The sequence below is a fragment of the Mesoplodon densirostris genome, chromosome 11 (genome assembly GCF_025265405.1).
Source record: "Mesoplodon densirostris isolate mMesDen1 chromosome 11, mMesDen1 primary haplotype, whole genome shotgun sequence".
NCBI lineage: Eukaryota > Metazoa > Chordata > Mammalia > Artiodactyla > Ziphiidae > Mesoplodon > Mesoplodon densirostris.
In genome coordinates this window covers 66,747,811-66,818,237 of record NC_082671.1, presented here as the reverse complement: position 1 = coordinate 66,818,237, position 70,427 = coordinate 66,747,811, and the positions used below count along the sequence as shown (strand labels likewise).

The 70,427-nt window shown below is 49.9% G+C and overlaps 2 protein-coding genes across 3 annotated transcripts; one reads left to right on the top strand and one right to left on the bottom strand.

The window, feature by feature from the left end:
• Positions 1-34,945: 34,945 nt before the first annotated feature.
• On the top strand, positions 34,946-51,089 carry SERHL2 (serine hydrolase like 2). Of its 2 annotated transcripts, none has more exons than XM_060111708.1 (12): positions 34,946-35,045; positions 35,850-35,999; positions 36,113-36,226; positions 36,609-36,650; positions 37,075-37,094; positions 37,539-37,613; positions 39,076-39,185; positions 39,578-39,657; positions 45,437-45,471; positions 47,875-47,957; positions 49,754-49,850; positions 50,770-51,089. In XM_060111708.1, the coding sequence occupies exons 1-12, from the start codon at positions 35,036-35,038 to the stop codon at positions 50,887-50,889; spliced, it is 936 nt and encodes a 311-aa protein (XP_059967691.1). In that variant the 5' UTR covers positions 34,946-35,035; the 3' UTR covers positions 50,890-51,089. The 2 variants fall into 2 exon arrangements, with proteins under 2 accessions (XP_059967691.1, XP_059967692.1); XM_060111709.1 differs by having other exon boundaries at positions 34,946-35,039; positions 50,770-51,085.
• On the bottom strand, positions 50,057-58,753 carry RRP7A (ribosomal RNA processing 7 homolog A). Its single transcript, XM_060111710.1, has 7 exons — positions 58,681-58,753; positions 56,903-57,045; positions 54,602-54,727; positions 53,747-53,864; positions 53,329-53,426; positions 52,819-53,017; positions 50,057-51,699 (listed from the first exon to the last, which is right to left on the bottom strand). The coding sequence occupies exons 1-7, from the start codon at positions 58,751-58,753 to the stop codon at positions 51,614-51,616; spliced, it is 843 nt and encodes a 280-aa protein (XP_059967693.1). The 3' UTR covers positions 50,057-51,613.
• Between the last annotated feature and the right edge of the window lie 11,674 nt (positions 58,754-70,427).

The window sequence follows — 70,427 nt, the reverse complement described above, 5'->3', positions numbered from 1 at the left end:
TTTTGGCTGCGTTGGGTCTTGGTTGCTGTGTGCGGGCTTTCTCTAGTTGTGTTGAGCGGGGGCTACTCTTTGTTGTGGTGTGTGGGCTTCTCATTGCAGTGGCTTCTCTTGTTGCAGAGCATGGGCTCTAGGGCGCTTGGGCTTCAGTAGTTGTGGCTCGCAGGCTCTAGAGCACAGGCTCAGTAGTTGTGCACAGGCTTAGTTGCTCTACGGCATGTGGGATCTTCCCAGACCAGGGCTCAAACCCGTGTCCCTGGCATTGGCAGGTGGATTCTTAACTACTGTGCCACCAGGGAAGCCTGAGTGTTCTTTTTTTTTTTTTTTTTAATTCTTTATTTATTTTTATTTTTGGCTGTGTTGGGTCTTCGTTTCTGTGGGAGGGCTTTCTCTAGTTGTGGCAAGTGGGGGCCACTCTTCATCACGGTGTGCGGGCCTCTCACTATCACAGCCTCTCTTTTTGTGGAGCACAGGCTCCAGACGCACAGGCTCAGTAGTTGTGGCTCACGGACCTAGTTGCTCTGCGGCATGTGGGATCTTCCCAGACCAGGGCTCGAACCCGTGTCCCCTGCATTGGCAGGCAGATTCTCAACCACTGCGCCACCAGGGAAGCCCCTGAGTGTTCTTTTTAAGAGAAATTCCAAAAGTATTCCTTTTTTTAAAAAATATTTATTTATTTATTTATATGGCTGCGTTGGGTCTTAGTTGCAGCACACGGGCTCAGTAGCTGTGGCATGCAGGCTCAGTAGTTGCGGTGCGGCACGTGGGATCTTAGTTACCCAACCAGGGATCGAACCTGCATCCTCTGCATTGGAAGGCATATTCTTAACCACTGGACCACCAGGGAAGTCCCCCAAAGTATTTCTTGATCAATGATATGATCAATGTAAACATTCTAAAAATAACTGATAAGGGTATAAAGTACATTGTCTACATCATTGGGGAAAAGTATGTTGTACTTCCTATTTTACACATATTTCTACCTAATTTTTAAAAGGCTTTCAGGAACCAAATCTTCTGACTCAGATTTTGACTGAAGTCTGAACTCCCAGAGTCACAACACTGGCACAGTACAGTCCTCTGTGACACTAACAGGATTAATTGTAAAGTTTCCAGAACTGAGGCCCACCCTGCTGAGGAGGCCCTTCACCCCTCATGCTATAATGCAATATTCAGTTATCTTCCAAGTTGAAATACAAATCCTTTCTACAGGATATTTTGCCCCAGTATCATATTATTAGTGATGACAGCCCTATCGTATATTCAAGCTTACCATGAGCCACAGAACAGTGTGAGCCTTTATGTGAATTACCTTGTTCAACAATGACTTATCCCCGCTCTGCGATGAGGAACTGAGGCTCAAAGAGGTGAAGTAACAGTCCAGAGTCACACAGCAGGGACTGGCTGGACCAGTATTCAAACCCAGGCCATCAGCTTCCTGAGCCTGAGCACATACCTTTTGCTGCACCTCCTCACAAAATTGGTCTTGAGAAAGTTACCGCACTATTTTTTGTTTTTATTTTTATAAAATTATTTATTTTTGGCTGCATTTGGTCTTTGTTGCTGTGTGCGGGCTTTCTCTAGTTGCGGCGAGCAGGGGCCATTCTTCGTTGCGGTGCGCGGGCCTCTCACTGCAGTGGCTTCTCTTGTTGCGGAGCACAGGCTCTAGGGTGCGCAGGCTTCAGTAGTTGTGGCACACAGGCTCAGTAGTTGTGGCTTGCTTCCTCTAGAGCACAGGCTCAGTAGTTGTGGCGCACAGGCTTAGCTGCTCTGCAGCATGTGGGATCTTCCCGGACCAGGGCTTGAACCCGTGTCCCCTGCATTGGCAGGCGGATTCTTAACCACTGCACCACCAGGGAAGTCCCATGCACCATTTTAAAGTGGGGAACCGGAGGCAGAAAGGGCCAGCAGCAACTCTCACAGGCATCCAGGTGGCAGGCAGTCAGCAGCATTCAGCAGACACATTTGGGGCTGTCCTGAGCCAGGGGCCCCTAACTTTTTGTGGGTCAGGGGTCCTCCAAGACTCCAGTGAGGGCTCTGGCACACTCTCCACAAACATGCACAAGATACACACACACAAAACGTCACATAGTCCGTGGGATCATATAAAGTGCATGGGATCCCAGTTAGGAATACGCCTTGCTCCCCTCCCCAGTCCTAAAGGAATTTCTGTTTATCTGAAGTTTTAGAATTTTTGATTTACTAATTCCAATAACTGAAATGTCGGGAAAAATAAATCACTTTTTTTCTTCAAGGCCAAATGTCGGGACTTTCCTGCTGACATAGACTTCCCTGGTGACACAGCTAAGCCCCTGTGGCGCCACAACTGCTGAGCCTGCACTCCAGAGCCCTCGAGCCACTACTGAAGCCCACGTGCCTAGATCCTGCGTTCCACAACGAAGAAAAGCCACCGCAATGAGAAGCCCGCTCACCGCAACGAAGAGTAGCCCCCGCTCACCGCAACTAGAGAAAGCCCGCATGCAGCAGCAAAAACCCAACGCAGCCAAAAATAAATAAATAAATTTATTTAAAAAAAAAAAGACCAAATGTCCCACACATCTTTGCCTCCTTCTATATCCCCCTTCTATCTCCCCTCCCAATAAATCTGTCTAAAGCCCACTGGTTAGTTGCGGCATGCATATGGGATCTAGTTCCCTGACCTGGGATCGAACCCAGGCCCCCTGCATTGGGAGCACAGAGTCTTATCCACTGTGGCACAAAGGAAGTCCCCACTTGTGACTTTAGAATCCATTGTAAGGATGCTGGCTTTAACGGAGGGAAAGGAGGAGCCATTGCAAGGCATCACTCTGGCTGCTGTGTTGAGAATAGATTTTAGGAAACAAAAGGTTATATAGGGTGAGGCACTCTGGCAGTTTTTCAGATGAGAGATGAGGGTGCTTCCAACTGCCTGGCAGCAATAGAGGTGGTGAGGCGTGGACGGATTCTGCATTTATTGAACGCAGAGCCAATGGCATCTCATGATAGATGGGTTCTGGGGTGAAAGAAGAAGAGAAAGAAAGGATGATTGTAAGGGTTTGGGCCTGAGTGACAGGGGCTGGAGTTGCACTCAACAGAGAGAGGAGGACTGAAAGGCAAGATGAGACATGCGGATTGGGATGGCCCAAGACAGATGTGGACGCAGGGATGCTGAGAAGGCAGCAGGGTGCACGAGAGGAGAGGTTCCAGCCAGAGAGAGAAAGGTGGGAGCTGTCAGCCATCACCAAAAGCTATGAGAAATTACTGCCAAAGGAGAGAAAAGGTAAAATTAAAAAATTAATTTCTGGTTCATTTAGAAATGTTCATTTCACTCAAAGAAACAGAAGATCATAAGTGTATTAATTAGGGTTTTTACAGAAAATCAAGTTATCACATGTAAATTCAGTACAAGCTACAGCAGAGTAGATGATACTTTCAGCTCTTTGTTGGGCCTCTTTCCCTTGATGCTATTCCTGTCAGTTTTTTCTTTTTTGGCGGTATGCGGGCCTCTCACTGCTGTGGCCTCTCCCATTGCGGAGCACAGGTTCCGGACGCGCAGGCTCAGCGGCCATGGCTCACGGGCCCAGCCACTCTGCGGCATGTGGGATCTTCCCGGACCGGGGCACGAACCCGTGTCCCCTACATTGGCAGGCGGACTCTCAACCACTGTGCCACCAGGGAAGCCCTCCTGTCAGTTTTTTTAAAGTGTGAAACATTACATGACATCTTAGATTGTGTTAGCTATTGGGGTTATGTGTCTATTTTATTCAGCTCAGAATTATGCTGGCCTTTCCAAATGGCCAAAAAGTTTGTAAACTTTTTGACATCAAATCAGGGAAGGTGAATATAATCTATTTTAAGATAAAAATTAGGTTCTGAATATGTGACTAGTATCTTATTTCAGAACTGCCATTGCTGCATCATTTAATAGTTTTCACCCATGATCTGATCTGATGCTGAAAACACCCATGAGGTGAACAGGAAAGCACCATCCCCGATGGCTGAGGATCACTGAATGCCTGACAATCTTCCAGGCTCTGAATGCGAAGCCTGAGGATTCAAGGAGCTGCCCAGGCTCCAGTCAGACCCTCTGGCTCCAGGCCCAGTTCTCACTCTACTTCTCATGGTTCTTCTTGATTAAAAAGGAGAAACCCATCAACTTGAGGAGAGTCAGAAAACATGGAGCAAAGGGAAGTAAAAAGAGAAAAGAGAAACCATTCCCAGATAAGTAAGCATGAAGGCAGCAACAAAACAAGGGCAAGACAGTAGCTCTTAAACTCCCGCTATTCACTTAAGACCCCAAATTCAACCATCAGTATTGCAGTTGGCACATACTAAAAAGATTCTACATTTTAAAGGGTAAAATTCATCCCCTGCCCTACTGCGCAGTAATTCAGAGCCCTTTACCAGATGAGACCAGCTGCTGTCGAATTTCTTCAAGTGCGAGGAATCACGTGGGACCTGGCCACGTCTTCAGCTTCCAGGAAGCCTTCATATCGGTGTCCTTGACCCCATTTCCCTCTCCTTAAAAATTAGCCTCCATTTTTACCTCTGAGGAATACTAGTTTATGAATATATAAATAGCCAAGAAGCCTCTATGACCTATTTTAAAACTCCAGAGAGAGTAGCCTCCACCTTTGAACTATTCTCCTACTTACCTCAAAGCTGGATGCTATCTTAGAATGGATCCCCAACTAGAAGGGGAAGAAAGGCTATAATTTCTTATGTGGTTACTGGTCAGACATGGAGGTGCTTCACAGGAGCTGAATTTGGAATGTGTCCTCACAAGAGTCAGAAGACCTGGGTTATCATCCTGGGTCTGCCCTTCATTAGCAGGGTGACCTTGGAAAAGCCCTTCATCCCCATCAGATGGTGATGTGGTTTTGCTGGCCTGTCTCAAAAGGATGCTGTGATCCAATGAGAAAATTCACTCACTCAGTAAATATTTGGTAAATCATGCATGAAGAAATGTGGTGTAGGGCCTCCCTGGTGGCGCAGTGGTTAAGAGTCCGCCTGCCGATGCAGGGGATACGGGTTCGTGCCCCGGTCTGGGAGGATCCCATATGCCGCGGAGCGGCTGGGCCCGTGAGCCATGGCCGCTGGGCCTGCGCATCCGGAGCCTGTGCTCCGCAACGGGAGAGGCCACAACAGTGAGAGGCCCGCATACCGCAAAAAGAAAAAAAAAAAAAAAAAAAAAAAAAGAAATGTGGTGTAAATTGTAAAATGCTAACCAATGAAAGATATTGTTACTTTTCAACAGAAGGCAATGAACATTGTATTCTATTGGTATACAAGATCGCAAGTGCCCATGGCAACCCTCTGAGTTGTCAGTGGAGGAGGGAACAGTTATGAACAAAATCCGACTCGTGACCTTAGGTGCATACTCGCCAGTCTTTTTGTTTCTGTTTTGTTTTTTCTATTAGTATTTAATGCATGCCTACTTTTTTATATAAATTTATTTTTATTTTTATTTATTTTTGGCTGCGTTGGGTCTTTGTTGCTGCCCATGGGCTTTCTCTAGTTGCAGCGAGAGGGGGCTTCTCTTCATTGCACGGGCTTCTCATTGCGGCAGCTTCTCTTGTTGCAGAGCACAGACTCTAGGCACACGGGCTTCAGTAGTTGTGGCACATGGGCTCAGTAGTTTTGGCTCATGGGCTCAATAGTTATGGCTCATAGGCTCTAGAGCACAGGCTCAGTAGTTGTGGCGCACGGGCTTAGGTGCTCCGTGGCATGTGGGATCTTCCTGGACCAGGGCTTGAACCTGTGTCCCCTGCATTGGCAGGTGGATTCGTAACCACTGCGCCACCAGGGAAGCCCCTACTCGCCAGTTTTTAAAAGAAAGAAGGAACAGGTATTTCGTGAGTGCCTGCTCTATATTATCCAAGGTCCTTTCTGTCTGTTTTGATCCTTGCTATATCCCCAGCACTTTAAAAGGTACCTGACACTTTTCTTTTCCATCACATCTAAGATGCCTTTGGTTGTAAAATGAACCATTATGTTATGTACCACAAAGAAAGAAAAAACTCTGATGATTCAACTATGATATCCAATGATAGTAAAATTCATCCCAGTTTAGGAGATGTGAAAATGTGAAAAAAAAAAAGAAAGGACATTTTGCAATCAATGAAATACAGACATTCAATAAATATTTTCTGAATGAATACACACTTTCACATTAAATACATTTTATCTTATGATCCCATCTAGCTAAAACTAAGCTGCCTAAGGGCAGAGAATGCGTCCTATGCTTCCATTGTGTGTGTCAGCACAAGGCCACATGTAAAAGGCATTCAAAATGTTTACCTTCAGCGATGCCAACAGTAGATATTCTGAAGATCTAAAGTAAGGAGAAGAAAAAGTTATTCCAGAAAGTGGCTAGCCAGGCTTCTCTGGTGGCGCAGTGGTTGAGAGTCCGCCTGCCGATGCAGGGGACACGGGTTCGTGCCCCAGTCCGGGAAGATCCCACACGCCGCGGAGCGGCTGGGCCCATGAGCCATGGCCGCTGAGCCTGCGCGTCCGGAGCCTGTGCTCGGCAATGGGAGAGGCCACAGCAGTGAGAGGCCCGCATACTGAAAAAAAAAGAAAAAAGATAAAACAAGTAAAGGAGGAGCAGGAGATGAGGAGTTAGTGTTTAACAGGAACAGAGTTTCCTTTGAGAAAGACAAAAAAGTCCCAGGCATAAGATGGTGGTGATGGTTGCACAACAATGTGAATGGACTTAATGTCACCAAACTGTACACTTAAAAATGGTTTAAATGGTAAATTTTATGTAATGTGTATTTTTTCACTATCAAAAAAAAACAAAAAACAAAGGCACTGATGGGTAAGTAATATGTCTTATCAACTTTGTGCCTCTAGAATCAGCCGTTAAAGAGATTTACAGGGACTTCCCTGGCGGTCCAGTGGGTAAGACTCCACGCTCCCGACGCAGGGGGCCCTGGTTCCATCCCTGCTCGGGGAACTAGATCCCGCATGCCTGCTGCAACTAAGAGAAGTCCGCATGCCGCAGCGAAAATCCCACGCGCCGCAACTAAGACCCGGCGCAGTCTAAATAAATCAATAGTTTTTAAAAAGAGAGAGATTTACAAAAATGTAAAACAATGCCACCCGACTCACTGCATGGTTTTTTTTAATAGTTATCTTTCATTAAAGTATGCTATTTATGTTAACATTTAATAGTGGGCTTATTGTTATTTTCAAATGCATGAATACCTGTTTTTTTCAATTTCTCAGCTTTAATATCGTTAGATGTAATCCACATACACCAGATGTAATCCACATACACCACAGCTCTTTGGAGTCCTCAGTGTCTACGAGTAAGAAGGGGTCCTGAGACCAAACTCCTTGGGAACCGCTAGTTTAGTGCAAGAGACAAACAAGTGCATAGATAAATAAAAAATCAGGAAACGTCCAGCACATGTTGATAGGAAGAGAAGGCCTCTCTAAGAAGTGGAGCCCTGAGGACGGGAAGGGACCAGCCCGGGAAGCACGGAGGCCAAGCAGGGGTCACAGGAGGGAGGGTGGCGTTTCCTCAGGCAAAAAGAAACACCTCAAAATCCAACTTCTGTGAAGCTGCGTGGTGGTTAAGCAAGAGAGGGCTAGCACAAGAGGAGGGCCAGATCGTGCAGGGAGGGGCGAGGACCTGACCGATGCTGAGCGAAGGATGCGCTGGAGCCGGTGGTGGTGAACCGGGAGGTGCTGGGACCCCGGGGCAGGAGCTCAGGTTAGAGCAGGTGCCTGGCCTTGCGGGGAGGGGCGGGCAGAGCAGCCGCGTGCTCCTCGGATCTTTAAAGACTCCCCGGGGAGCCACATTCTGCCCGGGTTCCCTGTGCACACCTGGCGCGAGGAGGATTACCCGGAATCGTCAGAGTCGGCTACCCTGCCCCCACCCCCGGATGGCGAGCTCCTTAAGGGTAAGAACTATATTCTCATCTCTGTGCATCCATCACCCGGAGCCGTCCCAGCACGTGGCAGAAACTGTCGGAACAGCGATACTTGCAAGTTCATGTGCCAGCGCGGTTCTAAGCACTCCACATACGTTAACTTATTTCATCCTCCCAACAAACAGATGAAGGAAATATGACTAACATGCCCACTTTATAGACTAGGCAGCTGAGGGACAGCAGGATGAAGGGCTGGTGTGAGGTCACACCCCTGGTACTGGCAGAGGCAGGATTCAGCCCGGGCTGTCCGGCTTGGGTCTGCCTCTCCATAGCAGGTAATCAACAACTATTTGCTATCGGAATGAATGTGTTAATAAACACAGTGGAACATTTTTTAATAGGTCCATGGTACCAGCAAAATGACAATGTCAGCCTTCCTGATTGCTGTGCGGCAATGCTATACTCTCCAGCTGCTGACATCTTCACCCAGCACTCAGTCTGAATCAGTGCAACCCATCTGGCATGATTCCAGGAAACAAACGTCTACTGACCACCCATCTGTGCCAGGCACGGTGCTAGGCGCAGAGGATGCAGCAGTGAAAGAGGCGACAAATTTCCTATGGTCGGGAAGCTTCCATTCTAGCAGGGAGACAGATGGTAAACCCTGAAACAAATAAGAAGGGACCTTGCATGTGGTAAGTGGTCAGAGGGGAGATGGGTGAGGGGCTATTTATTTTTATTTTTTAATTTATTTATTTTATTTATTTCTTTTTGGCTGTGTTGGGTCTTCGTTGCTGTGCGTGGGTTTTCTCTAGTTGTGGCGAGCAGGGGCTACTCCTTGTCACCGTGCGCGGGCTTCTCATTGCGGTGGCTTCTCTTGTTGCGGAGCACAGGCTCTAGGTGCATGGGCCTCAGTAGGTGTGGCTCGCAGGCTCAGTAGTTGTGGCTCGCGGGCTCTAGAGCGCAGGCTCAGTAGTTGTGGCTCGCGGGCTCTGGAGCGCAGGCTCTGTAGTTGTGGCTCACGGGCTTAGTTGTTCCGTGGCATGTGGTATCTTCTGGCACCAGGGCTCGAACCGGTGTCTCCTGAACTGGCAGGCGGATTCTTAACCACCGCGCCACCGGGGAAGCCTTGGGGGGCTGTTTACATGGGATGGTGCAGGAGCAATAAGGGCAAGCGCCCTCAGGGCCCTGGAGGTCTCGGTGGGGAGCTGGACGTAATTCTGAGTGGCTGGGAAGCCGGTGAAGGATTCTGAGGCGAGGCGTAGCCTGGTCTCACTTACATTTTAAAGGGATCATTCCATTTGCTCTGGGGACTGTTTCCCTAGTGCAGGGGCGGGAGGGGGTTGAGATTAGAATGGGCTTTGGGGTGGGGGGAGGAAGAAACGGACCAACTCTGGATTAATTCTGAAGATAAAGCCAGTGGGATTTGCTGATGAACTAGAACACTTTTACCCATTTTAAAAATTCCTGCTACTACCTTATCTATCGTGCCAGGTCCTACTGGTTCTACTTCATATGCATCACTCAAGTCAAGGCCCATTTTTCTGCCCAAATGTAAGTGGTCAGGGCAGCCCCTGTTGGCTGCACTGGCCTCCTGCCCTAATCCAGCAGCACTGAGCAAACTGTACAGGCAAACCTGAGCCCGAGATTCCACTGCAAGGGTTCACGTGCATTCACTGTGTGTGTGCTGTGGCCTTATCTAAAAGCCTAGATGGATGGCAACAACGTGAATGCCCATCCACAGATAAATTATGGCACACCCATACTGTGAAAAATGACAAAATTGTTAAAAAGAACGTGGTAGATATATACGTGCTGACAGGAAAGATGTCTGCGACATAGATATTTTCAGTAAAAGTAAATTGCATAAAAATATGTACACTTTCCATTTTTATTTAAAAAGACATGATCTATGTATTTGCATGAGCGTAGAACAGAGAGTTGGGGAGGACACATACCCCATTGTGAACGGTTACTCCCCCCAGGTGTGGGAGGAGAGAGGTCGAGAGGGAGGGCCATATGTATCTCTGTGCTGTTTTACTTTTTTACAATTATTAAGTGTTGTTTTTATAAGAAAAAATGAGATCTTTTCCCCAAAGGTCTTGTCCGGCTCTTGCAGGAACTAGTGGACCATCTCTGCCCCATCCCACACCCTCCATCTCTTGCTCTCATCTCTCCCAATACCTTGCCCCCCTAGTCCTGCCAGGCAGTGCCTGCCAGGCTGTTTCTGGCTCTCAGCTTTTGGCTTTGCTCCCTGGACTCCATTAAAGCCTCTTTTCCATCTGGCAGTGCCCACAACCCACCATCTGGGGATGGCCCACACTCCCGGATCCTACCTGGCCTGTCTATAACCCGACCACTAAATGCTCCTGGGCCCCCTTCTCTAAGCTGGACCCCATGCCCCTGCCCTGGAATGTCTAAAACACTGATATGCTTTGAATCACTTCTCTGCTGGGAAACTTCCAAGGTTTCCACTGCCTCTGAAATAAAATCCAAACGCTCTGGCATGGCAATAAAGGCCCTTCACAAAACTTGGCCCAATTTCTCTGCCCGCTTCGGGCCCTTCTCCTGCGTCCTATTACTCAAGCTCAAGCCACAGCAAACTAGTCAGGGTTCTGAATGAGCCAGGCCCTGTAGGCCTTGTTGTCCTTATGCCTTAGCTCAAGGAGCCTGGAATCAGCTCCCCACTGGTCCTTATCCTCTACCCCCTTCAACTGACCCCAGGCAAACAAATACTGAACTGTCAAAGCCTGTGTAAAACTGCCCTCCTCCTGGAAGCATTCTCATTCCTACCTCAGTCCTGCAGAAATAGTTAACCCCTGCCTGCTCTGTATTCTGTAGCATTTTGTACGTATGAGGTCTGTCATAGCCCACTCCAGGAGTCAACGAAACATGGCCCGTGGGCCAAATCTAGCCTGCCACTGATTTTTATATGGCCCGCAAACTAGGTGTATCTTTTACATTGTTAAGCAGTGAGCAAAAATCAAAAGGAGAATACTTCATGACACATGAAAATTATATGAAATTTAAATTTCAGTCCATAGGTAAATTTGATTGGAACACAGCAGCACTCATATACTTAGTTAGCTAGGGTCCATGGGTGCTTTTCACGCTACAGTGACAGAGTTGAATAGACTGTATGACCACAAAGCCTAAAATATTTACTATCTGGCTTTTTATAGAAAAAGTTTGCCAATCCCTGGGCTACTCTTTTTTTGTTGTTTTAATTTTTGGCTGCCTCGGGTCTTAGTTGCGGCATGCAGGATCTTTTGTTGCAGCGCGCAGGCTCTTGTTGCAGCTCACGGGCTTCTCTCTAGTTGAGGTGTGTGGGCTCAGTAGTTGTGGCCTGTGGGCTTAGTTGCCCCACGGCATGTGGGATCTTAGTTCCCCGACCAGGGATTGAACCCACGTCCCCTGCATTGGAAGGCGAATTCTTTACCACTGGACCACTAGGGAAGTCCCTGGACTACTCTATTTTTGTATTTATATAGATGTCAATTTTCAACAAGACAGTAAACCCACAAAAACAAGAATTTATTGTACTTCTCTGTTTATTTGTAGCCCTTAATACTGTATCCAGCATGTAGCAGAATTTCAATATTTAGTGAACAAATGCATTGCTGTGTTCTTGAAAGGGAGAATGTACTGGGTTCCTAATTCACAGAGGGAATGTCACCATAAAAGAAAGATCAATGCCAGGTGCCACCAGGATTGGAGGTTAGCATTTTTTTTCATGAAGTGGAGAGAGAATAAAACATGTCACGGTCTCAATTCCACTTACAATTCTTACTGATTAAGGACAAAAACTGAGATGTAAATAAACACTTAAAAGTTGCTTTTCATGAAAAATTCCCAGGCTGTATTGATTCCACTGATCTTATTATCCTAACGCAGCCTCTTTCAGTAGGGGCTGTATTTACCTACGACTTTGTTTAAAATACACAGGGCTGGGACTTCCCTGGTGGTGCAGTGGTTAAGAATCCTCTTGCCAATGCAGGGGACACAGGCTCGAGCCCTAGATGGGGAAGAGCCCACATGCCACGGAGCAACTGAGCCCGCGCACCACAACTACTGAAGCCTGCACGCCTAGAGCCCGCACTCCGCAACAAGAGAAGCCACCGCAGTGAGAAGCCCGAGCACCGCAACGAAGAGTAGCCCCCGCTCTCCGCAACTAGAGAAAGCCCATGCGCAGCAACGAAGACCCACCGCAGCCAAAGATAAATAATTATTTTTTTTAAAAAAGAAAAGATACACAGGGCCTCTCCATTTCCTCTCTTATCACATCTAAAGAGCTGATTAGTTTCCAAAGTCCACCATAATTTGGTCCCACCCTACCCATCCAACCCCAAATCGGAATTCTCTCCCCACAGGCAAGGCTGGCTCTCCAGTCTCCCCAGGCACCTGTCTCCTGCCAAGGCCACCTATCAAACTCTAAGCATCCTTGAAGACTTACCTCAAGCCCATTCCTCCTTCCTTGAAGATTCTGACTCCACTAGGTTTCCAGGACATGTATTAAAAACAAAGCCATTACCTCTGCTAGACATTTTGGCACTTGATAGAGCTTGGAAAGCTAGTAGCCATAATGGAACTGTATATTCTCTGTGAAAGAAAACTTCATCTCACCCCGTTTGTGTATCCCACATGAGTTGAGACCCTCAGCAAATGCTTAAAGGTTTATTGAGTTGGTGGGGGTCAAAAGATGAGTAGCCAAGATTGGACAAGAACCCAAAAACTGTAATGAATGGAGAGCTAAAGTTAATTCTATGATGGAAAATACACATAGGATGCTAATGGCAAGTCAGTGGGATCAGCAAGGGGTTTAGGGAATAGGTACCTGTGAAATCATCAGTGAATGCTGGAGAAGTTTTTCAGCTACAGAAATAGGACAGATATTGCAGACTAAAGGTACAAAAGCACCACATAGTCACCCTTGGTCCTTCCCACGACTTCTCTAGGCCTGGGTGTGGGAGGTGAGAAAAAGTTGGATTAAACTAGTTAACAGTTATTAAGGGCTTTACATGGACTCATTAGCTTAAATTTCACAACAACCCTATGAGATTATTATCCCATTTTACAGATGCAGACAAAGAGACACAGAGTTATCTGGCACTGATAACTTACATGTCACAACCATGTAGGTTATCAGTGTCAGAACCAGGATTTAAACCCAAGCATCAGGCCCTGGCATCTTAGGTAATAAACAGTTCGTCACACACATTTTTACAAGGTTAGTCCTAGGAAAGGGATAATAGTTCAGAATTCTTAAAAAAACAAAAAACAACCCAACCTCAGATTGATTATTGTACCATTTCTTTATATGCTGCATTAATCATTTTTGAAAAACCAATTTCCATTTAATATTTGTTTTCTTGAAAATAGCTTGGGTTTATGAAACCTTCACCACACCGTACTCAAATGTCCATCAACAGGGACCATAATCCATAAAAGGACAGAGGCAGCTCTGCACAGTGGCTACGGAAAGTGACAAAGATTGTCCTCCACCAAACTTTAGTCAGGTTCCTCTGCGTCCTCTTCTCCACTAGACCTCAACCTTGGCCTGTAAGAACTGCAGCTTTTAGCACAATCAATTTCAGCCACTTCCCCACACTAAGAGACTTGAACAAACACTAGCATGTTTCCAGCAGCTCAAGGCTGTCCCCAGGATGAGGACCCCAAGCCCCTTAAAATGTCTGCCTGAGAAAGCTCAGGCTGCCGAAAGAATGTACCTGAAGAATATTCAAGAATATTTAAAAATAAGTTATTTCTCTCATGGACATTTTTATTTTGACTATTAGTTCAGAGGTCCAGCTAGTAACAGTGATAATAACATACTATATCAAAACTGTGCTAAATGGTATATATTTTATAAAATTATTTATATAAAAATAAATTTAAATTAAATATAAGTATTTTCTTTAATCCTACAATAAGCTTTAAGTATGTAGCTCAATTTTTTAAAAATACTTATGCATTTTAAATCAGTAATGCCAAAATATAAACATTCAAATGAAATGTATGCAGCTTACAATAACTTGACATATTCTTAAACTTAAAATACATCACACCAAGAAGCTTAAAAAGCAGTTAAAATTGCAACCTTTGAACATTATATGTCAGTTTTTACACCATAAAACAGAAGAGTTTTGACTGCGTACATAAATTGCATTTCCAATAGGCTAAAGAGGCATTAAGAAGTTTTCTATCTATAGTCTCTTTTCTCACTGAATAAATTTTTCATGCTATTTTTATCTACCATTTATTTTCTGTAGGACGCCGAGCCAGGCACCCTACTGGCATTATCTCATTGATTAAATGATTCAGTGCACAAAGTTCTAAGATCCATGCTGGGCATAGCAAGTGCTCAATAAATGTTGGCCATTATGATCTCACTTAATCTTCACATGCTGCATCATTCCTAACAAGGGAAGGAGTATTATGCTCCACCACAAATCTGGACACTGTGTTCAGTCCAGAGTGACCCATCTAGTACGTGGCAGAGCCCAGCCGAGGTCAGGTTTGTCCCTTCTTGCACTACCTCTTCTCACTTCATACTTGATTTCAGAACATTCTTGGAAAGGATTTGGTGGCTTGTCAAAAAATATAGTCCATTTCGGACACATGGCATAATGTAGATTACATGTGGACTGGAGACTACTGACTCATTCCCTGTGGGAATTGGAGGAGATCCGTGGAAGAGGGAACACAGGGTGCAGAGACTGCCAGAAGACCAAATGAGACCTGGTCCTACCCTGAACACAGCTTCTGAGAGGGCTCTGCCTCTGTGCCAGGCAGGGGACTGATGCTGAGGTGCTGACTGCCCTGGGGAGCTAACTGACTAGCAGCAAAACAGCCCAAAGACAAAGAGAAAATAGCTGCCATCGGGGACGGATGACGAAAGCAAACAGGGTGCTAAGCTGGGGACTAGAGTTACAACTTTAGATGTTCAGGTAGCAGTTTCTTATACTTTTCCTACTAAATGTTTTATAATCAAATGCTATGGACAAGAGAAGCTATATACTCTCCTTCTTTCCTATCCACCTGGCACTTTCCATAATGGTAAACTGAATGGATACGTCTTCTTTTCTTTTTTCTTTACTTCATAGGACAAAATTCTACTCTTGGGTGACAAGTGCCAGAGTATCAAGAAAGTTTTGTATGTGCCTTGACAACGAAACATCCAGAACGGGGCAGGGAGCGGGGGAGGCAGTGGTGGCGGCGCGGTATTTGCTAGGTTAAATACCTTGGCTTTTTTTTTTTTTTTTTCATGTTTGCTTTCAGGATCCTCCAACTGCGAGTTTCTGGGGCAAAGGGTAGATGCCCAGACATTCTTCTTTGGAGCTGTCTCCACAGACAGCAATTGATAAGAGGCAAAGGAAAACACAAAGAGCTCAAGGCAGATTTAGACACTGAGTAGGTGTGTGTTGCCCTATGAATTAGTAATGAACTAAAAACCTACCAGGATGAACCAAACAGATGAGGGCTTTTTTTTTTTTTTTTTTTGGTGTTATAAACTTCAGTTACTATCCAACTATGTATCTAAAGCATAAGGCTCCAAAAAAAAAAAAAAAAAAAAAAAAAGCATAAAGCTCCCTTGGGTAAAGCCTCATTGTCCTAGTAAAATCCCAAGTTAGTAAAGCCAAGTTTTATTTCAACTGAAGATATTAGTTGACCTGAAAACAGTTTTGAGAAACAGCTATATAAACAATATCCAATCTATTTTCAAGTTGAAGGCAGTGGGTAGCATAGCGGGTGCTGGGAGTGGTTGGGTGGCTATTTTCACATATACTTGGTCTAAAACTTAGGACTATGAATTCTTCCAATATGAGCTGGTCTCCCACTGTCTCCAAGGATATGAAGACATATATGCAATGTATAAAGATGGCATTTGGGATGCTTAATTTACATATTCTTTGTGAGCATTATTATAATTATATATCATTGTACAGTTTCATGTTTGAAGATGGATGAAAAAAGCTAGAGAGAGAAGAGACAGAAAATACATGATATGAACATAGGTTAAAGACTTTCATTATTTAACCTGGAGGAAAGAAGGCTGAAACGCATACAATTAATAATTGTCTTCAATTATTTGGAAATTTATCATGTAGAAGTTAATGATAAATTGCCCTCCATTTCCAAAAGCAACAAGAGATGGTGTGCTAAAAGTGTAACAGAAAGTGTTTAAGTTAGAACTTCGGAAAAATAAATGTTATGAGACCAAGGAAGAAGGTGAAATCTATTTCTTTCTAGCCTTGTATCGATGGACCAATAAGTATGTTCTTCTAAATGATGCAGATACAGTGGGTCTTATCACTAAATCGGTTACATTCGGAAGCCCTTTCTGTCTTACATTACTTTGATAAACCGTACTCTATCAACAGCTAGCCCAACGTGGACACAGTTCTAGAATACTCCGAGATCCCAGGATGTCCCTGGTGCCATCAATTCAACCTAAAACAAACTAACAATCCTTACAATTCCTGCCTCGTGAATCAAAAGTATTCTCCAATACTGGTTCCGAGTTGACCCCGAAGATCCTCCCGGCAGTTTAAGAAGCAACTTCAAAGAATCAAATCACAAACGAATGAACAATTTGTAAAAACAAAAACCTTATTCTGTTTTCTGTACATATCTGAAGCCCATTCCCAAGTGCCAAATCTAACTTTTCAGTGACTGTCCAATTAAAAGCGCCCTAAGACTTTGTATGGCGGCAGTAGGAGATGTGCTTCAGAATCTTTGACCCCGAAGTGGTCCTTGAACCAAAAACGTCTAGAGAACCCCACCGGAGTGTATGTGTATTCCTCTCCATTTTCTCACACAGGGGTCGGAAGGAAGACCCTTCCTCCCCTTTCTCTTTAAATTAAGGCCAGATCAGTAGCAGCCTAAGCGCGAAGGGACTGCAGGCCTTGGTAGGAAGCCGCTGGACGCTCTCGCGGCGCCTGCCTGGGTCCCCGCGTCCCCCCGGGGAGGCCGCGGGCAAGGGCTGCAGTAAGGCGGGGGTCCGCCAGGGGGGGCTCCAGTCCCGCCCGGGAAGCGCCGCACGGCTTCCTGGGGGTTGACCCGCGCCCGAGGTCCTCGCCGCCCGAGGTCGGCGCGCCGCTGCGTGTTTGGGGTCCCGCAGCGCCCCCTCATGCGTCTCCCCCTTTCTGCTCGAGTTCACCCTAAACCCCGCAGCGCCCACCCGCGTCCTCGCACTGGGCGGCTGCCGGTGCGGCCCGAGCCGCTCTCGAGGGGCCGAATTCCGGGTCTGCAGGAGGCGGGTCTTCTTCGAACTCTATGTCCCGGGAAGGATGAAATGCCTCCCTCCCCTTCCATTCGGCCTGTCATCCCACTGCCCTCAATTCAGGAAGCTCTCTTTCTCCAAAGAAGTGTCGCATGGGACGCGGCCAGGATGGAGACTCGCCCCGCCCCCGAAGGGGTTCTAGAAGGAAGGAGAACGGGGTGGGGGGGCGGTGAGGACCACACACACAAACACTCGCTCTCTCCCTCCTCCACCCCTTCACTCCACCTCCCCACCTCCCCACCTCCCCACCTCCCAGCCACGCAGGCAGCCCCCGGCCCCTGAATGGCTCCTCTGGCCCCCACTCCCCGCCCCGGCTCCCCGCCCCCACGGTACCCGCCCGCACCCCACCTGCCCCGCGCCCCTTGCGCACCTGGAAGCAAATTCCCGCCTGGAAACCATCCAAAGGGCGGGAGGCCGCTGGTGCTGGATGCTGAGAGAACCTCTCAGTCGTTGGAAAAGCATTTCCCCACCCGCCTGTCCCGGCCTGCAGGATTGGTTAAAATACTTCTGTTTCCTCAGTGGCAGGCAATACGAGAGGTTTGGATGAAATTTTTTTCTGGAGCCCATCTGAGGGCCTCTGAGCATCTATACCGCCTTCAGCCTGGAGACTTTTCCAGATTCTAAATGGGGACTGAGCTGCTGTCTCACCAGAGGAGGATATTCCTTGAGACCAGGAACAGGAGCCCAAGGGAAAGCACCATGGTAAAAATGCAGCTGGTGGGAATTAATGCAGGTGTGTTTCACCTACTGCAGGGATCAGAGATGGGACCTGGTCCAGGGCACTGTGATGGCGAGATGGGTAAGGGAAGGAGCCCCGCACCTTGTGGGCCCTCAGTCCTTGTTGAAGGTGAGGTTTTTTTTTTTTTTTTTGCGGTACGCGGGCCTCTCACTGTTGGCGGCCTCACCCGTTGCGGAGCACAGGCTCCGGACGCACAAGCTCAGCGGCCATGGCTCACGGGCCCAGCCACTCCGCGGCATGTGGGATCTTCCCGGACCGGGGCACGAACCCGTGTACCATGCATCGGCAGGCGGACTCTCAACCACTGTGCCACCAGGGAAGCCCCCTCAGTCCTTGTTGAAAGAGAGAAGCCGGCTGGGCTGGGTGAAGCACCTCACATCTCCGCCCTAGGACGGTGGGGGGACCTGATGGGCTGTGTGAGGGAGGTTCAGAAAAAGGATGAAATGCCAAGGCCAAACTGTCCCTTGCAAAGTTTTCCCCCGGCCTACCCTGCTATGCTGGAGGCTGAAATGATTACCACCCTGACCGCCCTCAAACTATGTTCCATTTAGTAAACATTAATCTAGGAAGACCCAGCACTAGAGCCAGCAAGGAAGCAGAGGTGCTTATTGGGAGAAACTACTGCATCGTCATAGCAACCATCAGCTACACCACCAGTCCCTGTCAACTATAAGCCTCTTATCTTAGGTTGGGTGCCCTGGGAAACAAAGCTGGAGTCTCTTATTTGTGCATGCAGAAAGCTTATTGGGCAGCCTCTCAGGAACTGGCCTTTGAGTAAATCAGAGAAGCTGCACTGGACAAAAGTTGAACTTCGATGCAGCTGGGAGCCTGACCCAATTCCATAGGGAGCTCAAGAGCTGGGATGGTCCTTCAGAGTTGTCCTGAATCAAGGTAGGGGGCCAGACCTTTGTACCCCTGCATGGACCAGTCGGTGGTGGTGGTCTGCGCTAGGGAGGTCATATCCTTGGTCATGGCTGGTCCCTTCAGTAAGTAAAGGGCAAGTCTCAGGGAAGAGCTCAGCTGTGAGCTGTCACAGCCGATGGCTGGAGGAATGGCACCTCAGCCCTCGGAGGATCTGGCTGGCACACCACAGCACCCCCTCCACTCATTGAGGGCATCCTGTTTCATTCTCTGCTGCTCTATGCACATCTGATTTTTTTTTTCCCACCACTTAGGTTGCAGGGATAGATGATGGTCATACTACAGCTCCTAATTTTTTTTAAAAATGTCTTCCATTCTGAAGACAGGCCTAGAGTAAGGCTGGAATATCAAACCCAATTCCAGATTTGCGGGACAACTTGGCCCAACTTGGATCAGGTTGCCCACCCCAGTAACTGCTTATGGTCTAGGGACAGAATCCAAGATACAAACATGGCTGTCCTGGTGACTATGTGGATGGGAGGGGGACAGATCTCCCCAAAGGAGAATTCTTGTGAGTTAGGCACACATCCAAAGGTGACCACAGTGATGAGCAGGAGCTTCTAGACTGGAGTAAAACATATGCCAGGGCACGGGAGAGTGAAAAGTATGACATTTCAGAGAATTCATGCACTCATTCATTTGACAAACATTTACTGAGCACCTGCTATGTACCAGATGCAACTTCAGGCTAGAAATACAACTGCTAAGAAACTGGGAGTCTGACAACAGAGACGTTAGCAGCCTGCCCCGGAGCACTTCCCAGCAGTGCTGAATGTAGAACCTACTGTAATAATTCCCTGAGATGTTTTGGTGAGATGTTGATGTATAAAGTCGTGTAGGCAGGGACTTCCCTGGTGGTGCAGTGATTAAGAATCTGCCTTCCAACGCAGGGACCCGGGTTCGATCCCTGGTCGGGGAACTAAGATCCCACATGCCGCAGGGCAGCTGAGCCCCGCGCGCCATGACTACTGAGCCCGTGCACTCTGGACCCCTCACGCCACAACTAGAGAAAAGCCCGTGCGCTGCAACGAAAGATCCCGTGTGCCGCAACTAAGACCTGACGCAGCCAAATAAATAAATATCTTTTAAAAAATAAAATAATGTAGTGTAGGCAGAGTTGACCCTTGTCACAGTCATTGAGGAAAAAGAAAGAAAGAAAACCCCACTTATTCTGTTATGTGGTAGGAGGTGAAGAATTCTAGTCTGTGTTGCTCTGGTTGCATAATAAACCGGAAGAATCTGCCCCCTTTTACTGTGGAGACCATGGTGGGCAGGATGCAGGATTCAGGGCAAGGACGTGCCCTGAAGCTGACTGGAGGGTGCTAACACATTAGAACTAGGAGACACAGAGACCGTACACTGCTTCATTTTACAGCAAGAAAACATGTCGCATACATGACTTGGAGTCAGAAGAGCTAAACGCAGTTGGGCCCCCTGTTCTGTGCTCCTTTCATAACTCAGGGAAGATTTGGGTCCTGGGCTCCTCTGTCTGACTCTGGCAATAACTACATTGACAATCTGTCAGCCCTCCTCACTCCTGTCCCTCTCCCCGAGCTCTCCCCTGTGGCTTGAGGATAATGATATTGCCTATTAGTATTGAATGCTGACTGAGTGCCATGCATTGGGCTAGGAGCTTTCTCTGCGTTATCTAGTCTACCCTATGAATCAGGTGTTAGGGATCTACTGGATTGCTTATCTTCTCTTCCCCTGCCTCTTATAAGACAATCGATTTAATAAAAGATAATCCATACTATGTGAATTTTTATAACAAGAATTTATTCTTGTGATTTTGTGATTAAAAAGGTAAAGCAGTTATCCATATGTATGACCATATGTGAGCCCAAGCTGTAATGACATTTTAAGGAAGCAAGGACAACCTAGAATGCAGTTCCCTTAATTGTAACCTTTGAAAAAAAGAGAAGCCCAAAGTGAGAGAACCTCTGACTGCCTGTCCAGATTGTATTTCCTGGGCAACAGCAAAGGTCTGTGGGTTATGCAGTCCTAGGCAACTCAAGGGTCTATGGCTAATGCCCAGGTGGCAGCAAGGGTCTCTGGGTAATGGCCGGGCGGCAGCAAGGGTCTATGGGTAATGCCCGGGTCGCAGCAAGGGTCTCTGGGTAATGCCCGGGCGGCAGCAAGGGTCTCTGTGTCATTTAGTCCTGAAAAGTGCAAGGGTCTTTGGGGAATGTGTTTCTGGGTAACAGCCAATGTCTATAGGTAATGCAGTCTGTCGCTGGTATGTGACGTGAATGACATGGTTTTACTTAAACACCCAGAACATGTTTCTGGTACGTTTGGCTACATCCCCTCTTCCTCGTGGAAGGACTCTGGGTCAGCCCCTCACCCACTTTGCACTTGTTCATTGTCAGGATGGGTAACGGGAAGCCCTTCTGGAGGCTCACACCATGTGGACTTCACTGTAGAGGCCCACGCGGCTATCATCCTATCCCAAAATATCCGTGACCAGGCTCCAAAACAAGAGATGCCTATGTATTGTGTTGTGTATAATTTTTCGTTTATTAATTTACTTTTAAAAATTCAGTAATTCTCATCCCAGCATTCTTCCCTTCTGCCTTTGTTTCATTTACAGGGGTATCGTGTTCTTGTGCCAGCCAGGGCGTCACGTCAGAAATCTGAATCTCAGCCTCGTGGAGCCTCTTGCCCTAAGCTTCCCAATCCTTCCTTATTCACTTGTACCTCAGCCCCAGAGGTGCTCGCCTCTGCTGGGTTGCTACCTCAGTTACACCTTAGAGTTCTCTTTTATTCCATCAGTAGTTAACCATCTTTTACCTCGTTAATAATTCTTTGCATTGAAATTTGCCCTGTTCAAATTACTTGTATGATTTTTGCCCCCTGCCTGGACCCTGACAGATAGATACTGGTAGAAATAAAAGCCTGTTTGACTCACAGACTTAGAGAACAAACTTATGGTTACCAGAGGGGAAGGGATAGTCAGGGAGTTTGGGATTGACATGTATACACTGCTTTATCTATTTATTTATTTATTTTTGGCTGCACTGGGTCTTCATTGCTGTGCACGGGCTTTCTCTAGTTGTGGCGAGCGAGGGCTACTCTTCATTGCGGTGCACAGGCTTCTCATTGCAGTGGCTTCTCTTGTTGCTGAGCACGGGCTCTAGGCGCATGGGCTTCAGTAGTTGCGGCACACGGGTGTCAGTAGTTGTGGCATGCGGGCTTCAGTAGTTGTGGCTCATGGGCTCTAGCGCTCAGGCTCAGTAGTTGTGGCACAGGGGCTTTGTTGCTCCACGGCACGTGGGATCTTCCTGGACCAGGGCTCGAACCCATGTCCCCTGCATTAGCAGGTGGATTCTTAACCACTGCACCACCAGGGAAGTCCCTACATTGCTATATTTAAAACGGATAACCAACAAGGACCTACTGTATAGCACAGGGAATTCTGCTCAATGTTATGTGGCAGCCTGGATGGGAGGGGAGTTTGGGGGAGAATGGATACATGTATATGTATATGTATGGCCGAGTCCCTTTGCTATGCACCTGAAACTATCACAACATTGCTAATCAGCTATACTCTAATATAAAATAAAATGTTAAAAAAAAAAGCCTGTTTGAAGTAGGTTCAAGACAGCTGGGCAGAGAGGGGGCAAGTCAGTGAGAGGAGACATCTCTGAAGGAATTTTGATATGAAGCTGAATTGAGAAATGGGGCCAAAGTTGAAAGGGGATGGGGGGGGTTGTTTTGTTTTGTTTTGCTTATTTAACATTTTATTATGGAAAATTTCAAACGTATACAAAAGTAGAGAGCATACACCCCATATATAAAAAGAGTATAACAAACCCCCATATACCCATGTTATGGGTTGAAATGTGTCCCCCCCCAAAAAAATATGTTGGCATCCTAATCCTCAGTACCTGTGAATGTGACCTTATTTGGAAATAGGGCCTTTACAGAGATAATCAAGCTAAAACGAAGTCCTAAGTGTGGGTCTTAATCCAATATGACAGGTGTCCTCATCAAAAGGGGAAATCTGGACACAGAGACAGACACACACAGAAGAAAGAAGATGTGAAGACACAGAAATCACCATGTGAAGATGGAGGCAGAGATCGGAGTGATGTATCTACAAGCCCAGGAACACCAAACATCTCCAGCAACCCCCAAAGCTGAGAGAGAGGCCTGAAGAGATTCTCCCTCAAAGCCAGCCTTGCTGACACCTTGATCTTGGACTTCTAGCCTCTAGAACTGTAAGACAATAAATGTCTGTTGTTTAAGTCCCCCAGTTTGTGGTACTTTGTCCCGGTGGTACTTTTGTACCCAGGTGGGTTGGGTACAACCCATCACCAAATTTCCTCTCCACCCATGCCCACTTCTCCTTCTCAGATGCTTTAAAGGCAACAGTAAGGGGGAGGAGACATTCCAAATGGAAGGCCGTCCTGGGCCAGGGCCTGTGCTGGGGTGGGGAGGGGTGCCATGGTGGTCCCAGGAGCCCTCTGGGAGGAACATGCAGAGGAACTGGAAGCATTCAGTTGTTTCAATGATAGAGAGACAGGCTTGGACGGGCCTTTCCTTGTGGAGTGTGGTCCTCTCCACTGCAGAGGCCAGGCCGAGCCTTATTAACTTTTCCCTGAGCCTTTGCACTCACTCCAGACAGGTGGCCGGGACGTATGAACACATAATTATAACACAAGTATACAAATTAAACAAAGATGCTTCCTCTTCCTTCTCCATTCCAATCTCTAGACAAACCCTAATCAGTTTCAGTTGGCAGGGACGTGACTTCACCCTTTTTTCTGACCTTTGTCTTTCCTCTTCTACTGTTTTGATTTGAGCTTTATTACACTTTTCTTTCAAATACTCCCAGGTGCCTATCTTGCCCTGCCCTTGAGATGGAGCCCCTGGAAACCGAGCCTGGCCTTGTTGCCTTCCCACCTCACCTTCTGTTCACTCCTCAATGCACTGTATCAGGATACTGACCCCATCTCACCAGTGAACCGAGTGATAACCATCCCCTAACCTTACACTCCCATTAGCACAGCTCCATCTTCAGCTTGTGTTGTTCTCTCTGCAGTGCTTGATTCTGTTGACCACGCCCTTCTTTTTTTTTTTTTTTTTGGCTCTGTACATTAGACCAGTCCCTTCTTTTTTTTTTTTTTTTTTTGCGGTACGCAGGCCTCTCACTGTTGTGGCCTCTCCCGTTGCGGAGCACAGGCTCCGGACGCGCAGGCTCAGCGGCCATGGCTCACGGGCCCAGCCACTCCGCGGCATGTGGGATCTTCCTGGACCGGGGCACGAACCCGCGTCCCCTGCATCAGCAGGCAGACTCTCAACCACTGCGCCACCAGGGAAGCCCCACTCCCTTCTTGACAGTCTCCTCCTTTGGCTTCCCGGAGATTGCACACTTCCATGGGTGGCAGACCACTTCTCCTCCCAAGGGTCTGACTGCACTGCATAAGGCTCCCTTTGCGGGCTCCCCTCCCCTTGCCTGTTCAGGAAATGCCAGGGCTCCTCAGGATCTCCCAGACCTTTACCCTTCCTGCACTACATGCCCTCAAAGGAGACCTCATTCATCTCCATGGCATCACCTGCCACCTGTATGCCCATGGTTCCAATTCTATATCTCTATCCTTAAAGACACTAAACATTGTATTCTAAATTGTATGTCATATATAGAAGAGTATGTAAGATATCTGTAACACTTTGAAGATTTATAAAAATAAGGCAAACACTTATATAACCACCAAACAGTTTTGGAGCTAGAACATTGCCATCATTTTAGATGGTCCCTATGTGTCTCTCCCTGATCACATTCCCAAGACTAATATTCCTCCCCTTGTTATACCTTATAGTTTACCACTATGTATTAATCCATAAGCTATATTTTTTAGATATTCCACTTCTGTTGAACCAAGTGGCTTCTATTGAACCAAGCTTCCACAGATAACAATTGTAAATTCTGGGAAAAATATAAAAAACAATGACCTGAAGGCACCAGAAAGCAACCAAAACAAGGCAGATACTGGATGGGGGTTGACACTTGGAAAAGAAAGGAACTGAGTGAGTTTCCCACTTCTTAAAATGGATTTAGGCTAAAAGCAGGCCCCAATCCTCACAGCTAAAGTAGGTATACAGACAGCTAAAACCTGAATAGAACCCCACAGTCTTCCTAGTTTGAAAACTGAAAAACAGAGATTGTGGCAAAAGCACAAAAGCTGGAAAGTTAAGTAGGGGAGTTCCAAAGGAGAGAACCAGAGATGAGGAACCCCAAAATCTGTATATATATCCTGTCCAAATCTCTGATTGACCACTGAATTATGTAGGCATGGGGTAGACTCCAAGAAGCCCAGCTGAGGCTAAAAGAACAACACTGAAATTTGAGCTGCTTTTTACTAAAAGGGAGACCAAATTTGCAGAAGGAGTTCAGCCAAGTTAATTGCTAAAATAGATAAATCAATATTCTGTGGAAGAGCTGTATCCAGACTCCATATTATGTATTATTCACAATAACCAGAACAGAATCCAAATTACTCAACATATAAACAGGAAAATATGACCAAGAGAAAAAAAAAAAAAAAAAAAGCAATGGAAACTGACCCCAAGAAAACCCAGGTGTTGGAATTAGCAAAGATATTTAAAGTAGTTGTTATAACTATGCTTAAGGACATAAAAGAAAATACACTAATAACTATTGAAAAGACAGTAAATTTTAGCAGAGTAATAGAAGCTATAAAGAAGACCAAATGGAAATTCTAGAATTGAAAAGTACAATATCTGAAATTTAAAATTCATTGAATGGGCTTAGCAACGGATTGAAGATGACAGAAGAAATAAGAACCTGAAAACAGATCAATAAAAATTATCCAATCTGAAAAACAGAAAAAGATTGAACAATACATATGTATTAGCTTTCTATCACTGCTGTAACAAACTTAGTGGCTTAAAAACAACACAACTGTATTATCTCACAGTTCTGTAGGTCAGAAGCCTGACACAGGTCTCACTGAGCTAAAAATCGATGTGTCCACAGAGCTGTGTTTCTTTCTGAGGCTCTAGAGGAGAATCCATTTCTGGCCCTTTCCAGCTTCTAGAGGCCACCCACATTGCTCGGCTCATGACCCCTTCCTTCATCTTCTAAACCAGCAACATTTCACATCTCTGTGCCTTTCTTCTGTAATCACATGTTCCGCTCTGACTTTTCTATTTTGCCCCCTTTTCTGCTTTCAAGGACCTTTGTGATTACTTTGAGCCCACTTAGATAATCCACATTAATCTCCTCATCTCAAGGTCCTTATTATTGCATCTGCAAGGTCTCTTTTGCCATGTAAAGTAACACATTCACAGGTTCCAGGTATTAGGACACGAGCGTCTTTGGGATGCTTTTTTCTGCCTACTAAAATGTACTTTATAGTTTTTCTCCTTTTTGAACTCCTTGTAAAGTGTATTACACTGCCATTCTCTCTCTCTCTTTTTTTTTTTAAATAAGTTTTTTAATTTATTTTTGGCTGCGTTGGGTTTTCGTTGCTGTGTGCAGGCTTTCTCTAGTTGTGTCGAGCATGCGCTACTCTTCGTTGCGGTGCACGGACTTCTCACTGCGGTGGCTTCTCTTGTTGCGGAGCACGGGCTGTAGGCACGCAGGCTTCAGTAGTTGCAGCACGTGGGCTCTGTAGTTGTGGCGTACGGGCTTAGTTGCTCTGCGGCATGTGGGATCTTCCTGGACCAGGGCTCAAACCCATGTCCCCTGCATTGGCAGGCGTATTCTTAACCACTGCTCCACCAGGGAAGTCCCTGTCATTCTCTTTTGTGTACTGCTTCTTTCACTCACCATGATGTTTGTAACTTTCATCTCTGGTAATGTATGTAGCACTCATTCATTTTTTTTGTCATTGCTATATTGTAGTCCATCAAATTTCATATACCACAATTTATTCATCTTTGTTGATGGACATTTAGATCGTTCATCTTTTGGCTTTCACAAGCAATACTACTTGTACATATATCTTAATGAATATGTGCACCATTTTCTCTAGGTTTTATACCTAAAAGATAAACTGTTGGGTCATAGAGTATCAATCTTCAACTTTAATAGCTGATGTCAAACTGTTTTTCAAAGTGCCTCAGTTTATACACACACACACACACCCTACCCCTGCCACCAGCAGCTTCAATTGCTCCACATCCTACCCAATACTTGGTATTATCAAACTTTAAAAATGTTGCCGGACTTCCCTGGTGGTGCAGTGGTTAAGAATACGCCTGCCGGGCTTCCCTGGTGGCGCAGTGGTTGAGAGTCCACCTGCCGATGCAGGGGACACGGGTTCGTGCCCCAGTCCGGGAAGATCCCACATGCCGTGGAGCGGCTAGGCCCGTGAGCCATGACCGCTGAGCCTGCGCGTCCGGAGCCTGTGCTCCGCAACGGAGAGGCCACAACAGTGAGAGGCCCGCATACCGCAAAAAAAAAAAAAAATAGAATACGCCTGCCAATGCAGGGGACACGTGTTCGAGCCCTGGTCCGGGAAGGTCCCGCATGCCATGGAGCAACTAAGCCCATGCGCCACAACTACTGAGCCTGTGCTCTAGAGCCCGCGAGCCACAGCTACTGAGCCCTCGCGCCACAACTACTGAAGCCCACGCGCCTAGAGCCCGTGCTCTGCAATAAGAGAAGCCACCTCACTGAGAAGCATGCACACCACAATGAAGAGTAGCCCCCGCTCGCCGCAACTAGAGAAAGCCTGCACGCAGCAACAAAGACCCAACGCAGCCAAAAATAAATAAATAAATTTATAAAATTAAAAAAAATTTTTTTTGCTGATCTGGTGGGTATGTAATCACAGCAACCAGTGTCTAGTTAAGTAAACAGAAAACCTCTAGGTATTTCAACAGAGGGAATTTAATGAGGGAAATTGTTTACAAAAATGTTGATACAGAAGGAAGGGCAAACTAAGAAAGATTGCAAGATCAGTAATTGCAAGAAGCTGACACAGCTCCCAGGGCTGATGCAACAGAAGAGAGGAAGGTTGACACATCCTCCAACACTGGCTGCTCAGAACTGATAGAGGCGCACTTGACATTCTCTGGGAACACAGAAGGGACTCCTCCCGTGATGCTGTTCCTGCACTTCTGCAGGGACATTCACTGTAGCTTGTGAGAGCACCTCTTTGTAGCCGATGGCTCAATCCCAGTATCCACCCGGTCACCCTGGTCAGAATCCTTGGAGTCATCCTGATGCCCTCCTCTTCCAGTCTCTTCCTCACTCCTCAGCCACCCCCAACCCTGTCTGTTCTACCTTCCTAATCTCTCTAACCTGGGCTCTCTCCTCCCTCCTGTCATCGCGGACTGCAGGGACTCCTGACACATCTCTCTACTCCAGCTCCCAGCACTGGGTCTGGCGAAAACTGCCTGCCCACAAAATGTTTCTTTGATGATCTGAAAACAGAAGTGTTGGGGGCAGATGAATCATAAGATCCCCTCCAGTTAGACATCCTGGGATAAAGAGAGAAAGCGGCTTCCCTTTCTAACCTGAGGCAACAGAGGAGGACAGTGGTGGCCACAATGATGGTGCAGCTGGACCAGTTGCTGAACTACTGAGATGTTCTCACACCTGCTGGTGACACCCTGCAGACCTCCCCAGCACTGAGGGGTTGAGGTGGACCCCAGCCTGGCGAGTGCTTGCACATTGGAATATCACTCCGGAAGGGTGAGAATGGGAGGAGAGTTAGTTTCACTGAGTGAAGATCTGTTGTTTTGGGTGAACTCTATTTTGTGACTTTTAAAATTAATTAATTAATTAATTAATTATACAGTAGGTCCTTGGTTATCTATTTTAAATATAGCATTGTGTCTTTTGTGACTTTTTGTTTTGTTTTGTTTTAATAGAGGTATAATTGACATTCAATACTATTTTTAGTTTCAGGTGTATAACAGTGATTCAACGTGTGTACACATTGTGAAGTGGTCACTACAATAAGCTTAGTTACCATGTGTCACCTTACAAAGTTAATACAATATTATTGACTATATTCCCCATGCTGTACATTGTATCCCTGTGATTTATTTTATTTTATTAACATCTTTATTGGAGTATAATTGCTTTACAACGCTGTGTTAGTTTCTGCTTTATAACAAAGTGAATCAGTTATACATATACATATATCCCCATATCTCTTCTCCCCTTGCGTCTCCCTCCCACCCTCCCTATCCCACCCCTATAGGTGGTCACAAAGCACCGAGCTGATCTCCCTGTGCTATGCAGCTGCTTCCCACTAGCTATCTATTTTACATTTGGTAGTGGATATATGTCATTTTGTGACTTTTAAGGTCTAAATGAAATGAGGTGAAAACCCAGACTCCCTGGGCAATAGGGAAGCTGTGGGTATTCTCAGAAGGGGCTTGCTATTTAGCCCCTCAAAGAAGGGGTTTTGTTTGGGGCAAGGAAACAGAGAGCAGAGGCAATTCCCTCCATCTCATCAGTCACCTTGGGGCTCTAAAGAAACAGGTCAGGCCCTGCCTCAGGGCAGGAAGGGGAGGGGAGGAGGGAACAGCTGGCTTGGCAGAGGGTACTTAGGCCTCTGTGCTTTAGGCCAGTAGGATAGGGCAGGCTGTCAGCCAACTCAGCCTAAGGACAGCAGGGCAGACGCAGCTCTTATGACTACATGTAGTGGAGTGACAGAGTGTATTACCAGCCCTGGGTTCAGGTTTCAGCAAAGGCTTTTAATAGCTCCAGAGGGTTTGCCAAGCTGACCTGGACTATGTCATTTACTCTGAAGCTACTTGCCCAGGGCCAGGCACACCACAGGGACCCAGCATTTCTGTCCATCCCCACCTTCAGGCATTCAAGTACCCCTCGCCGAGACCCCGGGCACACCAGCCCCTCAGTCCAACCAGGTTGGGCCAACACCCGTCACTGTTTCAGTTGGCTCTGGCTATACCCTATGTCCCCTAAGTTACAACCAGCATCCCTGAATCCATGCCCAAACCAAAGAGGATCTGCTGTCTTGAAGCCTCAGGAGCGTGTGGGCACTCACTCCTGCCCTCCACGCAGAGCCCTGTCTTCAGGGGGTGGAGGGGGGAACTGCCCTGAGCCCATGAGGGTCACCCTCTGTCAGGGCCCCCGTGACCGGGTGTGTATTTGTGTAAAGTAGGGAACTCCCTAAGGGTTTTTTCTAACAGTGTGAAACTACCTGACCCACAGGGGACTGAAAATGAGATATGCGCAACATCCCGCACAGAGACTGACCCACAAAACTGGAGACCAGAGGCCCCTGAACGTCCTAGAGCACTCTCCAGGCACTCTAAGGAACTAAAAAAAAAAATACAATTTTTGAGGTGCACTGGTTTTCCGAGGTTATGTATCATTTCTTATTCTTTCATTTATTAATTCATTTAACAAACACATTTCCAAGCTCCTTTCATGTGCCATAGCTGTTCCAGTAACCTACTGCTGTGTAACCATCCACCCAAGACTTAATGACAAAGGCCTTTCTGCGGATGACTCAAATCTACAAGTGAAATAAGAAAAAATGGCTGATTTGACTACATAAAAATTTAAAAATTTCTGTGTGGCAATAGATTCAAAAGTCAAATGACAAGCATTTAGGAAAAAAAATATGCAACTCATATCACAGAAAAAGAACTAATCTCTCTAATAATTAAGAGTTCTAAGAAATGGGGCGGGGATAGCAAAAATAGAGACAGCACATTCTAAAAACACAAATGGCCCTTAAGTTCATAAAGAGATCAAGCCCACTTAATCCAAAAAGAGAACTTCTAATTATAAGTACCCTGTGATACAATTTCTCGTCTATCAGACTGACATAAATTCAAACGCTGGATATTGGCCCCCTCTGTCAAGGCCACAGGGGAGTAGGCAGGCTTGTCCAGCACAGGTAGAGGGCAAAATGAGACAATCTGGTGATGTAGAAGCATCCAGCAACATCACGGGTGTGTTAGCCTTTGCTCTAGCTCTCCGTCCTCTGGGAGATTAATTTACGGTGATCCCTGACCGTGGTATACTATGCAGCATTGCTGTGAAGCAAAAAATGGGAAACATTTTTTTTTGAGAGTCAATTTTCTCTCCGTAAGGGACAGATAAATAAAACTGCGGCTTATTCACACAGTTGAAGACTCCATAAGTATAAATAAAGCATGAGGAAACACGTTTTTTTTTTTAATGAATATGGACAAAGCTCAAGGATATACTGCTAAGGCACAGAATAGTGAGTATAGCAAGCTACTCCTAGAGCCAGAGAAGTGGGAAGATTTGCCCACACGTACATTACAAACAAAAAACAAAAAACCCCACGAAGAATACTAAGAAATTAATAGAAGTTTCCTGAAGTGAGTGGTGGGAGTGGGTTGGCCAGGGATGGGGTGAAAACAAGATCCCCCACTGCACGCCTTCTTGTGTGTTTCTTCTTTGAACTACATGAGTGCGTTATCTCTTTAAAAAATTAAATACGCATAACTCAATGAGAAGGAAATACACCATGTCGAGTTATATGGGACACAGCTAAAATCATCTTTAGAAGTTTAAAGCTTTAAATACATTGAATAGGATACAAGGGGGAAAAATTTTTTTTTTAGTTAAAGTTGGAACAGAGCAAAACAGGCTTGTTAATAATGGCTGTACATTTCACAGTGCAACACACAGGCTAGTCCCTCATGTATTATATTTAATCAAATCTAAATTATAAGTCAAGTTTCTTGTCAGGGTTTTTTTGTTTTTTTTTTTTAATGAAACTCTTAAGTTTTGGTATAATTTTAACTCACAGAAAAAGTTGCAGAGGTACTATAGAATTTCCTCTATGCCCTTCACCTAGTTTCCTGTGATGTTAATGCCTTGCATAACCATGATACAAAGCTAGAAATTAACATTGGTACATTACTGTGAACTAAACTCTAGATTTTAGATTTTTCCAACAATGTCCCTTTCCTGTTCCAGGATCCAATCCAGGATACCACACTGCATTTAGTATCAAGGATTGCTTTTGTTTCATAAACTTAGCCAAGGGACCTTCCTCTTGCTGATGAAGGAGGAACTCCTGGGCACATTTCTGTCTCTCACTTATTAATACCTTTTCACCTCTCTGGATGTGGTCACTGTTTTAACCTGAGGAACATAACCAAGGTAGTAAGGACATAAAACCTTAAGAATTACTCCCTGACTTCCCCCACTGTGTGCTGCTGCTTTTGTAAGCCCAGAGGGACAGGCTGGGAGGGAATGTTCTTTGTAATTCTCAGCCAATTCAATACGCAGAAGTTGATTGAGCCTCTACTGTGTGCAAGGTACTCTGGTAGATGCTAAGGGGAAAAAAAAGAGTTGAGTAAGACCTTTTCCTAATTTTAGGAGCTGACCCACCCAGGGAGTGGACCCAGTTGAATACAACACCAGACAGGGGGTGAGAGGCAGCGTACCAGCAGCAAAAACAAGAGATGGGGAGATGCATCCCACCTGAGAGGACTGAAGAGGGCTTCCTGGAGCAGGTGACTTTCGAACCATGCCTTGAAAAAAGGGTAGGGTTTCAATGGTTAGGCAAAGGGGAACAGAATTCTGGACCAAAGAAATGGTGTAAGCAAAGGTGCAGCAGCATGAAAATGTGGGCACATGCAGAGAACCGGTAGCCCAGGATTCCTGGTGCTGGATACGTGTGTTAAAAGGAGGGAGACTGACCTCAGGGAGGGCCTCCAGTGCTGGGCGGGAGACCCACCTCCCTCCAGCGGGTAGTGATGCTAAAGGTCAGAGCTGCAGCCATGCTGTAGGGCAAGCTGGTGGCAATGGGATACGTGGGGTGGAGCAGGGCGCCTGGAGGAAGGGATTTCTCTTGTCTTCCTGGGGTGATGGGCACCCAGCCCAGGGGGGTCACTGGAATGGAAGGGGGCAGAGGCAGGCAGGGAAAGGCTGCAGTGGAATCACGGTCAAGATGTGAATGTGAGGATGAGGAAGGAGGCGGAGGTGGGTGACTGAGGCGAGCCTGAGGGACAGAGATGAGGCAGCGGATGTGGTCTGTGCTGAAGGGGCCGGTTGGGCTGAGGGAATTTGAGGTCAAATGTGTTAGAAGTCCCCACTCAGAGGTCAGGCTGGAGCCTGGTGCCAGGTATAAATGTGGCATCGTTCACGAAGAGGTGGCAGTGTGTCCCCAGGGCAGAGGAGGAAGGAGCCTCTTCACGGGGCCATGTCCCCATCGCTTCCGTCAGCTAAAAAAATATATTCACAACCTAAAAGTTGAGAGTTCTGTTTTATTCGGTGGGAGTATTTTAGGACTTCAAGCCTGGGAGTCAGCATCTCAAGAAACCCTGAGAGAACTGCTCCGAGGAGGTGAGGGGTGGGGGGAGCCAGGATAGACGGGAGTTTTGCAACAAAGGGCAGATAGTCTGAACATCAAAAGATTATTGTTAATTAAAGAAAACCAGGGACTTCCCTGGTGGTCCAGTGGCTAGGGCTCCGCGCTCCCAATGCAAGGGGCCCGGGTTTGATCCCGGGTCGGGGAATTAGATCCCGCATGCCGCAAGGAAGAAGATCGCACGTGACGCAACTTGAAAAAAAAAAAAAAAAAAAGATCCCGCATGCTGCAAGGAAGATCCCGCACATGGCAACGAAGATCCCTCGTGCTGCAACTAAGACGCAGCGCAGCCAAATAAATACATAAATATTAAAAAAATAAAATAAAAAATAAAGAAAACCAGATATCTCAAGTTAAGGAATTCAGTGCTTTTCTCTGTATGGGAAGATGGGAGAGTCTGGGCTCACTGAAATCATTCCTTTGATCTGCACCTCAGCTACATGGGGCCAGCATCCTGTGCTTTCTCATCCTGAGTCTCCTCAGGGCTCACCGTGGGGAGTGGCTGCAGTCTGATGGCTGCTAGACAGCAGGTATTCTTTCCTTCCTGAGTCCCCTCAGGGCTCACCAGCTCACCACTGGCTGTGGCTGCAACTGCTGACGAACTGTGACATCCTTTGTTTACCGATATGGCAGGCAATATTCCATTGATCATTTCTGTCACCTCAGGATCTGTGACCCCCTGCATAACTTGTCAAAGAAGCCAAAGCATTTCTGGAACTAATGGACACCACTGTGCGTGTAACCACCTAGAGGTGGTCTCTTCAACCCCAGCTCCCAGCCTCCCCAGACCCCCACCACTCAGTAAGGTCCAAACTCCTTAGCTCCACACTCAGACCCATCCTCACCCTTGTCCACATTTTCCAGCCACCAACTTTCCCTGCATTGTGACCCATCCCCCAGCATGTCCACCAGCCCTGTCTTCAGGACCAGGGTCTCTGATCACCTCCCCCCGACCACACACACACCCCAGGGAGAATTCACTGTACAGCTCTCTCTCCAGCCCTCAGCCAGCTGGATTCTGGTTCCAGTTAGGAGCTCTGCTGGACTGTGACCCCTCAGGGACCACATGGATTCTCTCCTAGGCCTTCCAACTAGCAAATGGTGCTGAGTGAATAGGAAATACTTTCCCTTATTTGTCCTAGACTAGCCACTTTCAGAGACTCAAAGGATGCACACTAAAGTGCCTTTATTATAGGATTTAGTCCCCAAACATCCCCTTGGAGTACCTGATCCTCTCCAGGCTCAATGTCATTGTCTATAACCCTTCCTCACCTGGGGGGTTCCTCATGTTCCCAATTTATACATTCATTCCTTCACCCGTACAACAACTATTAAGGCTGGCTCATGCCAGGCAGGGTGAGGACCCCAGTATACAGTGAGAACACGGTGCACGCAGCCCCGCCTTCCAGGAGGACATTAAACCACTAAATAAAGAGTCACCCCACTTTTGGCCCTACGGTGCTGGTCAGTGAGGACCCATGGGGTGCCCCGCTCGCTGGGGCAGCTCCTGGGCCTTCGCCAGCTCCTGGTCCCACGCAGGGGCAGGGGTGGCCATGTGGACTGTCCAAGGGTCGCGGTTCCACCACCCACGTGTCAAGTAGGGCCGGCTCCGCTCCCTGCGACGCGGCCCCGGGTGTAGCCTGAGATTTTGAAGGTCGTTTGGCCACAGCCCCCGGGTTCCCCAGCCGCTCGGCTCACAGCCTGCGCCGGGCGGGCGGGGACGGCTTTCCCCGTGTAGGCGGCGGCGGGAGCTGAAGGTCAGGTCCCACCGCCCTCGGGATCCAGCCCGCCCGCCGGAAGTCCTGCGGGCGGGGCTGGGGTGGGGCTGGCCGCTGAAGGGCGGAACCCGGAACTCTGGCGTCCCTAGCCTCCGGCGCGACTTAGCTGGATGGAGAGACGGCCGCCTTGACACCGCGGGACGCGAGCGATGGGTGAAGGTTCCCAGTCCGGGGCCCCCTAGACCAGAGTGTGATGGGGGAGGGCACGTGTGCGCTTCCATCCGCCCACCCACTTACTTGGGACCGCGGAGGAGGTGGGGCTCGCCGCCCTCCTGGCGGTAGCAAGTCCTGCGTCCGCAGCCTGTGGAGCAGGCCGAGCCACACCGGCGGGGGCGGGGGCGGGGGAGCGGGGACCTGGCCGCACTTGACCTCCCAGGGTTCCGGGAGCCCCAGGTTAGAGAAGCAAGCTCGCGGGCGTCTGGGGGCAGGCAGGTCTAAGGCCCGGCCGGGAGAGCCTAAAGGGTGAAAAGGTCAGCCCTGGGCGACGGAGGAAGCAGCCCTGACTTGAGCAGGCGGGAGACAGTGTAGTGCCCGGTGGTCAGGACTGGGGCCTGGGGTCGTGCCGCCCGCGCTAAACCCTCGCTCCACCTCATTCTCTCTGTGTGACCTGGAGAATGGCCTGCACCTGTGCCTCTGTTTCTGGGTTTGCGAAGGGACAGAAAAGGAAACTGAGGGCTGAGAGGTTTTAGTAACTTGCTCAAGGTCACACAGCGAACAAGTGGCAGAGCCCAGGCCTAGCTAACCCCCCAACCTATTCTAGAAAGTTCTGCCGTGGAGCCCTCCCAAGGTTTTCCTCACCCAGTGGACCCAGCTTAGCTTTCCTCGTCTGGCTCTCTCCCCGTAACCCCCGGGGGCAACGCAGGCAGCCGAGCCCCCTGGGGAGTGCCAGTGCTCTGGACACATTGGGTGTGGATGAGGGGCTCCGGAAGTGCAGGCTCCATGAATGGTCACTCTGTGTTTCAGGTCTGATCTCAGAGCTGAAGCTCGCTATGCCCTGGGGCCACATTGCTGCCAAAGCCTGGGGCTCCCATCAGAGCCCCCCAGTTCTCTGCCTTCACGGGTGGCTGGACAATGCCAACTCCTTTGACAGACTCATCCCTCTTCTCCCAAAAGGTGGGCGTGAGGCTGAATGGAAGCCAGGGGGTGAGGCAGTGGGACGGCAGGAGAATCAGGAAGGGGAGGTGGCTGACCTAGACGCCTTCCCCTACCCTTTCCCTCTGTCTCAGACTTTTATTACGTTGCTATGGATTTCGGGGGTCATGGGCTGTCATCCCATTATAGCCCAGGTTTCCTGTATGACCACCAAAGCTTTGTGAGTGAGGTCCGAAGGGTCGCAGCAGGTGAGTAAGAGACAGAACCTGTATGTTTGTCTCTGTGTGTTGTGGGTGTGGGTGTGTGTGGGGGGGTGCTCTGGGACATGCCCTCATCCTTGGAGTTGGGTGTGGTGGCCAGGAAGCAACGCTGGCCTGGGCGTGACTTGGGGTCTGGCCCCAGTTCTGCCAGGAATTCATGGGTGACTTTGTGAAAGCTGGAGAGAGCTGGCAAGAAGAGCTCGCTTCCCCCTGCGAGTTCCACCCCTGCTGTGGAACTGGGGCCCCTTTAAGTGGGTTTCCTGAATGGGGCATCCCAGATGCTGGGGAGGGATTTCCAGAGCACAGCGACTGCAGGACAGAGGGTGCGGGGAGTCTGGGCCCATCCAGACCTGGCTCCGTGTGTTTTCAGCCCTGAAATGGAACCGTTTTTCCCTCCTGGGCCACAGTTTTGGTGAGTACGCTTTGGCCAAGACCTGACTGGTCTTGGGCTGTGGGGCTGTGAGGAAGGGAGGGGAGTTGGTAGACAGGTACCTTTCCCCTGCACTTCGGGAACCGCAAGGAGAGATGGAGGGGGTTCATCAGACATTGACCCTTGGGCACCATGCCCTCTGGCCTCAGGTAGCTCCCCAAGGGACACGTGGCCCCGTAGATAGCAGTCTCCGGATCTGACGAGGGAAACAGGGTCAGGTCTGATGCAGGGACCCCGTGGCCCCAGAGAGGGAGCCTCAAGTTTGATAGTGAATGCAGAGCCTGGCCTGCTGGTGGGAGACAGGAGCCTGGCCCTTGGCTCGGGGCTGGCTCGACCCCTGGGAAGGAGTTTTAGAAGGACTTTGAAAGCTGGGGAATATCAGCCAACTACTCTTTTGTCCCCCCAGGTGGCACTGTGGGTGGAATGGTGAGTAGATTACAGTGACCATCCCTGCTTGTGCTCCAGGTGGGGTGGGGAGCGCAGGAGGACTAAGGGGGAGTTGCCTGGAAAGGGGGGTACCTCCTCACATCGGGAGTTTCGGGCAGCATTTTAGTGACTGTGCCAGCTTCCTTTGTAGGTCCCATGTTAATCACTGTTGTGAGGGCATTCCTGGTGGAATTAAGTGTTCCAACATTGCCCATCTCCTCTGTCACAGAGAACCCTGGAGTCCAACCATCACCAGGGTCAGGAGTTTGATGCCGGATGCAGACTGTGGGAGTAGGGGAGAGAAAGGTGCCCTGAAGGGAGAGGAGATTCTTGCTGACCTCTTGGGCAGCACCCTTTCCCCAGCCTAAAACACCACAGGAAAGTGTGAGTCCCTTTCCCTGCCTACTCTCCCTTTCATCTTTCCCCTTTTGTGTCACATTATAGTTTTCCTGTGTCTTCCCCGAGATGGTGGATAAACTTGTCTTGCTGGAATCCTCGCCATTTTTCCTGGAAACTAACGTAAGGATAGGGCTTTCATGCATGCTGTCGCTGGGGGAGACCTGGGTCTGGTCCCAGGTAGTGCCCTCAGCACTGCCTCCCTCAGTGGGGTGGGAAGAGGTGGCAGAGGGTAGACCAGAGGCCTCAGGGCCCCCCCCAGAGGACAGGGTTATGCTACTTACACCCTAGGAGTGGGCAAGGAACAGGGCGTGCGGGCCTGGGTCATCCTTGGGAACCCTGTGTGTGGCCTGGAGTCTGCAGGATGCCAGGTGGGTCACGAGGTGGCAGGGGTGAGAGAGGGAAGCAGTGGGTTGAGGAAGCTCTGGGGGTGCGCGGTTGGGTGGGCCCACCTGCACGTGTGCTCAGTCAAGTACCTTTGAGCTGTGCCCACACTGCACAACTGCACACAGTAGGCCTGAGTGTGGACCCGTGGGAAAAGCGCTGACCCCTCTCGCCACCACCGCCACCAGTGACAACGTGCTGTCTCTGCATCTGAGTGCTGGCTCTGCCGTTTCCCTGCTCTGTGACCCTAGGCAGGTCACTTTGCCTCTCTGGGCCTCCGTTTCCTCACCTGTAAAATGAGGAGGTTGGAGTAGAGGGTTGTGGAGGTGCCCTCCAGCTCTGACAGGTGGTCGTTCTGTTCCCGAGGGCTCAGCCTCACACGGGTCCTTCGTCAGTTTCCGTTTTCTTGTCCATAAAATGACCACAAATTCCATAAGGGCAAGAACCGTAGCTGTCTCTCTACCACGACCTGCCCAGTCCCGGCACATAGTTAGTGCTCGATAAACGTGCGCCGCGTGAGCAGAGAGCTCGTAGGTTACCGTGGGGATTCACCGGGACAGCAGTGGCTGCCCCTCTTGCTTTACCGGTTTCACCCACTGAGTTGACACACACTGTGCCCCCTGGGGCTTCCTCCTGGGGGTTCTGATGACTGGTCCTCCCTGTCTCCTGCACTCGCAGGGGGTGGATGGAAGTGTCACTTTCCACTGCTGCTCCAGGCAGTGGGCCGTGGACAAGGCCAGGCTGTTCGGAGAGTGAGCTGGGCTGGAAATGGTACACTGGAAGCCCCCGAACTGTGCCCCCTCTGCCATCTCCTCTCCATCATGTGGAGTAATAGCGTTGATTAAAACAGGTGAAGTTGCCAACCCTGGATGGTCCGTGGCTTATGGACCCCAAAAGTGCACCTTTGCAAAGTACTTGGCAGAGATTTCCTTTCCCCTCCATCTTCAACCTGATCCGTCCAGCTGTCCCGGGCCGCAGGCAGGGCTGGGCTGGCTGTGACCGAGGCGGTCACAGGGCTAGCTGGCAGGGACTGATCCAATGCCCCCGCCCGCTGGGTCAGAATGCATCTTGGGCCAGGCGGGCGTGCAGCTGAGGGGCTGCTGAGGGTGGAGGGTGGGGCTGGGCGAGGGAGCAGGCCCCTTTGTGTGCGTGCAGCTGGGAGCCCCGCCCTGCCCACCCAGCAGAACCCACGAATCCTTAGGAACTGGAGAACGTGCTGACCTACAAGCAGAGAGCCATAGAGCACATGCTGCAGGTGGAGGCCTCCAAGAAACCCTCGCAAGTGGTCAGCCCAGAGGAGATGCTGCAGGGGTGGGTGCCGGCGGGTGAGACCGGTAGCGTCAGAGGCCTGGGGGACCTCTGGACCACGGAGGGAGGAAATCTCTGGGGCACGGAGGAAGCTTCCTTCTACTCGCAAATCCACAGCAAGCCTGCTTCTCTCTGTGCTCACCTGGCGCTCCTTAGCCACCCCAGCTGGGGCTTTATTGGCATTCCCCCCACTCTGTAGCCATGCCCTTCACCCCACCCCTCCACGTGCTCTCTGCCCCCCTCTCCACACAGCCCCCCCACACACACACACTGATGCGAACATCCCCATCGGTACAGGCTTGTGTCCTAGTGGGGTAGCCTTTTCCCTGCCCTCCTCTGCTTTCATCTGGCCTCCCCTGCCCCAAGGCATCCAGTGTCCTCCTTGTCTCCCCCAGGTTCCTGAAGAACAACAGTCATGTGGGAGACGAGTGTGGGAAACTCCTCCTGCAGAGAGGAACCACACAGGTGGCCACAGGTAAGGGACTCACTGTCCAAGGCCGTTGCTTATTGGCACTGGTCTTACGAGGAGTGATGATGGCTAGGCTTTGTGGCTGCTTGCTCTGGCCCAGGCGTGATACTTAGTGCTTTACAAAAAGTATCTCATTTAATGCTCCTACTGCCGTATTTTCATCCCATTTAAAGCAGGAGAAACTGAGGCTCGGAAGGGCCAAGTGGCTTGTGCCAGGTCAGACGGCTACTGCCTATCCTGGAAAGCCACGTCCTGTGGGGAGCTTGGTCAGGGGTCTTGGGACTAAACGTTGGGGTACAGCACAGCCCTGCTCTGCTGATCCTGTGTGGTGGGTGCCTGGTGTCCGAGGCTAGGCTTTGAGGACTCCCATGGGGCGAGCGACTTTGAAGATGGTTTTCAGAATGGAGAAGTGGAGTTGGGGGCACCTTGGCTTCAGGGCAGCATCAGGCCTGTGTTTTCTACACTTTATTTCCCAACGTATTCATTCAAGAAACCTTTTGCTCGGAGTCCGCTCTGTGCCCAGCCCCTTGCGAGGCTGCAGGAGCATGGTGAACCAGAACAGACAGCCGCCCTCTCCTGGTGGCCCAGTACCTGGCTAACACAACTCCAGGGGGTGCCATCCACAAGTGCCCTTGCTGGCAGTGACTGCCCCAGGAGCTCAGAGATTGTGGGCAAGCTCCTTCCCACTGTCAGACTCCCTGGTCTTCTTAGGTGACTTCAGTTTATAAAGAACCAAACGAGGCAGGGGTCAAAACCCCAAATGCCTGTGGGAGCTGAACAGTTTGTGAAATTATCCCGGCTGCTGGGAGTGGGGCCGTGAGAAGTGGTGGGGATCGTGGCACTGAGACCGCGCGCCCTGCAGGAGGGCGGCTCCCAGGGCTTATCACGTGGGAACGTGGGGCTCTTGTGGCCAGAATTGCTAGCTGCTCAAAAGAAGCCAGAGGTCTGCTGTGCTGTAATTTTTTTGTTTTTTGTTTTGGCTGCACCACGTGGCATGCGGGATCTTAGTTCCCCAACCAGGGATCGAACTCGTTCCCCCTGCAGTGGCAGCGTGGAGTCTTAACCACTGGACCACCAGGGAAGTCCCTGCTGTGTTGTATTGTTTCTCAGAAGTTGCCAACACACCATTAGGTCAAGTGGAACATACCTAAGGGGGTTGGAGACCCGTTCCTGTCTTGGTTACCGGCTCTGAGCATTTGTCTGCCCCTCCCTGCAATCCGTCATGGAGGAGGGAGGTCGAGGGCAGAGGGCCGTGGGCCCCAGCTTCCCTGATGCGCTGGTACAGATGGCGGGCCAGAGGGGCCCCCGAGCAGAAGTGGGCTAATCCAGAATTAGACGTGCACCTGGCCCGGGAAGCCGATTTGGCCAGCCCAGGGTCACATGAAACAGTGAGTACTCGTCCGCTGAGCCACTTGTCAAGGGAGTGGGCAGAGGAGGTGGGAGGGGTGGGCAGTGGGCAGGCGGCTGGATCGTTGTGTCGGGCCCAGCCCCTCCGCAGCAGTGTGGCCCTTTGAGGCCCGGGGTTAACCTAAAAGAAGACCAAGCAGCCTCCCAGACCCAAGTGGGCGGGGTGACAGCCGGGGAGCCGGCGTGCCAGGCCCCTCCTGAGCCTGTTCCCTCAGGCCGCAGAGCCTCCGAGAGCCCCCATTCCGTTCTGGAGCCGCACACACCTCCGTCATCCAACCCCATACCCCCCAACTCTGAACTCCTTCCCTAGGGCTGCTGTTACAAGTCCCACACATGGGGCAGCTTCAACAGCAGACGTTTACTGTCTCACGGTTTCAGAGGCCAGAGGCCAAGGCCAGAGCGTTGGTAGGGCTGTGACAGGCTGCCCGTGCCTCTCTCCTGGCTTCTGGTGGCCTCAGGTGTTCCCTGGCTCATGTGTGTCCCTCTCCCCACGTCTTCACAGAGCGTGAGGTGAGAGCGCTTTGGAAAAAACAGCGGGTAAGGGGGTCAGGATGTTCAGTAGAAGGGCCTGGGTTGGCCTTGTGGAGAAGGTGACTTCTGAACCCCACGATGCAGATGAGCTGCTGGGAAGGGCTTGGTGCACGAGCTCGATCAGGCTTGTGGGAGAAACGGGAGGCGGTGAGCCAGGGCCGCCAGGGCGAGGAGGGAGGCCGGCTCCTATGTTATCTACCTCTTATCTGCGTTCCCATCACAGCCCTGGCCCAGGCCTTTGAGAAATGAGGTCAGCGTGTTAGCGTGAAGGAGGGAAGGTCCAGCTCCGGGTGGGGTTAGTGACCAAGGACTGTCCGTTGTCAGTATCCACCCCCTGCAGCTGGCCCACCATGGGAGTGCTCAGACCCTGTCACAGGCTGGGCTGCCCCTGGGCTGCGGGCATGATTTCTTTTGACTTGAGCAGTTTAAACAACAGTTTGGCACGAGGGGGGTTTGGAATACGTTGCTCATATTTAGAATAGAGAGAGTCTATGCAAAAATGGAGATTTCCGGTTTCTTCTGAAAAATGGCAACATCGGGCAGCACGTTCCGCCTTCCTCATAGGCAAGAACAGCTGCGCGGAGACCCTGCTGTGTGCGAGTGGGTGCCGCACCCACTCTGCCCAGCCTCTGCGGGTGAGTCCGTGACCTTGGCAGGTCCCAGCAGAGGAAGCGGGTGGTGCACCCACCATCCTGATACCTCCCGGTATCCACCAGCACAGAGGCTCTCCGAACTCAGAGATTTGTTTGGGGGCTTTATCACATAGGCGTGAATGATGGTTAACCCAGGCTCCAGCCGCGCCTGGGCTGGGGCTGGAAGTTCCACGCTCCTAATCATGGCTTGATCTTTCTGGTGACCAGCCCCCATCCTGAAGCCATCAAGAACCCACAAAGGGTCACCTCATTAGAACAAAAGACACTCCTATCACCCAGGAAATTCCAAGGGGTTTAGAAACTCTGTGTCAGAGACCAAATGTTCGGACAAAAGATGCTCCTTGCACTTTCACCACTTTAGGAAATTACACAGTTTTTAGGAGCTCTGGCTAGGAGCCAAGGATCAGGACTGAAATATATGTTTTGTTATATCACAGTGTCATAGTCCCTAACTGTTGGCAGGAGAGCGGGGAGTCTATGGTCCTGATAATATCTCCTGCATTCAAAACCATTTCATTTTTTTAAATTATTTAATTATTTAATTTTTTGTTTAATTTTTGGCTGCGTTGGGTCTTCGTTGCTGCGCACGGGCTTTCTCTAGTTGCAGCCAGCAGGAGCTACTCTTCATTGCGGTGCGCAGGCTTCTCATTGCGGTGGCTTCTCTTGTCGTGGAGCATGGGCTCTAGGCACGCAGGCTTCAGTAGTTGTGGCCCGTGGGCTCAGTCGTGGCTCGCAGGCTCAGTAGTTGTGGAGCCTGGGCTTAGTTGCTGTGCGGCATGTGGGATCTTCTGGGACCAGGGCTCGTACCCGTGTCCCCTGCATTGGCAGGCGGATTCTTAACCACTGCGCCACCAGGGAAGCCCCTGGACTCCTTATTTAAGTGACATCTGCGCTGGCCCACTGGTCTGAGAAACACCATTCCTGCCCTCACAAAGGTCATTGTCACAGGAGGGGCAGACAGAAAAGCAGCCGGCTGCGGGAGTGCCTGGGGCACGTCAGGATATGTCAGGTGGAAGCGAGGCTTGAAAAGAGCTGGAGGACTTGACCACAGGGAGGAGCAATTCTCAGAGCAGAGAAAACAGCACGATGGGGGTCCCCAATACCTTGGGGCTCACCCCACCCCCAAGAAACCCCCTTTTTAAGTCTTTTCACATCCTCTCAGCACCTGAAACCCAGGCCTGGAGGAAGGAGGAGGGCAGTGAGCCTGGGGGCGGGGGGACCCAGGGGTCACCCATGGTCCTGCACATGCAGCAGGGCCAGTCATCTGTGCAGGGAGGTTGTGGCCAGAGCTGAAGGCAGCCCAGAAGCCTCAGCCTTGGTTTGATCAGGCTGAGGTGATCTAGTAGTGGGGAAACCAGAAAATCTCCCAACGACATGGTCATTCTAAGTATTTTGAGTCACAGATGCCTAAGATCCTCTATCAACAACTAGCTGTGGGGCTTCCCTGGTGGCGCAGTGGTTAAGAATCTGCCTGCCAATGCAGGGGACACGGGTTCGAGAAGATCCCACATGCCGCGGAGCAACTAAGCCCGTGAGCCACAACTACTGAGCCTCTGCTCTAGAGCCCACGAGCCATAACTACTAAGCCCGTGTGCCACAACTACTGAAGCCCGCGCGCCTAGTGCCCATGCTCCACAACAAGAGAAGCCACCGAAACAACAAAGTAGCCCCCGCTCGCCGCAACTAGAGAAAGCCTGCGCACAGCAGCGAAGACCCGACACAGCCAAAAGTAAATAAATTAAATAAATAAATTAAAAAAAAAACAGCTGTGAATTAAAAAGAGACCAAATCCCTTGTTGTCCTGGAAGCTATGATCTAGCAGAGGGTAAATGATAGAGTGCGTTAGAAAGTGCCAGGAGGGACTTCCCTCCCGGTCCAGTGGTTAAGTGGTTTAGAATCCACCTTCCAATGCAGGGGATGCGGGTTTGATCCCTCGTCGGGGAACTAATATCCTACATGCCACGGGGCAGCTAAGCCTGCGCCACAACTACTGAGCCTACATGCTCTGGAGCCTGTGAGTCACAACTAGAGAGAAGCCTGCACACCACAATGAAGATCCCAGGTGCAGCAACTGAGACCCGATGCAGCCAAATAAATATTAAAGAAAGTGCTGGGAGTTATGGAGAGAAATAAATCAGTGGGGGATGGAGGGGCTCTGGTAAGATGTTTGTGGGTGTAAAGGGGAAGTCCAGGAGGCCTGGCTGGGACGGTGGCATTTGAGCAAAGGCGTGTAGGGAGAAGAGAGCAGCCTTGCTTCTCCTGGCCGGCACGTTCTCCTGGGTTGACCCACGTCACCGTACCGTCTCCCCTTCTCACTCCCTGTGCTGCTCACATCAGGCAGCCTCCAGGGTCTGAGATTCTGTGACCTCCCTGAGACCCTGCAGCCCTTTTTTTTTTTTTTTTTTTTTTTTTTTAGTATTTATGCATGCTGCGCCAGGTCTTAGTTGCAGCACATGGGAGTTTCGTTGTGGCACACGGGCTTCTTAGTTGCCATATGTGGACTCTTAGTTGCGGTATGTGGACTCTTAGTTGCAGCATGCAGACTCTTGGTTGTGGCAGGCATGCGGGATCTAGTTCTACGACCAGGGATCGAACCCGGGCCCCTTGCATTGGGAGCATGGAGTCTTATCCACTAAACCTCCAGGGAAGTCCCCTGGCAGCCCTTTCTTGAGGAGACATTGCCCAGGCAGGAATTGCTGGGTGTCCATACTCCCTAGGTGAGGCCAAGTTGCCCCCGCTGGGACCGTGGCAGAGAACCCGGCTGGAGCTGGGACCACCCAGGCCTCTCAACCCCTCCAGCCTTTCTTTTTTGGCTCGATTCCTCTCCAGCAAGTGATGATGCGATCCTTAGCTCTTGGGCACTTCCTGGTGCTTAAAGATCCAAGTGAACATTTTAAGGTTCTCAGAGATGAGACTACGATGGCGGGTGGGTTATTGTCCCACCACCGTCATTCTGTGCTGCCCTCTGGGATGGCCGGGGAGGCACCTGCACGGGCGTTCCTGTCCGTGGCAGGGTAGCTGTGGGCAAGCTCTGCTCTGGCTGAACCCCAAGAGGATGTTGGGGGTGGTCCCCGCAGGTCCAGGCTGAAGAAATGAGCCCCGGCTGCACGGGCCCAGGGTCCCAGGGGAGCCGAACTGAGTCCCCCTGACCCTGACAGGCGGCGCTGAGGCCACGTCTCCATGCTTCCTTCCAGGTCTGTTGCTGAACAGAGATCGGAGGATCACTAGGGTGAGTGCTGCTGTCTTCCCACCCTTCACAGTGTGCCTGTCAGCTTTCTTTTTCTTTTTTTATGGTAGTAAAATATACATAGCATGATATTTATGCTCTATGTAAATTCTGGGCCCAGTAATCCCAATCCTAGATATATACCCGGCAACAGTGTGTGCTGTGCGCTCCAAAAGACATGTATGAGCACATTCCTGGCAGCTTTATTCATCATAGCCCCAAGGTAGAAATCACCCAAATGTCCATCAGCAATAGAATGCATAAACTGTTATACATTCGTACAATGGAACACCACACAGGGATGAAAAAAACACATGTACAGAGCAAAAGAAGCCCAAACCAAAAAAGAACACAATGATTCTATGTCTATGAAGTTCAAAAAGTGGCAAAATTGATCTAAGGGGGTGCCCTTGGAGAAAACCCCTGAAGGGAGCCGGCTGGGTGCTGAGGGGTTCCAGGCCTTCATCCGGGTCATGGCTGCACGGCCGCATCCGTATGTCAAAGGCCATGATGGGCTGACACCCAGGTCTGTGGTCTTTGCTGTAAGTTACACTTGAATTTCTACAAAAGAAAACTACAGATCAGAGGATGGAAGTGGGCTAGGAAAAGGAGGTCAAGGGAGAGATGGAGAGGAAGAGAAAAAAGAAGCCAGAGGGACTTCCCTGATGGCACAGTGGTTAAGAATCTGCCTGCCGATGCAGGGGACACGGGTTCGAGCCCTGGTCTGGGAAGATCCCACATGCTGCAGAGCAACTAAGTCCGTGCACCACAACTACTGAGCCTGTGCTCTAGAGCCTGCGAGCCACAACTGCTGAGCCCACGTGCCACAACGGCTGAAGCCTGCGTGCCTAGAGCCCGTGCTCTGCAGCAAGAGAAGCCACCACAGTGAGAAGCCCGCGCACCTCAGTGAAGAGTAGCCCCCACTCGCCGCAACTAGAGAAAGCCCGCGCGCAGCAATGAAGACCCAATGCAGCCAAAACGTTAATTAATTAATTAATTAATTAATTAAAAAAAAAAACGAGGCTGAGAAGCTGGGGTAGGAGGGAGTGAGGGGCAGTTCACGCCCGAGCTGAGTCCTGGCACCACCACCTGTTAGCTGTTGACTGTGACATAGGGACTTCGCGTTTCTGATCCTTCGGGGAGGAGATAAGGTGTGATGTGTCTGGGTCCTCAGTAAATGCTCATTTACTGGGCCTCGTGGTTGATAGGGGAGCCTCTGTTTCTGGAAAAGCACCGAGGTCTCTGTGGCCTGAGGAGCAGGAGATGGCTGGGAGGGGTCAGGGCAGAATGGGGACAGTGAGTGGCTGACCAGGCAGCTGTGTGCCTGTGTCTTCACAGGACTCGTAGCTTCATCACGATGCTGTAGCACAAGGCGACAGGCAGTCCGTGTGGGAGCTCTCTTGAATTAACGCACTCAGTAGACGCTCACTGAGCCCCGCCTCTGTCGCACCATGTGCCGAGAGCTGTGAACACAGAGAAAATCCTGAGAGCTTCTGCCCTCAGAGGGTTCTTGGCCTAGAGCGGCACAGTCCAATAGAAGTATAATGTGAGCTCGTGTTAACGTCACGTCTTCTAGTGGCCGTAGGAACAGAGTGCAAAGAAACAGGTGAAATCAACTTTAATAGTATTTTCTAACTCAGTGTGTCCAAGGTGTTAACCACTTCAGCATGTAATCAACATAAAAAATTCTTGAGATATTTGACATTGTTTTCTCATACTAAGTTTTCGAAATCCAGCGTGCAGTTTACACCTACAGTGTGTCTCAGGCTGGACTAGCCCCATTTCAAGCACTCAGTAGCCGCAGATGGCTGATGGTTGCCGTGTGGACAGTATAGACCTAGACCTCTTAAATGGTCATAAGACGGGGAGGTCAGGGCTGTGATGGAGGCCAGCAGCGGCTGCGGGGACACCAAGGTGCACTCTTTCTGCACTGTGGCTTAAGCAGATTTCTTTCTCATGGAAACGGTCGGTGGAGGTAAGTGGGCTGTGTTGCCGAGAGCCCAGAGCCCAGGCTGGCTGGGCAGCGTTACAGGGCAGCCCGTGGGCCAGGAAAGGAGGTGTGGAAGGGCCACGCCTCAGTCCCAAACCTAAGCCCAGAAGTAGCCCAGGTCACTTGTCTGCATTTAGTTTCATGGCCACACCTGGCTGAGGGGAGTCTGGGACATGTTGTCTAGCTGGGCAGCCATGAGCCCAGGAAGAGGGAGAACAGATTTGGATGTGGAGGGGGGAAGTCTCTGGCCTGAGGGAGTTAAAGCCCTCTGTTGAGGCAGTGGTACGGTTGGGCAGTGGGCTTGGTCCTGGTTAGGTGGCCGAAGGGGCCCCCACTGCTCCCAAGAGAGACTTGTTTCTGCCCCCGGCAGTGCCAGGGCCTTGTGGTGAGAATTCACTGGGGTTTTGTCTCTGCAGCCAGAGTATCACTTCAATTTCATCAGCAGGGACCTGTTTCTGCACTCCATCAGGAAGCTCCAGGCCCGCGTCCTGCTCATCAAGTAAGTCTGCACCAAGTGCCCCAGACAGATGTGAGTGCCAGGAATCCCCAGGTCTCCTGGTGTGAGACCTCCCCGCCATCTTTCTTGGGCAGGCCCCCCCCGGCCGCTGGTGTGTGGAAGGAAGGCAAGGCAGTGGGAGGGCTTGGGCAGCTGGGGATGGGAAAGGACTGCACCGCACTTTTCAGCAGGTGTCTGTATCTGGGGGGGCACGCCCAGGTAAGGCAGAGGGACTGACAGACACTGGAGTCTGGCCCTTGCCCTCCCCAGTCCTCCAGCCACCCTGGGCCCCTGACATCCCCAGGCCTACACTGCTCCTGTCTGCTGTCCTCCCCTCCCCCACCTGCTAGCCAGAAGCCATCCACTGCCTCTGGGTGCCACAGCACAGTGACCATCCTTCAGTGTGGCTTAGGTGCCACCACCCACTCCACTGCAGTCATCCTGGACTGGCAGGAACTGTGACTTGCAGGGACACATCTGCCAAGCACAGGGGTTTAGAAGGCATGGACTCGATAGGGGCAGATCCAGACCACAGTGAGATACACTGCACACCCCTAGGATGGCCGGACTCTAAAAGTGAGATAACAAGTGTTGGTGAGGATGCAGAGAAACTAGAACCCTTGCACGCTGCTGTAGGATTGTAAACTTTTTTTTTAATGGCTGCATTGGGTCTTCGTTGCTGCGCGCGGGCTTCCTGTAGTTGCGGCGAGCGGGGGCTACTCTTTGTTGCGGTGTGTGGGCTTCTCATTGCGGTGGCTTCTCTTGTTGCAGAGCGCGGGCTCTAGGTGCACAGTCTTCAGTAGTTGTGGCGCACGGGCTTAGTTGCTCCGTGGCATGTGGGGTCTTCCTGGACCAGGGCTCAAACCCATGGCCCCTGCATTGGCAGGCGGATTCTTAACCACTGTGCTACCAGGGAAGTCCCTGGTATTGTAAAATGGTGCAGCCGCTTTGGAAAAGTCTGGCAGTTTCTCAAGCCATTAAATTACCATGACCCAGCAGTTCCACTCCTAGGTGTGTTTCCAGCACCTGTGCACACAACAGCTTGTAGTGACGGCACACAGCAGCATCCTTCATGATAGAATGAATAGTGTTGGAGGCAACCCAAATGTCCATCGATGGACAGATAAGCAAAATATGCTCTATCCATACAATGGACTATTTTTCAGTGACAAATGGGACGAAGCACTGATACACACTATGACATGGATGGACCTTGAAAACGTTAGGCTAATTGAAAGAAGCCAGTGATACAAGTGGCTGGTTCCATTCACATGCAAGTCCAAATAGGGAAACATATAGAGACAAGGCCGATCAGTGGTTGTGTAAGACTGGGAGCTCTATGTGGAAACCGTAGGTGCGGGACTTTTTGTTGTTGAGGTGATCGATTATGTTCTAAAATTGACGGTGGTGATGGGTGCACAACTCTGAATATACCAAAATCCATGGAATTGTACACTTTAAATGGGTGAAATTATCTCCATAAAGCTGCTAAAAAAGGGAAAGAGAACGCATGGACTCTGCGCCTGTTCAGATCCCAGCTCTGCCATTCAGTGGCTGTGACCATGGCCAGGTCCCCTGAGATAAACCTGAATTGTTTCACTTGTGCAGGCCTCTGAGCTGTGAGTGCCTGCGGGGACTGAATAACTCAATCCTGAATTAAACCTGGGCTCAAAGGGACCAAGCTGTGGGACGATCAGAGGGATGCCCAGGCCGGTCTCGGTCTCAGAGCCTGGAGCCCAGGGCTGGGGGAGAGCATGCAAGGAGGTGGTCCCAGGTGAACCTTTCTTCTCGTTTCCCAGAGCAGCCCAAGGGTATTACGATGTGAGGAGAGAGAATGATGCCAACACGGAGATCATGCTATTCATGACCAACTCACTGAGATCCATCCTAAAAGAGGTGGGTACGTAGGGCTCAGGGCAGCTGGGCTTCAGGAGGGGCTGCCAGGCCACCCGGGGCTCCAGCTCACCCATCTCTTTTCTTGCACTGGGACCCCTGGTCTGGCCCCAGATCTAACAGGTGACCCCCAGGAGCTACCAGGCCTCACTCCCTGCTGCAGTCCCTGGAGACCTGGGGTCACATATAAATCAGCACAGAAAGCAGACTTCTCATTGGCAGAATCTCCCGGTTTTATTGTCATCACATATTCCCTGGGCCACACCCAACTCAGCACTGCCACGATTTCCTAGGGTCCCACACGGGAACAGAGGACCAGTCCCATCAGTGGGTGCTGGCCTCCAAGCTGGAGGGCTGGGATGTGTGCTGTGACTTTGCCCTTTGCCTGGGTTCCTGGGAGCACCTGGCATTTTATGACCATCATCCACCACAAACACCTGACCCTGGGGCCTGTGCCGACGACTTGGCAGTGACACAAGAGGGAAGCCCGTATGGCTGGCTGGCCAACTGCAGTGCCTTCCTGCCTTGTCAGCCTTTCTCCCGGGCAAGGGCAAGTCTGAAAGGCTGATGGTCTATTCTTTTTGCAAGTGGACCTTATGTGGTGATGAGAACCAGCAGCAGCCCCGACTACCAGCCCCTCCCCCAGCCTAGCTCTACAACTTCAGCTCAGAATGGCCTAGAACCCCAGGGTTTGGGCTCTTGCCTCCCAGACAGGCCTTTCTCATGGCCGTGAGCCAGGCCCTGATGCCCCCCAGGGGGTGCTGTGACTGACTGGGGCCCGCAAGGCCGCGGGTCAGTCGCTGCCAAGGCTCCTGTGGTGGACACTGGGAGGCAGCTGGCCGCGGGAAAGCCCCAGTGCGCCAGAGGGGCCCACGGAGCCCTCCACTGGGTCACCGCACCGCCTGTCCCCTCCTTTCCCCAGAGGTTCCAGTACGTGCAAGTCCCTGGCAACCACTACGTCCACATGAACCAACCCCAGCACATGGCCGGTGTCATCAGCTCCTTTTTACAGAGCAAGGAGAGGATCCCAGCCCAGCTGTAGCCCTGGGCCCGGGGCTACAGACGCCTGCTCAGCCTGGGACGCCTAGCTCCCGAGCCCAGGCCAGGCGTGGTGGGGACAGGACCCCCTGGTCCTGAAGACCAGCATGGCCGCAAAAGAATCCTGTGGCAGAGCTGGGTGGGGGAGGGGGGCGGAGGGGATACAAGATTCTGACTCTAACATCTGTGACTTCAAGGGGGAGATGTGTCTGGGTGTCGGAGGTACCTGTCTTGTGACTGGGTAGCAGGCGGGGGTGGGGGGGGGGCTGGCATAGGACCATCGACCTTTTGTAGCCTCCTCTTGCCGTCCAGCTGAATGAAAAATAAAATGCTCTTGTATTCTTTCTGCTTTTGAGGCTGTCTCACTGCCCGCAGGGGCTTCTCTGTCAGGAGGAAGGGGAGAACACAGCAGATACTTAGCCCTGAGAGGAGAGTCCAGAGACAGGCTGGGGACAGAGCCCATGATGGGGAAGGAGCCACTTCCTGGGCCAGTGGCTTCCGGAGTCCAAGTCCTCGCGCCAGGCCCCAGGACTGCCGAAGCACAGGAACCAAGGGGTGACACTGTCCTGCACCCCACATCACGTGGGCTCAGATCTCGGGGGCTGATGCGTGGCCCCTCAGCCTGGGCACGGCCACTGAGATGAGTGTTGCAGGCCCTGTGTCCTCGCTGGCCACGCATTGCCACCCAGTCACCACCCCTCTCCACGGGGCCCACGGGCGGGTGAGGCTCAGTAGGGTCGGAACTTGCGCTGGGCCCGCATCAGCTCGATCCTCTGCTTGTCCTCCTGGAACTTCTTGCGCAGCTGCGCGAGATCTGGGGCGAGAGGGGGGAAGAGGAAACAGGGCCAGGATCAGACAGGCCGGGCGGGAGCTGCCCCCGCTGCCCCCACTCGCGAGGGCAGAAGCCCCTCCCTCAGTCCCCACTGCCTGCTGGGGGCGCTCAGCACGGCCCCCCTGTCGCCTCTGCGGTGGGAACCAGAACCAGACTGCAGCCCAATCGGAGGGCAGAGGCTGAAGTGGAGCAGAAGGCATGCCTGAGGTTTCAGACGGAAAATTTACCAGGTCACAGAGAAAGCAGAGAAAGCCAAAAGGCACTTGCCCCCTTACCACCCCGCCTCCAACACGCCCCCCAAGGTGAAGGAAGAAGGTTCTGGGGCTGCTGCGAGACCCCCGGGACACCTCTCCCAGCCCCTCCTCACGGCAGCTATCAGGCCGGGGGCGCGCATCAGGAATAAGTAAGGGGCCTCCACCCCGAGACTGCCACAGAATTCACGTGGCAACTCCGGTCACCGAGTGACCGGGTCGGGGCGCCGGGTGTGGGGTTTTGAGCCCAAGGGAGGGGAGGCTGGTGGAGGCCCCTGCCAGGTGGGTCCAGAGGAGTGCAGAACAAAGGAGCGGTGGGCAGGGTGTGGGCAGGAGCAGTGAGGCAGGTGAGGGCGCAGTGTGACCGGGCGGTGGGGTCAAGGGCCTCCCCAGTGCAAGGCCAGGACCCTCTCCCGGGTCCACGGGGAAGCCGTCCTGCCAGCAGGAGACCAGGCGGCCCAGGCCGCGAGCTCGGCATCATTGCCCCCAAGAGCAGCCACAGGTGGTCAGGGGCTCCCTCTGCGTGTGGCTCCTTGCCAGAGGCTGACGGGCCTGGAGGTGGGGCCTCCATCCCAGGTGCCTGCACAGCCTCAATACCCAGAGGCACCTGCAGCTGCCTCGGGAGCAACAGGGAGCCCACGACACGGGGATGCTGCCAGGCTGGGACCCTAACCCCAGAGCCTGTTAGGAAGTCTGCGCCCAAGAACGCCCCACCCGCCCGCAGGCCTAGCGCCTGCCGTCAGGAGCTCTGTTTCTGGCCAGGGCTGGCAGAGCGGCCACAAGACTGCGTCCACAGCCCGGGCGCCCAGGGCAGGGGGCCGAAGGACGGGGGCCTGGGGCGCGCCCTTACGCTCCATCTTGGTCTCGCGGTGCTGCCAGGCGTAGAAGTTGAGCAGCTCCTTGCGGGCACGCTTCCGCTTCTCCCTCTCCAGCACCCGCAGGCTGGCCGCCTCCGTCCTCGGGAGCACCGGCCGCCGGCCCCGGCGGGTCACCTTCACCCAGCCCTCCTCGTCAGGGACCCCTTCCTCCTCCTTGGCCTTAGCCTCCTCCTGCAAAGAACATGGCCCTGGGATGGGCAGGTGCCTGGGAGCCGCCCTGCAGCCCCAGGGGCACCTCACCTCCTCCTCTCCGCTCTCCCTCCCGTGCCCAGGACCGCCCTGGAGCCGCACCCGGCACCGTGTGAGCGGCCGAGTGTGGGGGAAGGGCGGGGGGGACGTGCCAACGCTGCGGCCTCCTCCACCCTCGACCGTCCATTCCTTAGAGACCGTTCCGAGACTAGATGTTACCCGGCCAGGAGGCCCAGGGCTCAGCAGAGAGACAGGAGCCTGGCCTCCACCAGCCGCCCATGCGGAAGCCCCACCTCAGCCAGCTTCTCGTCGTATGTCTCCATGAACGCGTCCACCTCGACCCTCAGGGCCTCGGGGTCCGGCACTGAGTCTGCGTAGTCTCTGATCCACTCTGAGGGAGGAGGGAGTGAGAGAGACGGATTCCAGGCCCACCCCTCGGGGCCCAGCCCAGGACCTGGCAGGCCAGGCGGGATCTTCAGATCTTCTCGAACAGGCCGCAGGGAGGGAGACTCGCGGGCCAGGGTTCGGGGCTTGAGGAAGAGCCTAGTGGTGGCAAGCTGGGCCCTCACCTGTGCACACCCCGAGTGCCAAGCTCAAGCCTCCCACACCTGCTCTGAGGGCGAGGGGACACGGCAGACGCCAGCCCACAAAGCTCCCCTCCCCGACCCGGGGCCCAGGAAGGAGGTGCCCGCTGGCACCCGAGGTACTGACTGTGAATGCCACTCTTCACAGGGTGACTCTCTGTCGAGACCAGCAGAGGACCCTTCAGGGCCAAGGCAGCTGACACCCCACGTGGCTTCTGGAACACCACGTAGGCCACCTGGAACCCCTGGGAGGAGGAGAGATGTCAGTGCTGGGAGCCTTCCCATCCTCCCAGCCACCCCAGGCCTGGCCCAAGGGCTCCCCCCTGCCCTCAGCCTGACTTGTTGTGGGGCCGGGGGAAATGTACTGGGCTGTTCCTGAACGTGAAGGTAACCAGGAGGTTGTTCTAATCCAGGGGTGGGGCGGCCACACTCCTAGTTATGCAACTTCTGCTAAAAATGACCCGATCCCACCTCTTCAGAGAGAGATGAGACACTCAGGGCCTTTGTTCCAGGTGTGGGAGGGACTCAGGGAAGAGTGTGTCTCCCTGGGCCAGGAGTGGACAGACAGATGGGGCGCTCACTAGTTCAAACTCCACTAAACAGGAGGAGGTGTGGATTCAAGGCACACAGGGAAATGAGGCCCAGGCCACCAAGCCTAAGGAAGAATAGACCTCAATGCGCGACGCAGGGGGCGGCTCAGGGAGGCCCCTCGGGCAGTGAGCAGAGATGTCTCTGAGCTTTCACCCAGGACAATGGAAAGGGCCGGACAGGAAGCTAAAGGACACGGCAAATCTGGGAAAGGAGTGGAAGCTGTTTACCTGACAGCCCTCCTAGACCACACAGGCCAGGACTAGCCTGAGCACAGGGAACGCTTGAAAGTCCCACTGCCACCCCCGACGCCACCTTCCCCTTACACACTGGGGACACTGCCCTAGCCCGAGCCACACCATCATTCAAGCAGACCCCAGTAGTGGAGGCTTACAGGAACTGGCTTGGGGTGAAAGAACTTTGACTTTGGCTCCTTTGGGCTCTCAGCAAGATCCGGCTTCTCCTGTAACTCCACCGACTGGACAGGGCCGCAGGGGGACAGGAGGCGGGACAGGCACTCCTGCCGTGGCCAGAGAGAAGCACAGTATGAGCGGCTACAAGGCCTTTCTGGAACCTCCCTCCACCCTGGGCAGCACTACCAGGGGACTGCCGAGGCCCAGAAGGTCTCAGAGTCCAACCTGGGGGCATGCACAGAGGGCCTGGGCAAGCCACCACCTCCTCAACACAGAGGTCACAACCCCGGCCCCCCACGGCCCCAGACAGCAGCCTTGTGAATCTTCATGTTCAAAGCTGTGGGTAAAAAGTCCACTGGCCGGGGACTCGGGAGGGAGGACACAGAGGTGAGACAAAATTCAGGTATAAGCTTTTTGGCTTTATGACAGGACCCTGCTAAAAGCACGTGCCCAGGGTACGCTTGGTCTGTTCCTGAAAGGGATTTCTCCGTTTGAAAGTGAATGATCCGGGACTTCCCTGGTGGTGCAGTGGTTAAGAATCCGCCTGCCAATGCAGGGGACACGGGTTCGAGCACTGGTCCAAGAAGATCTCACATGCCACGGAGCAACTAAGCCTGTGCACCACAACTACTGAGCCTGCGCTCTAGAGCCCACATGCCACAACTACTGAAGCCTGCGCGCCTAGAGCCCGTGCTCCGCAACAAGAGAAGCCACCGCAATGAGAAGCCCGCGTACTGCAATGAAGAGTAACCCCTGCTCGCCACAACTAGAGAAAGCCTGCGCACAGCAACAAAGATCCAACGCAGCCAAAAATAAGTAAATAATAAAATAAATAAATTTAAAAAAAAAAAGTGAATGATCCGTAAAGTAGGAGTGGGTTCTCAACTTTTTAAAAAAATTATTACAAGAACAGGTGGGGACATTTTTACTTTTATTCCGAGTACTCTGATTTTGTAAGACAATCACCTAAGTTTTACTACCTGAATCAGCCATTTAAAAAGAGTTAAATCTGGGAATTCCCTAGCTGTGTAGTAATTAGGGCTCAATGCTTCCACTGAAGGGGGCACGGGTTCAATCCCTGGTTGGGGAACTAAGATCCCACATGCTGCGAGGCACAGCCGGGGTTGGGGGGGCGGAAAAAGTTAAATCTACTCCGTTGGAATCAGGATGCTGGTTATCCTTGGTGGGGGGAGGGGCATGACGGGATTTCTGGGGGTGCGGGCGATGTTCTGTTTCTCGACCTGGGTACTGATGACACAGGTTTGCTCAGTTTGTGAAATGTAGTGAGTGCTACACTTGGGTCCAGGCCCTTCTCCATACATACACTAGTCTTCAGTAAAGGTTAAAAATGACACCCTCTCCTCTCACTGTTACTTTTTCTCTTTAACTGTGGAGGAATCTTTTAGAAATTAGTATTTCTTTCCTGAAAAAAAAAAACATCGAAAATACAGCAATTCCCTTAGTTTCTCTTCTGTAAATTAATGAAATGCTAAATTTAACAGCTTTTGTGAAAAAAAATTAACAGACATGTCTGCATAGTAGACTCAGAGGTAATTTTATTTTCTTCTACTTTTCCTATTCTTTACTATGGACATGTATCAGATTTTTATTTTTTTTAACACTTATCTATTTGGCTGTGCTGGGTCTTAGCTGCGGCACGAGGGATCTTCATTGTGGCATGCAGATTCTTAGTTGCGGCATGCGGGATCTAGTTCCCCAACCAGAGATCGAACCTGGGCCCCCTGCATTGGGAGCATGGAGTCTTAACCACTGGACCACCAGGGAAGTCCCGTCCCTCAATTTTTTTAAAAAAAGACAATGATTATGTTGTCAGAGGTCACACAAGTAGTTGGCACAACTTTCACAATACTCAAGAAAAATGTTTGAGAACATGTGTCTCTGTCTTCGTATGGAATTATGGTAGACTGAGACAGTTATGCATCGATCGCTTTAAGCAACAGAACATTTCAGCTGTATTATTAACAGTACCTGCAATGGACATGTATCAATTTTATAATCAGGGGAAAAAAACACATAACTCAAACTACTCTGGGTAACACATAAAAAGCTCTGGGTTCCCTAGAGAATTATAATTTTTACAACACACCTTTAAAAGGCCAATCTCCTGTCACAAGGGAGGCAGCCTTACAGATACCACCCCTCAGGGCTTCAGTTGGCTGTTTCCACTGCACCACTAAGGACTTGGTGGGGGGCCCGCAGGAGCCCAGCTCTGCCTGGAGCCCCCGCCCCAGGCTCAGGTTCCCTCCCAGACACCAGTTTACCTCTGTGCAGTATGGGGGCACATTGAGGACAAAAAGGGTCCGTTTCTGAGGCCAGGAAGACTTGGTGCCTTCTCGAACTTTGTGCTCTCTCACATAGAGGTAATGAGAAGACTGCTGCTTTTCAGAGAATTTGATGGGAATGGCTGGAAGGAAAATGGGGGCGGGGAGGGACAGCATGAAAGTCAGGTTCAGGCTGTCCCTTTCTAGTCCTGTGTGTCTGTCTGTCCATCCATCCTTCACTGAGCCCTTCCCCTAGGCAAGGGCTGTGCAGGGTCTTATGCAGGCTGGGAGGGTGAACAGATAATCTGCCCAGAAAGGGCTCCCAAGCCTGCGGGAGAGAGAATGTGAACAGGATGCGAAAGGAGAGAAGTTCAAACTCCGCTGCTCTTGGGGTAAACGGCCAAATCCTTCCTGTGGCCACCTCTGCAGCCTCTTCTCACCCCACCCTCCCCGCTCCACACCACATGCTGGACCCTCTGGCCTCCTCTCTGTTCCTCCAATAAGCCAGGGCCTCACACATGCTCTCCCCTTCCTGAAACATCAAGCCTCGTCCTTCCACCTGGAAATCCTTCCAGGTTTTCACTTCACTTCCTCAGGAGAGCCTTACACGCCAGGTTAGATCCACCTGCTCTGTGCCTTCTTACCTTCTCTCACGGTCTCTATGTCTCTATTTGTGTGATTTTTTTTTTTTTTTTTTTGGCCACACCATGGCATGCAGTTCCCCGACCAGGGATTGAACCCGTGCCCCCTGCAGTGGAAGCATGGAGTCCTAACCACTGGACCGCCAGGGAAGTCCCTTGTGCGATGATCAGGATCATAGCTGGCATTCCCATAAACTTTAATCCTCATCAAGCTAAGGACTGTTCTGCTTTTCTCACCACCTTCTTCAGAGCACAGTGAGGATACAGTTGCAATCCCTGCACTCAGGAAGCTCACGTGGTGAAGGGAGAAAAGGACAACGAGTAGGCATGTAACAAGGTCGTATCAAATAGGAAGGAAACACACAGAGTGAAGTAGTGCAGGGTGATGGGTGGCAGAAGCCTTAGGACAGGCCATCGATCGGGACCAGCTCTTTGAGGAAGAAACATTAAAGCTTAGACCAGAATGACAGCAAGCCGTGTAACAGCACAGAGCTGTCTGAGGAAGAAGACCCAGTAAATACAAAAGCGCTGAGGGTGTAAAGAGCTTGTTGCCTCAGGGGGACAGAAAGACAGAGCTGTAGGTTAGCTGGGGCCAGGCTATGCGGGGCCACGCAGGTCAACGGTGGGAAGTCTGGATTTTGTTTTAGGTGCTAACTTTAGCCACTGGAGCGAGTTCAGTGGTTATGGGCGTGTGAGGCAAGATCTGATTTAAATCTGACTTTAGAAAAAACATTCTGGCTCCTGGGTGGAAAACGGAAGGCAGGAGAACCAGTGCGGAGGGCACAGGCCAGGGGAGCGCTGAGGGGGCTGGACTGGGAACTGCAAAGGGGAGCTGGTAAGCGGATGGGCGCACCTCAGGGGGAGAGTGTAGACGGACGCGGGTTCGCCCTGGGAGAGTGTAGACAGAGGTGGCTTCACTCAAGGGAAGCGTTACCCAAACTAGGCTCGTCCCGGGCGAGTGGAGCCAGATGGAAACAGGGCGCCGCGTGGGTCTTGGGGGGCCCCGGGCCTCACAACCTTCCGGGGCTCATGTCCAACTGTGTGGCTGCTCCTGGGGGCCCCGAGCCACTGCCGACCCCGAGCCTCCTCCCGACGAAGTCTGGCCGTCCCCCGGGCCCGCGTCCCGCAGCCCCTCACCTGAGTAGCCCGGCGGGCTCAGAATCCCCTTCTCAGAGTCCCGCGCCGCACGCTTCCTCCTGCGTGCCACCATCTTGCCAACCGGAAGCCGCGGGGGCCGCTGGGAGTTGTAGTTCGGCTCAGGGAGCCGTTTCCGTGACGACGGCGCCGCCTCGGGGCCCCGCCCCTCGGTTCCAGGCCCGCCTATCCCGGCCCCTACTCCCCGCCCCCACGCCCGCTCCCTCCCGCCGTCCTCCCAGGGCGCTACCTTCATTTGCTCGGATTAAAGTCTTCGCGTGAATGTGGGGGTAAATGGCGTAGAGCTGGGCCAATCACGGGTGCGACCTCTACTTTCCGTTCATTCATTAATCCATTCCACAAATAGCAGTGAATACTCCTGGCACTGTCCTCAGCGCTAGAGATACAGGGGTGAAATAAAATAGAGCCTTCCCAGAGTTTATTTTCTAACGAGGGAAAGAAACTATGACCACAGGGACTTCTCTGGTGGTTCAGTGAGTAAAACTCTGCGCCCCCAATGCAGCAGGCCCAGGTTCAATCCCTGGTCGGGGAACTAGATCCCGCATGCATGTCACAACTAAAGATCCCGCATGCTGCAACGAAGACCCGGCGCAGCCAAAAATAGACAAATAATTTGAAAAATAATAATAATAAAAAAGAAACCAGTAAACATCTAAAAAAGCAACACATAAAGCACACGCATCAGTGCAAAGTGCGGGGAGTGTGGGGAGGGAAGGTGTTGTCATTTTAAATAAGACGAAGCCCTCATTGAAGTCACATTTGAACAAAATACTGAAGGAGGTGGGGGAGCAGGGAGTTCAGGTGAAGAGATTCTGGGCAGAGGGAACTGGCGAGGGGCCCTGAGGCTGGAGCCTACCTGGTGTGGTAGAGAAATAGCAGAGAGCACAGTGAGCCAGAGGAAGAATCTGTCAGGGGGCAGGGGGCTTGGTGGGTCAGGTAGGATCAGGTAGGCCACTGGAAGCACTTTAACTGTTACTCTGAGTGTGATGGGGGCCACTGTGGGATTTTGAGCAGAGAGGGGTCACTGTATTACAGTTAGACTGTGGAGGGGGGGCAAGGGCAGCAGCGGGGTTGTTTAGGACACCATCGCAATAATCTGGGGGAAAGATGATGGCTTGGTCACCAAGGAAGTAGTAGTGACCGTGGTGAGAAGTAGTTGGATTCTGGGTATGTTGTGAATAATTCCAATGGGATTTGCTCACCAATCGGGTATGCAGTGTGAGAAATAAGAGAGATCCAGGACTACTGCCAGGTTTCAGTGTCTGAGCAACTAGAAGAATGGTGTTGTCATTTACTGAGATGGGAAGACTGTAGAGGGGGGCTTGGAGCAGGAAAGGGTGGGCAGATCTGGACTTCTCTGCAGACCACATTGAGATGCCCATTAGACATCCCAGGGGAGAGGTCAGGTGGGCAGAGAGATATGAAACTGAAGATCACAGAAGAGGTCTGACTTGGGAAATACATGTGGGAGCTGGTGAGGTACAGATGTTATTGAAAGCCATGAGAGAGGGTGCCATCACCCAGGGAGTGAATGTAGACAGAGGAGAGAAGTCCAAGGACTCTAGTTATCTGATGACCAAAGGCCCACTCAGACCATGTACCTAACTCCCCTTGAAATTTCCAGTATTCCCCTTCTCCCAGTGTACAGTCACTTCTTGGAAGTGGCTGTGGGTCCCTGTGGGGAAGGCCTGGTGGAACTGCTACTACAAATGTTTGCTCTGGCATTATAGCATTCTTCTCAAGGGGACCCAGCCTCCCTTTCAATCAGTGACCTCTGGGTCTGAGGACTGACTTGGGCCCGGAAACTGGATGAGGGGTTGAGATTTTTCCATTAGCAGCTGGCGTTAGCCTCCCGTTTACTTGTTTTCCATCTTTCTTTGATGATAAAAGTCAAGAAATATCATGGTTGCCGTAGTCCCTGGGAATACCATGGTCTGCAAGCCATCAGCACAGAGCCCTGCAGGCCCACGCTCCCTGGCCGCCGCTTGGCCTTGCTCCCGTTCTGGTAGTTACATCAACACCACCTCTGCTCTCTGGAATCCTGTCATCCCCACTGACCTCTGGGAGCCCAGCTCCAAGGTACTGTGCACCCCTCTGGCCTCAGAGGCAGCCCCCCGAGCCCCCTGGGGTGTCAGTGCTTCTCACTCGTGGATTTCTTGTGCTTGAGTGAAGGCAGCTCCTGTGGGCCCTCTGAGCATGCAGCCAGCTGGGTTCTCTGGTCTTACGTCCACCTCTGAGCCTTTTGGTCCCTTCTCAATACCCTGTCAAGATCGTTCTGTTACCTCCCTCTTATTTAGTGGGGCCACCATTTCTTCCACACTTCAAGGAGCCATCTCAGTGGCATATCAAGACTGGCTCCAGGGGTCTTGCCAGATCACATCCTGAGCCTCGGGGGAGTGGCTCCATGTCTGTAAACTCTCCCTCACCCAACCTAATATCCTGCTCTCTTCCCACCAGAACCCTCAAGACCCACCTTGGACATGTTCTTGTTCCTGCTGGCACATCTCGCCCAGTTTCTGCAGCCAGTGTGGGGAATCATCTCAATTCTCTCATGGCAGGGACAGGACTTCCCCAGTTGGTCTGTGGGAAGACTCGATCATAATTACTGGTCCAGAAGCAAAGAGGGAATTTAGGGGAGCAAATCTTGAGGAGGAAAAGCATTGCTTCAAGGCTTCTACCTTAGGGGGTGTATTAGTCAGGGTTCTCCAGAGAAACAGAACCAGTAGGATATAGAGATAGATAGATAGATAGATAGATAGATAGATAGATAGATAGATGATAGATAGCTCATGTGATTATGGAGGCCAAGAAGCTCCATGATCGGCTGTCTGCAAGCTGGAGAACCAGGAAAGCCGGTAGTTTGGTTAAGTCTGTGTGTGGAGGTCTGAGAACCAGGAGCGCGGATGTCTGAGGGCAGAAGAAGATGGATGTCCCAGCTCAAGCAAAGGGAGCCAATTTACCCTTCCTTTGCCTTTTGGTTCTGTTTGGGCCCCCAACAGATTAGGTGATGCCCACCCACACTGGTGAGGGCCTTTGTCTTATCCAGGCTACCAATTCAAATGCTTATCTCTACTGGACACACCCTCACAGACACACCCAGAAAGAACTTGTTTACCAGTTATCTGGGCTCCCTTATCCCTGTCAAGCTGACAGACAGAACTGACGATCACAGGGAGCTCCCTGCTGGCCTAGTGGTTGGGATTCTGGGCTTTCATTGCTGGGGTCCAGGTTTGGTCCCAGGTCAGGGAACTGAGGTGCCGCAAGCCTCACGGGGAAAAAAAAAAAAAGAATTAACCATCACAGGGGGTACTTTGCGTGGTCTCCAGGTAAGAGGCTGCTATTCTTAAGCAAGAGGGAATGGGCCACTTCTACTGGCTCAGGGGGTTAATGGGAATCTGGGGTTCAAGATCCTTAAGCCCATCTACCAGACGTCCCCGTGCTAGGTTTCAGTGTCCCACTCCTTCCCTTCTGTGACCACACGACTGGAGCACAGGCTTTAGCAGAGTCATCTTTTTGGCCTGCTTCAGAACTCCACTCTTCTCAGGCAGGTTCTGGGCCTTCACCAGTACAGGCTTCAGTAGACAAGAGTCTTTAAACACTGATATTGAAGCCTCCTGGCTTTCACACTGGGCCATGGATTGATAAATGTCTGTCCTGAGCCTGTTATTTTCTCCCTCAGCACATCATTGCCACTTAATAATAATCAAGTTCACTTTCCATATAAATTACCATTGCCCCATGTATCTCAAATGTTAGAGACATTGCCTAAGCCAGTGTACCCCCTTCCCCAATGTGCCCCATCCCAGGGCAGAAGAGATGAGTCTTAGTAATTATGAGATTCAGCATGCCAAGTGTTATCACAACAAGTTCAGCTAGCTGTTGCTGCATAACAAATTTCCCCACAACTTAACTGCTCAAAACAATAGCTGTTTTATTATGTCTCGTGATTTTGTGGGTTAGGATTTGGGCCAGGTGATTCCTTTGCTCCATATGGCATTGACTGAGGTCACTCTGTGGTATTGTTTGCATATGGTCTGGTCTGAAGGGGCCAAGTCAGGTTCACACATGTCTGGCATCTTAGCAGGGATGGCTGGAAGGCTGGGCTCACATGGGACTGTCAGCTAGAGCACCTACCCATGGCTTTTCCAATATATGATCTCAGTAGTGAGTCTTCATACGTGGTGGCTCAAGGCCGCCAGAGGGTGTTCCAGGGGTAGGAAGTGGGGAAGTGGCCAACCTTTCAAAGTCTGGGGCCAGAAGCTGGCTGAGTCATGTCTGGTCAAAACAGTTACAGAGCCTACTCAGATTCAGGAGGGGCACAGACCCCACCTCTTGAAGGGAAGAGTGTCAAATAATTTGCAGCTATCTTTAATCCACCATAATACCTACTCCAGTTACTGTCACCAACTGGATCTTTGTTGCCATCTAGCTGTTGAGTCTTCCAACTCCAGAATCTAATTCTGAGTATCTATTTCTTAGACTCCCTTCTGGTACCAATTGTTCTAGAGTGGGTTCTCCCAGAAGCAGACCTTGGGACAAGGATTCAGGCGCAAGTAGTTTATTTGGTAGGTGATCCCAGGAGACACCACTAGGGAATTTAGTGCATGGCTCTAAGTTCCAACACTCCACCTTGAGTAGACTGATAGCTTTGTCTCCTCTTCCCTCTTTAGCCTTTGAAATCCAGTATTTAAGTCCTTGTATCAACAAATACCTGTAGGGTAGCTATAGCTTCACTGCTAACTTAACATTCTAATATCTAGATTCTTCATTTTTGTGCCTGGAGATATTCCTTATTTTCACAGGTGTACAGCAATGAAAGGAAGGTTGTTATATGAAGAGTTTCTAGGTGTTTTGTAAGGAGAGGGTTTTCCATATAACTTACGTCTGCTTATTGCTGGAAGCAAAGGTCCTATTTTTTCAGCTTCATATGATCTCTGGGAGATTTTTTCTAAAGATGGCTGCCAACAATTCCTCCCATCCCTGTAAATACCTGCCACTCCTTTCATCAAGAGCTGGAGGCTATGTCCCCACTTGAATCTGGCCAGTCTTGTGACTTGCTTTCACCAAGAGATTGTGACAGAAGTCATATACTGGGGTTTTCAAGCCCAGGATTTAAGCTTATAGCCTCCAACCTCCTGGGATCTAGCCATATAAAGAAACTTGACCTAGACTTCTGAGAGAGAGAGAGACCACATGGAGAGAGGGAGGCTGCCATCTGAGTTGTGTGAATTAAGTTGTATCAGTTGTTCTAGCCCCAGCTGTACTGATGGAATGAAGCTGTAGGAGTGAACCCCACTAACACTATGTGGCAGAGAGACGAGTCATCCCTGCTAAGCCCTACCCAAGTAGCAGAATACCGAGAACATAAATTATTCTTGCTGTTTTAAGTCACTACGTTTTTCATAACAGCTTTATTGAGATATAATTGACATACCATAAAACTCGCTGTTTCAAAGTATGTAATTCGGTGGGTTTTAGTATATTCACAAGGTTGTGCCACCATCACTGCTATTTAATTCTAGAACATTTTGAGAATCCTAAAAAGAAACCCCATACCCATTACCAGCCACCCAGTCTTCTCCTTCTGCCTTCAGCCCCTGGTAACCACTAGTCGCTGTGGACTTGTTTATTCTGGACATTTCATATATATGGAAACGTACCAATATGTGGTCTTTTGTGACTGGCTTCCTTTGCTTAGCATAATTTTTTCAAGGTTCATCCATGTTGCAGCATGTATCAGTACTTCATTCCTTTTTATAAAATTGTGGTAAAATAAACATAAAACTTACCATTTTAATCACTTTTAAGTGTACAATGTAGTGGCATTTGGTACATTCACATTGTCGTGCAACTGTCCCCATTATCCACCTCCAGAACTTTCTCCCTGTCCCAAATTTAACGTCTGTACCCGCTTTCCCCTCTTCCCAGCCCCTGTTAACCACTATTCTACTTTCTGTTTCTATGAGTTTGACTACATTAGGTACTTCATATAAGGTCCTCTTGCATCTTGTTTCACTTACCATGATTTCAAGGTTAATTAATGTTGTAGCATGTATCAGAAATTCCTGTCTTTTTAAGGCTGAATAATATTTCATTGTATGTATATACCACATTTTCTTTATCCATTCATCTGTCAATGGACATATGGGTGTTCCTACTTTTGGCTGCTATGAATAATGTTGCTAGGAATATTCATGTACAAGTTTTGTGCAGACATGTTTTAATTTCTGTTGGGTATATATCTAGGAGTGGAATTTCTTGGTTATATGGTAACTCTATGTTTAACTTTTTGAGGAACAGCTAAACTGTTTTCCAAAGTGGCTGTCCCATTTTAAAATCCCACCAACAATGTATGAGGTTTCCAAGTTCTCCACATCCTTACCATGACTTGTTATTATCTATCTTTGATTAGAAGTATCTTACTGGAAGGTACTGTACCGAAGTGGTATCTTACTGGATTTTGATTTAATTTCCCTAATGACTAATGAGGTTGAGCATCTTTTCATGTGCTTGTTGGACATTTGTGTATCTTTTTTTTTCTTTTGAGAAATGCCTTTTCAAATCCTTTGCTCATTTTGGGAGGTTATTTGTCCTTTTATTTTTATTTTTTTTAACTATATATTTATTTATTTGGCTGTGCTGGGTCTTGGTTGCAGCACGTGGGATATAGTTCCCTGACCAGGGATCAAACCTGGGCCCCTGCATTGGGAGCACAGAGTCTTAACCACTGGACCACCAGGGAAGTCCCAGTCCTTTTATTGCTGAGTTTCATTTTTCATCTTTTCTGAATACAATTCCCTCATCAGATATATGATTTGCAAACATCTTCTCCTATCCCCTGTGAGTTGTCTTTTCACTTTGTCAAAGGTGTCCTTTAAAGCACAAATTTTTAAATTTTGATGAAATTTATTTTGTGTGGATATCCAGTTGTCTGCACCATTGTTGAAAAGACTATTCTTTTTCCTCACTGAATTGTCTTGGCACCCTTGTCAAAAATTGATTGACCAGGGGAATCCCCTGGTGGTCCAGTGGTTAGGACTCCACGCTTCCACTACATGGGGCACGGGTTCAACCCCTGGTCGGGGAACTAAAATCCCGCAAGCCACCGGACACAGCCAAAAAAAAAACTAATTTACCGGATATATGAGCCTTACTTTTGGACTCTCCACTGCATTCCATTGATCTATATGTCTATTCTTATGCTAGTACCATATTTTTTTTTTTTTAATAATTTTCTCTTGGGCTTCCCTGGTGGCTCAGTGGTTAAGAATCCACCTGCCAATGCAGGGGACATGGGTTCGAGCCCTGGTCAAGGAAGATCCCACATGCCACGGAGCAGCTAAGCCCGTGTGTCACAACTACTGAACCTGTGCTCTAGAGCCCGTGAGCCACAACTACTGAGCCTGCGTGCCTAGAGCCTGTGCTCCGCAACAAGAGAAGCCACCTCAGTGAGAAGCCCGTGCACCGCAACGAAGACCCAACACAGCCAAAAATAAATAAATAAATTAAATTAAAATAAATTTTTCTCTCTCGTTTTCAAGACTTTCTATAATTTTTTTTGTGTGTGTGGTACGCGGGCCTCTCACTGTTGTGGCCTCTCCCGTTGCGGAGCACAGGATCTGGACGCGCAGGCTCAGCGGCCATGGCTCACGGGCCCAGCTGCTCCGCGGCATGTGGGATCCTCCCAGACCGGGGCACGAACCCGTGTCCCCTGCATTGGCAGGCGGACTCTCAACCCCTGCGCCACCAGGGAAGCCCTATACTTTAATAGTTGGGTTTTTTTTTTTTTTTGGCCACGCCACACGGCATATGGGATATTAGTTCCCCGACTAGGGATCGAACCTACGCCCCCTGCATTGGTAGTGTGGAGTCTTAACCACTGGACCACCAGGGAAGTCCCATTACCACCCTGTCTTGATAGCTTTGTACTTAAATTCTGAAATCAGGAAGTGTGAGTCCTTCAATTCTTTTTCAAGACTGTTTTGGCTACTCAGGGTCCCTTTAAATTCTTTAAAAATATGTTTTATAGTTTTCACACTATGAGTTTAACTCGTTATATTTATGTATAAGTATTCTAACACTTGTTATTTGTGTATAAGTAGCTTATTCTTTTTGTTTCTATGCTAAGTGGAATTGTTTTTCTTAATGTGATTTTTAGATTTTTCATTGCAAGTGTATCGATATCCTGCAACCTTGCTGTGTTTGTTAGTTCTAGTTGTCTTTTAGTGGATTACTTAGCATTTTCTATATACAAGACAATGCCATCTACAAATAGAGATGAATTTACTTCTTTCTTTTCAATCTGATGCTTTCCCCCCCGCCACCACTGAACCCCCTGGCTAGAACCTCCAGTACAAAGTTAAATAGAAGTGGTGAAAGTGGACATCCTTGTCTTGCCTTTGATCTTAGAGGGAAAGCTTTCAATCTTTAACCCAGGGATTATTGATTCCACTGTGACCAAGGAGCTTGTATGGTCTCAATTCTTTCACATTTGTTGACTTTTGTTTTATGGGCCAGGATATGGACTATCTTTTTATACATTCCATGGATATTTGAAAAGAATGTGTCTTCTTTTGTTGGGTGAAGTATTCTATATTGATTGGATCATGTTGGTTGATAGTGTTGTTAAGTTCTTCTACATCCTTACTGGTTTTCTGTCCAGTTGTTCTACCTATTGTTAAGAGAGAGGTGCTGAAGTCTCCAGTGGAAGTGTGCATTTGCTATTCTTCTTTCAATTCTATCAGTTTTTTTTTATCAGTTTTGCAGCTCTGTTGTTTCGTAAATACATATTTAGGATTGTACCTTCTTGGTGGGTTGACCCTTTTTTCATTATATAATGTCCCTCTCTGTCCCTGGTAACTTTTCTTTGCTCTAAAGTCTAATATATCTGATATTAATATACCTACTTCTTTTTTGATTGTTTGCATGATATATTTTTCTATCCTTTTACTTTCAACCTTATAGTTATATTTGAAGTGAGTTTCTTGTAGATAGCATGTAGTTAAGTCACACTTTTTCATCCAGTTTGCCAATCTCTGTCTTTCAATAGATATATTTTGACCACTTGCACTTAATAGAATTAGTGATGTTAGGGACTGAGTCTCCCATCTTTTTTGTTTTCTGTTCTTTTCTTTTTTCTGCCTTCCTGTGGGTTACTTGAATTTTTTTTTTTGAATTCCATTTTGATTTTTCTATAGTGTTTTGGGGTGTATTATCTTGTTTTAGAAGTTGTTCTAAGAATTACATTAAATACACATAAGTTACCACAGTATACTATTGACATTTTATCAATATTGTTGACATTTCTAAGTGTAGAAACCTTCCTTCTCTTGATATCCCTTAGTTCTTTCCCATTTATAAAGTAATTGTTTTTAATATTTCCTTTACATACATTGAGAACATCAATGTTATAATTTTTGCTTCAACCATCAACCATAATTTAGAAAACACAAAAGAAGGAAAATATTTACCCAAGTTTCTCTATTTCTGCTGTTCCTTCTTCCTTCCTTTTTGATGCTCCAAGTTTTCTTCATTTTCTCCTTTATGTTCAGAGCTCTTCTTTAGCCATTCTTTTTTTAATATAAATTTATTTATTTATTTATTTTTGGCTGTGTTGGGTCTTCATTGCTGTGCACGGGCTTTCTCTAGTTGTCGCGAGTGGGGCTACTCTTTGTTGCAGTGCGCGGGCTTCTCATTGTGGTGGCTTCTCCCGTTGCGGAGTACGGGCTCTAGGCATGCAGGCTTCAGCAGTTGTAGCTCGTGGTCTCAGTAGTTGTGGCTCATGGGCTTCAGTAGTTGCGGCGTGGGCTCTAGAGCACAGGCTCAGCAGTTGTGGCCAACGGGCTTAGCTGCTCCATGGCATGTGGGATCCTCCCGGAACAGGGCTCGAACCCGTGTCCCCTGCATTGGCAGGCAGATTCTCAACCACTGCGCCACCAGGGAAGCCCTAGCCATTCTTTTAGGGTAGGACTGCTGGCAACAAATTCTCCTAGTTTTCCTACATCTAAGAATGTCTAAGTCCCCTCTACGTTTTGAAGGATATTTTTCACTTGATATAGAATTCTCAGTTGATGATAATTTTCTTTCACTACTTGAAGTGTGCCACTTCCTTCTGGCCTCATGGTTTCTGATGAGGAATCTCCTGTCCCTTTATAGGTAAGATATCATTTCTCTTTTGCTGCTTTTGAGATTCTCTTTTCTGTAGTTTTCAGTTTAGCTGTGATGTGTCTTGGTGTGAATTTCGTTAGGTTTACCTTGTTTAGGCTTCTCTGAATTTGCAGGGGGTATTTTTTCTTTTTTTAATCTTTTGGCCATGCTGCACGACATGTGGGATCTTATTCCCTGACCAGAGATCGAACCCATGCCCCCTGGCTTGGAAGCGTGGAGTCTTAACCACTGCCAGGGAAGTCCCATGCAGGTTTTCATCTTTTGCCATTTCTGGGAAGCTTACAGCCATTCTTTCTGTTGTCTTTTTTTTTGCCATGCTGCATGGCTTGTGAGATCTTAGCTCCCCAACCAGGAACTGAACTCAGGCCACGGCAGTGAAAGCCCAGAATCCTAACCACTAGGCCACCAGGGAACTCCTGACAGCCATTATTTCTTCGATTACTTTTCAGCCCCACCCTTACTTTTCTTCTGGGACTCTGATGACACAGATTTTAGACTTTTTGTTTTAGTACCATAGGTCCCCAAAGTCCTTCATTATTGTTTTTTAAGTCTATTTTCTCTGCTGTTCAGGTTGGATAGTTTCTATTGTTTTAACTTCAAGTTCACTGATTCTTCTCCACTTGGGGGGGGGGGGTAATTGTATTTTTCAACTTTATTTGGCTGCACCGCACAGGTTGTGGGATCCTAGTTCCCTGACCAGTGATAAAACCCACAGCCCCAGCAGTGAGAGAGCTAAGTCCTAACCACTGGACCTCCAGGGCATTCCCTGTATTTTTTAAAAATACATTTAAATTTTTTATTTATTTTTGGCTGTGTTGGGTCTTCGTTGCTGCACACGGGGTTTCTCTAGTTGCCGCGAGCAGGGGCTACTCTTCGTTGCGGTGCGCAGGCTTCTCATTGTGGTGGCTTCTCTTGCTGCGGAGCACAGACTTTAGGCGCTCAGGCTTCAGTAGTTGTGGCACATGGGCTCAATAGGGGTGGCTCACGGGCTCTAGGGTGCAGGCTCAGTAGTTGTGATGCACGGGCTTAGTTGCTCCGTGGCATGTGGGATCTTCCCGGACCAGGGCTCGTACCCGTGTCCCCTGCATTGGCAGGTGGATTCTTAACCACTGCACCACCAGGGAAGCCCTGTAGTTTTCGACTTTAAACGGTTCTTTACATTTTCTATTTCTTTGATAACTTATTGCAGTGTTAATTGCTCGACACATTTATAATTCTAACATCTCTGTCATCGTGGTGTTGATGTCCATTGTCTTTTCTCCTTCAGGGTGTGATTTTCCTGATCTTTGGTATGAGTGACTTTTGAGTGAAACATGGACATTTTGGGTATTAAGACGACTCTGGATCTTATTTAAATCTTGTTACAGCACACCTCCTCTGACGGGCATGAAAAGGCACTGCTTCATTTCTGCCAGGTGTGGGTGGCAGTGAGCTCCATCATCCCACCACAACTGCTAAAACCCTGGTTGGGAGGGGCCGGGGTGCCCCATTTCTCCTCACGTGGCCTCCACGGACACCAACTTAAAAGTCCCAGCTCCCTATCTGGCCTTCTCTTGACCCCA

Excerpts from the sequence above, each read along its gene's own strand:
- RRP7A (XM_060111710.1), bottom strand. The coding sequence starts at position 58,753 with ATGGTGGCACGCAGGAGGAAGCGTGCGGCGCGGGACTCTGAGAAGGGG. Across the intron at positions 53,865-54,601 it reads TTCACCCCAAGCCAGTTCCT|GGGTTCCAGGTGGCCTACGT; the intron begins GTAAGCCTCCAC and ends TCCTCCTCCCAG. Across the intron at positions 51,700-52,818 it reads CCGCGAGACCAAGATGGAGC|ATCTCGCGCAGCTGCGCAAG; the intron begins GTAAGGGCGCGC and ends CTCTCGCCCCAG.
- SERHL2 (XM_060111708.1), top strand. Across the intron at positions 36,227-36,608 it reads GGTCCGAAGGGTCGCAGCAG|CCCTGAAATGGAACCGTTTT; the intron begins GTGAGTAAGAGA and ends GTGTGTTTTCAG. Across the intron at positions 39,186-39,577 it reads CCAGAGGAGATGCTGCAGGG|GTTCCTGAAGAACAACAGTC; the intron begins GTGGGTGCCGGC and ends TGTCTCCCCCAG.